This window comes from Rhinoderma darwinii, chromosome 4 (assembly GCF_050947455.1).
Source record: "Rhinoderma darwinii isolate aRhiDar2 chromosome 4, aRhiDar2.hap1, whole genome shotgun sequence".
NCBI classification, from domain to species: domain Eukaryota; kingdom Metazoa; phylum Chordata; class Amphibia; order Anura; family Rhinodermatidae; genus Rhinoderma; species Rhinoderma darwinii.
The window spans coordinates 166,149,022-166,221,110 of record NC_134690.1 but is presented as its reverse complement, the minus strand read 5'-3'; the positions used below and the strand labels follow the sequence as shown (position 1 = coordinate 166,221,110).

Below are 72,089 nucleotides of genomic sequence, written 5' to 3'. Positions count from 1 at the left end.
TGCCCAGTGGTATGTTAGTGCAGACTATTCATGGTGTCCAGTGGTATGTTAGTGCTGACTATTCATGGTGTCCAGTGGTATGTTAGTGCTGACTATTCATGGTGTTCAGTGGTATGTTAGTGCTGACTATTCATGGTGTCCAGTGGTATGTTAGTGCTGACTATTCATGGTGTTCAGTGGTATGTTAGTGCTGACTATTCATGGTGTCCAGTGGTATGTTAGTGCAGACTATTCATGGTGTCCAGTGGTATGTTAGTGCTGACTATTCATGGTGTCCAGTGGAATGTTAGTGCAGACTATTAATGGTGTCCAGTGGTATGTTAGTGCTGACCGTTCCTGGTGCCCAGTAGTATGTTAGTGCTGACTATTCATGGTGTCCAGTGGTATATTAGTGCAGACTATTCATTGTGCCCAGTGGTATATTTGTGTAGTTTGTCCCTGGTGTCCAGTGGTATGTTAGTGCTGACTATTCATGGTGTCCAGTGGTATGTTAGTGCTGACCGTTCCTGGTGCCCAGTGGTATGTTAGTGCAGACTATTCATGGTGCCCAGTGGTATGTTAGAGCAGACCTTCTTTGGTGTCCAGTTTGTCTAGACTATTGATGGTGTCCAGTAGTTTGTTGACCAGCCAATCTTTGGTGTCCATTGGTTTGTGAGTGAATTCCCATTTCTCTGCTGGTTTATTGCTTACAGGCTTTGCCTGGTGTCCCCAGATTGTAGATGCCGGAGAAATAGGATAATTCAGTGATTTTTATCTTGTTTTCCTTATGATTAAACATAAATCTGAATTTAATCTCCATGACAAATGCCGTTTGTCTCATTTTGATCAGTTGTCGCTAATTTTAGAGAAGAATATAAAGCTTCCGTTAAAGTATTGGATTGGGAGTTGCAGTATTTTATTATTATTGCTTTGTACATGTTGATGAATAATATATAAAGGTTGGATGTATAATGTGCACAGAACAAACACAACATTAAAAAGATTGCAGCACATAGATCATTACATATCCATCAAGGTAAAATTGGGTTATGCAGAAAGGTGTGATCCAAATTCATCAGAGAGCAGATGGCATTATCTATGAGGAGCTCCATGTTCAGTACAGAATCGCAGAAAGGACTGTGGCAAGTTGTATTGTAACACCGATTGTAAATGGCACATAGATAAATATGGAGCTGGAAGCTGGATCGGAATTGTATTGGATCACCGGGTTGTGTCTGGGCACAAGATATTTTATTTGTACCGATAATATAAATCAGAGTATTCAGTCTGTCTGTTCAGGTTTTAGCACAGCCATATAGACGTGTAGCAGAGCTGAAATTTTCATTGTGCATCTTGTTAAATCATGGAGATAATATAATTCAGCAGGTATACCGGCAGTCTTATGAAACTGTAATAGATCAGAGTACAAACTGAGTCTTACAGCAGCCAGAAATCTTTTTTTTGGCACTACAGACACATACACAAGAATTGCCTCTCCTGATTCAGTGGTTTGTAGATTCCCACAGCCTTGGAGAACAATTGAGGAATTAATTTACTTATTATCCTCTTAAAGCTGTGGTCCAGGATTACAAAAAGCCCCAAAAACAGCACCACTATTGTATATTTCAGCTCATCATCATTCAAATGGATGGGGCCGAACTCCACTACCAGACACAGCCCACAGACAAAAATGGCGCTGTTTCTGGAAAAAAAAAGCTGACACGCTTTTTTCTAGTCTTAGACAAGTCCTTTAACTTAGCCAAAAGCAAATCTATCTCAAACCTGCCAAATAAATCACCCAATGCATCCTATTGGCGGGGGAAAAATTTTCTTAACTCTACATCCTATGTTTGCTAGGAAGCTATGGGGAATCCATTTCCCTGTTCTATTATCAGATCACTCGGGCTCATGATGTACCTTAAAGAGTTAAACCAGGGGGTTCTGTACAGCCTGGACTTTGGGGTTACCATTAGCTGCTTTATCCATTTAGTGAAAGGAAAGCCCTGTCTGTCATCGTCTATCTCCCAATAAAAATCTCAAAGATTGGTGTTGGCTCTGCTGATTGGTGCAAAGATTCTGTAGAACAAAGTAGGGGCGGAACTATCTCTCTCGGCGCTTAAGCCGGGGGTTTCAGAAAATGTCCAACAACCCTTGGTCCATGAAGTTCTGCATATTAGCTGTCGCATGAACAGCTCTTCTCTCATTATATATATATATATATATATATATATATATATATATATATATATATATATATATATATATATACAGGGTGGGCCATTTATATGGATACACCTAAATAAAATGGGAATGGTTGGTGATATTAACTTCCTGTTTGTGGCACATTAGTATATGGGAGGGGGGAAACTTTTCAAGCTGGGTGTTGACCATGGCGGCCATTTTGAAGTCGGCCATTTTGTATCCAACTTTAGTTTTTTCAATGGGAAGAGGGTCATGTGACACATCAAACTTATCGAGAATTTCACAAGAAAAACAATGGTGTGCTTGATTTTAACGTTACTTTATTCTTTCATGAGTTATTTACAAGTTTCTGACCAATTATAAAATGTGTTCAAAGTGCTGCCCATTGTGTTGGATTGTCAATGCAACCCTCTTCTCCCACTCTTCACACACTGATAGCAACACCGCAGAAGAAATGCTAGCACAGGCTTCCAGTATCCGTAGTTTCAGTTGCTGCACATCTCGTATCTTCACAGCATAGACAATTGCCTTCAGATGACCCCAAAGATAAAAGTCTAAGGGGGTCAGATCGGGAGACCTAGGGGGCCATTCAACTGGCCCACGACGACCAATCCACTTTCCAGGAAACTGTTCATCTAGGAATGCTCGGACCTGACACCCATAATGTCACCCCTAACTTGTAAATACCTCATGAAAGAATAAAGTAACGTTAAAACCAAGCACACCATTGTTTTTCTTGTGAAATTCTCGATAAGTTTGATGTGTCACATGACCCTCTTCCCATTGAAAAAACTAAAGTTGGATACAAAATGGCCGACTTCAAAATGGCCACCATGGTCAACACCCAGCTTGAAAAGTTTCCCCCTCCCATATACTAATGTGCCACAAACAGGAAGTTAATATCACCAACCATTCCCATTTTATTTAGGTGTATCCATATAAATGGCCCACCCTATATATATATATATATATATATATATATATATATATATATATATATAATGTATAGCTGCCTGATGTTCACTGTCTTTAATTTGTTTCTTCCCTCTACTGGGTAGCCCGGATTGGTTACCGTGGGTGACTTTTACTGTGGACGACTTTCCTATGTGACAGACACCATTCCTTCACTAATGCTCTAAATGGAAAATACTTACCATACCCCGGTACCTACAGCTTTATGACACAATGTCCAATTAATATAAAGAAATGTAAAGGCTGAGTATTGTTTTTTTTTGTTTTGTTTCTTAGTCCATAAACTGTGCATTTCCACCCTCCCCATAGCATCCTAGGCGGCCACCTATACGGGCTAACCCTTGTCCCGACACTGGGATGAGGATCTTCTTCTGCTGTACCAGAAAACTATATCTTCAAGCTCTTAGTTCATTAAACCCTGTATGGTGCCTCTATATAATCCATATGTGTCTCATGGCACCGCATGTGTCTGTCTTAAGGAATATGCCGTTTGTTTGGTGAATTGAGAAACTTACAATATAATCTTCTTTGGCTCAACATTCTGGCTAAACTGAAATAAGAGTCCCGGGAAGTTGTCCAGCTGTCAGGCCGGGTCTGGAGGTTGTTCCAGTTGGTTTATTTTATGATAATATTTTAATTGCTCTTTAACAGCCTCAAATCTTGTAATATTCTGGATGATGTCCAAAGTCATTTTCTATAAGAATCTGATATAAATACTGTATGTGAATGGCCCCACCAGACCTTATTTACTTGCATAATACTGAATTGGGATTATATGTGTTAAATATATGCGATTTTTTTGTGGAAACCTTGCCAAAAGCAGTGTCTGGTACCCTTCATTTATTTTTCTACTATTTTTAATACAATTAACTTTTTGACCATTACACTAGATCAGGGGTGTAGCTATAGGGGGTGCAAAAGCAGCAGTCCCACCTAGGCCCTAAGGTCTGAGGGGTCCCAAAGGCCCCTCTGCCACATAAGAAGACATCATTATAAACACCAGATGGTAGGTGTGGGGCCCTGTTACAGATTTTCCATTGGCGCCTAGGAACTATTTTGTGTACTCTTTGTATTTTGTACTATTTCTAGGGTTGTACAAGGTTATAAACCCTTTAAGTACTACATTATAAAGCAGGGGTACTCCACTAGTTTTAGTAAAGGTTTGCTTACCTGGTTTTGTGGTCAGGTGAAGGTTGGAGTTGAACACCAACTGTTTTTACAATTGACATAAAATATTATTAATTTTGTAGTAGGAAAATCAGACCAGACCCCTAAATGAATTCAGATCAGAAACCCAAATTAATTAAGACACCAGACCCCAACTCATTAAGACCCCAGACCAGACCCCTGAAATTAATTAGTCCCCAGAACAGCTCCTTAAACTTATTCAGACCCCAGACCAGACAATAAGAAAAATATAGTTTTACCGCTCCTAGGTCCTCTTCACTTTCAGGTGTTGACACACACAACCTCGTCATCCTGGCCAGCGTCTGGACCTTGTTTGCCGGACACCGGCGGTAGTTCTGCTCATGACGGTAGACTTGTCATCATAGATGCATTGTAATAGTCACTGTAATAGTCACTGCCCTCCTCCACTGCATCTATGATGGCAGGTCTGTGGCGTCCGGACAGTTGGCATCCCAGTCTGGATTCAGATGGTGGTCCGCCAGTTGAGGATGCTGTTATAGAGGCTAAACCCTTGGCTTGCCACCTGGCTGGGTCCTTAAATGTTATTTCGGGGCTGCCTTGCATCATGCAGAAAATTCTACTGGCAGTTGTCACTAGAACTTCGGCTCATTTACTTTTTTGTCACAGGTCCACAACAATCTTCTATAAATTTTCTATTAATAAATTTCAAGGATGCTCCTAAAAGTAAAAGTAATGCGATGTACTGTAAACGTAGTAGCGGTTAACTACTTTTAGACCATACTTTTTTAGTATGACTTATTAGGTTCTCCCTGATAGTGTCAGCTCTTGACTTAACTCAGTAGAAGAATCTCCATAGAAGAGAGTCCACCACTCAGTTGCCCCTTCTATTGCAAAGCCAAGAGATGCCGGTCAACAGACCGACAGTCTGAAACTGGTCAACCCTTGCCCTAACAATGCTAAGTTGACCCCAAAATTTGTCATGCAGGGCATCTATTATGTCTATTTCAGAACTTCATTAAGATAATATTTAATGGCCATTTATTTCTTAATTATTTTTTAGGTAGAATGTAATTTTAGGAATAACTCATTAAGTATTTTTTATTTCTTCATTAGCTTGTAAAAAAAATAAAAAATAATGAAGCAGAGTATCATTATATGGATATAATTGGTAATGCTGGGAGGTTTGGTTATAATATCCAAAATTTTATTTTCGTGTATTACAGTACATTTCCAGTGACTTTATAGGTTTACGTTGATAACGACAATGTAAGATGCCAGGGACAACCAGGCTTAAAAATTGTAGAGTCCATGTTATTTTGTTTTTGGGATAGTCCTATAAGGCATCATCTCCAACCACTAATGAGAAGTCTTTACCACCCTGGGTCGGATGACCATGTTCACCTGACAACTCTATCTTGTGTGGTGAAGGGGTGACAAGCACTCTGGGCAGATGTCATGCCCAACAAAATATTGTCACCTTTCAAGGGCATATGGCCATTAGTTCTTCAGGTGGACTTGTGTTTTCTATTTTTTTTTTTAAACTTATTGACTTTGTGAACTATTAAAATGCTGTTGGTAACATAAAATGTATAAGAATAAAAACCAATTAATACAAAAAGAGATAAAAATATTTTTCTCTCATTTTTTCAGCGCTTCTATATGCAACCATTTTTGGTAATGTGACAACAATCTTCCAACAAATGTACGCCAACACAAACCGATATCACGAGATGCTTAACAGTGTGAGAGACTTTCTTAAACTTTACCAAGTGCCCAAGGGTCTGAGTGAGCGAGTGATGGATTATATTGTGTCCACCTGGTCTATGTCCCGGGGGATGGATACTGAAAAGGTAAGGATGTTTTCCTCAAGTTTTTCCACTATGACACAATTGTAATTATGAAAAATGCATTTCTTTTATGATATTTAATATAACATGTAACCCTTCACTTATCTCACTTATACTTTTCCCTGGTGACATACATATGAGAGGGTCCTCATAGCAAAGATCCAACTAGGCCCCCAATTTTTGTGCCAGGTTTGGCTACCTAGTACAGAAGGAGCCAGTGTTTGTTTCCCCCTTGTTGCCCTTTCAATGACGTTGGGCAAATATTCCACCACCTTTGATTGCCAACAATGCAGTTCCTTTATAGATGAAATGCTTTCACAGGTTTCCGCTACCCAATAGATAAGTGGATAGGACCAAACAGGGCTGGTCCCCCTCTCCAAGGGCCTTATAGCAGCCATATTGGCTGATTCAATGGTATATGAGCTTTTGCTTTTCCCCATTTCTGGATCCAATAAAGCATAACCCTGGTTTCACATGGCCATACTATGGCACCATTTTAGGGTCCTCATTAGGGCCATAACACCCAGAGCTTCTGTAGTTCTGCTGAACTGAACTTGGATCACCATAGTGTTTTGTGGTGATCTAAGTTAGGTACAGTAGAGCCCAAGGGGTCCGGGTGTGGTGACTGTAATACGCACCAAAAATTTGTCTGTACTACGGCTATGTGAAATCAGCCTTAAGGTCATAATCTTGTAACCAGAAGCTAAATTAGTAAGAGGACATTTCCAAGAAATCTTGATTTTGGTATTAATTGTGAAGGAGGAAATATCAGGGGGTATTTCAGGTGACTGCATGCCTCAAGGAAGTGTAGCTCTCCTTAAGATAGGTCATCAATGTGTGATTGGTGAGGTTCACGGGGGTCAGACCTGCATCGATCAGCAGAACGAAGCTGCAGTACGAGACACAGCTGTATGTACGGATGAACATTGAACTTTTTTCTACCAATTAATGAGGGTAGTAAGGGTTGAACCCCACCAATCACACATTGATGCCCATCATGTATATTCCCTGAAAACCCATTTATAATTCTGTTTTTGCCAAAAATTATCCAACTCTTCCAACCCAACCCAAGGTCCCACATTGAGGAAAGCTCCATTGTTCCCCGGCCCAGTGCTCTTCCATCCATGACTACAGAAAACGTTTGTCATGAGCCCTCTAAGATTCTCCATAAGAAATACTCCCTTTGCTAGATTTAGAATTGAACAGAGGAAATAGTTTACAGGTGCCCAAATGGATCTTGAAAACATTTCTTAGTAGCCAAGCAAGGAAGGAATCTGGGGGGGGGGGGAGTACATGAGAGTTCTCCATCATAGGAAGAGTGGGGGCTAATTCTGAGCATCCGAAGTTAGAGATTTTACCTTGAATTAATCCTAAAATAAATTTTATAGCCTATAAAATCGAAATGTATACCTTTCCATGAGTTTTCTCAAACTAGAAGTGCGACACCAAAAATATATCCTAAATATTTTCATATTTTTCTTCTCACAATATAAACTTTTTCTTTTCTCAATTAAAATAAAAATCTGTAGGTGTTAGAAGTTAGAAGTTCCTTCTTTTTCTCTTGTTATTTTCCTTAGTTTACCCCAGTAGGTTAGAATAAACCTTTGGGGGGCACTAAGAACATATCTCACTTTTTACTATGACTGTTCCTTTGTTCTTCCTGGAGTTGACACATCAGAAGAGCAAAAAAAAAAACACCTTATGCTAAAAAAAAGTAATGTGACACTTTACAAAAATAAAGCACAACTGGCAGATTCCCTTTAATATTAGCAATACAAGGAGCCACATCTCAAGACATTGTTGAAGTTGCAGTTCAGCGTTTCTGCATCGGGTACACGCTGACGTTTTACATTTCAAATATCTTCTCTGGTCTGTGCAGAGGCATAAATAAAGTATGAGTCTAAATGTGTACATAAACCACTGCATTACAAAACCAACAAAAAGAGACACGTTTTCAAAATTAAGTAGGATCTCACCTTTTTTAGGCTGTTTTGTAGCTACCAGAGTGGCTATCGGGGCAGTATAGGTGGTACTGCTTTCAGGGACCCATGCAAATGAGTCCGAATAGGTGCCCACCCTATCCTGTCAGCTGTCACTTAAATCCTAACAGCCTTCCCACGGGACCTTCAGAACGGCCATATTATGAATGTGGCCCCATTATTAAAGTGCAAAACAAGGGCCCATTTATTGCATATGAATGACATTGCACAAGCCCCAGTTAATCTTCTGTTTTCGCATTCTTTAGCGAATCACTAAATAACTTATGTGGATCCCACAGATCCTTGGGCCACTATGTGTGGGAAGTGGATAACATAATGTTCATAATAGAAAAGGATTATGTAATATCGCCACCACAAGTAAAGAATGAAGTCCAAGACAAAAGATGGGGGAAGGACAAGGGGCCCTAACCATATGTCTGTATACGGCCCAAATATTACTGATGGCTGCCCTGTAGCTACGGATTAATCTTCATACTCCATGGCATGTTAATCCTATAGAGCGAGGCGTCTCGCTTAGGAAAGCTTCATCCAACATAATACTCAAGAGCCCAAAAAGCACTTCATATGGATGCCAAAGATGTCTATGGTCATGCTTTCTTCCCTTCCATTAGCGATGCAGAGAAATAAAAAGTGTTAAAATTCCAATTCCTCACCCCAAACACCAATGAGACCCTCAGGCTAGAGGAGAAGTCTACAATGAGGTTGTCCAAACCACACATCTTCTTTAAAGTAAATGTCCACCCTTAAACACCATTGCAATATTTAGTGCTAATTATGTATCTTTTTATGTATCTTTAGGATAGCTGGATCTCCATTTTTCTGATACAGCGCTCCAAATTCCCTGCATAGACATATAGTTGGATGTAAAATTCTGTCTGCCTTCAGTTACCACTAGAGGGAGCTTAGGAGCTTACTGCATACTGTTTCTTCATTGCACTCAATAATAAAACAGTATACAGTAATATCCTAAGCTCCCCCTAGTGGTGTCTGCAGGCAACTATACATTTTATCATTTAACTCTATGTCTTGGACCTAAAAATACCATTGTGTTATTGGTAGAGATTCCCTTTTAGATGAGTCAATATTTTTTATATATATATATATATATATATATATATATATATATATATAGTAGCTACCCTTGAAAAATGAATGAGTAAGTCCGACGGGTGATGTCAGGAGCCTGTGTTTTGCCACATTAAATGTTTCCGCCAGCGTTAGCCCACAGGACGTAGACAGGTGTACACTGGAGGCTGTCACTGCCACTGACTTGAATAATGAGTTTGCATCTCTGATGAATAATAATAGAAATATTTCAGTAAATTAACTTCAGGGTTCCTATTCTTCCTTTCGCTAAGATGTTAGATATTTCCACCATTGTTCAGATGATTCGGCCTTTCCCCGGAATCCAATATTATATGATGTAGAGTGTGATGTTAGAGAGTCAATGATATCTCCTCTCCTGGGGCAGGTAGTGTGTTGGTTAAGCCTTTAATAACCAAATTAGTTACAGCCCATGGAAAAACTGCATTACATGAAGTGTCTCTGGGAATAGGCCACTCAGTCCGTGACACTAATGGATAAATAATTCATCTGGATTTTGGTTTCCTCCAAAATTAAATATTCTATGAAAAGCATTTGTGGTTTCTAATCTTCCAGCCATTTACTGTGTGATATTTATATAATGGTGTATGGACCTGGATTTGTTAACAGATGCATCTTCTATAAATGTGTTTGGTTACGTCATCTATGGACTACTCATGTCCCTCTGATATAAGAAGTCCCATCAACAGGGCCAGATAAGCCCTTGAGGCCAATACCAGTCATAGCTAGGCTTGCTGTAGACTGCCCTAGCCCTGCATCTACATACCCTGTCCAAGCTGGCCAAGGCAGAGTGGTTTATTGACATCTCCCCTGGCACCCAGCATACATGCCCCACTAGCCACACCCCAGGCCAATACACCTATAAATTTGCAACTGCAGCTTATAGTTATATACCGCTTCTCCCTGCCGCTGGTGCCTTATACTCACCGCTGCCCATTGTCCTTCTGTCCTCTCGCTCTATTTCTGCATCCGGCGGCCGCTCTAGACTCTGCCACGCTTCGCTGGGTCCCAGCGCGCGCTGACCCTGGTGTTTTTAAAGGGCCAGTGCACGCCAATTTTGAAATCATCACCTGGACTGCTATAAAAGCTTCTCCTGCTCTGGTAGTCATTTCCAGAGCAGTTTGGTTGGTATTGTTGCTCTGTGTTCCTAGTTCTCTGCAGTCTTCAGGCTTGAAATTCAGTATTGAACCTTTGCTAGTTTCTGAGCATCTGTGCCTGCCGCCTGCCCTGACCTATTGCTACGTCTATCGTGTTGAATCTCTGCCGCCTACCCAGACCTATAACCTACGTTTATCACTCTGCCTCTTCCATCGTCAGCCATCACCAAGGGGTGCTGTTCTAGGGGTGGCGACCTGGGGTTTCCCCAGAGCAATGTCCACATCCCTGTACAGGGTTAAACGGTGAAAATCGGGGGGTTCACTTAGACTCTGCTCCCCGAAGTATCTTCAAGTCAAACCTCTTGGTGGCAAAGACGGTTCACACCGCCCCCTGTCAGGGAATTAGAACGTAGAAGACTAAGAATAATTAACTCTTTATGAATAATTAACCCCTTTTTAACTGAAGCAAGCCTGGCGATAAGCGTCAGCTGTTCTTAAGACTCTTAAAATTATTTACACAATAAAACCTTAAGACGGAAGGGGTAATGACACGAAGCCTGAAAGTAACATTGTATAATCCTAATATATGTTGTTTATTGCACACTCCGTATGGCTGATCCCCACGGCAGTTTGATGATGAGAATAACTTTTTTCTAAACTGAGGACAGTAAAGCAGCGCCCCCTATGACCTGAAGGCTGGGAAGTTCTCCTTACTTCTGTGTTGTCACCTTGTGCTTCTGCCTGGCTGTGGTACAAGAAAAACTTCTGATTTACTTTAGACATTTGTATTTGTTGTTAAATGTGAAAATGTTAGAGGTTATTGGAGATAATTTATTTTTTTAATAGATCTGTTATTTTTCTCTAGTTATTTGTGATCCAAAGTGATGTAATTTTAGCAACGCCACTAAGTGTTTCTGAATAATATTGAATAAACAATTTTAACTAGTAAGGCCAACCAATCAGAAAAAACTGGGTTTTATTTTATTTATTTTTCTGTTTCTTTTTTTTCCTTCCTAGAGCTAACATGTCTACATGGAAATCTAGTTTTAGACTTTGGATGACTGGTCCCCCCTCTCTATCTAATCTATCTATCTATCTATCTATCTATCTATCTATCTATCTATCTATCTATCTATCTATCTATCTATCTATCTATCTATCTATCTATCTATCTCTATCTCTATCTCTATGTCTGTCTGACTCTTCACAAACCAATGTTTTAAAAATAAATTGAAAAATTAAACAACTTTGCAAATAGTTTTACAGTAATTCAAAATGTTTTACTGATTTGTCTTTACAACTCCTATAGAGTCCTACATGTTTCCACGGTAGCAGACGACAAACAAACCCTGTGTAGTCTAATCCTGCCGTCATATTGTTTACCATTGGTCCCCTAATTCTTACTAACATACATTTGATAGCAAGAAATAAGAATCAGATGGACGGTCGTATGACTGCAGGGTCAGACTACACAGAGTTTGTTTGTTGTCTGTTACCATGGAAGCATAGGGCTCTATAGCTGTAAATACAAATCTATAAATGATTTTGAAATTAGGACTATTTTAAAAGTTTTTTTATTTTTAATTTTTCATTGAAGCCATGAAAAAAAAGGTTGCTATGTACAATTAAATATTTTTTCTTAATTACATAAACAGTCAGTTTTTACTCAATGATATATTTTGCATTAAATCATGGTTTGCTGGTAGTGTGCACCATTTCTCTGGTCAGCTGAACATGACTATTTTTTTGCTGCGTTCCTGTTTATGTTCTCCAGATTTGCCCAAAAGACATGCAAGCCGATATCCGTGTCCACCTGAACCGCAAAGTATTTAAGGAGCACCCTGCATTTCGACTTGCTAGTGATGGCTGCCTGAGGGCTCTCGCCATGGAGTTCCAGACTGTGCACTGCGCTCCGGGGGATTTAATCTACCATCCTGGGGAGAGTATAGACACACTTTGCTTCCTGGTATCTGGCTCTTTGGAAGTTATCCAGGATGATGAAGTTGTGGCCATTTTGGGTAAGTTTCATGGCTCAGTATGTTCACCACCACTCGGCAGTTTTACTACATTGCTGTCCATAATACATTCCATAATAAATTCATTAATAGTGGTGATTGCTTATAGACACTGCTTAATTACATTAACCCCTAAGGGTATTTTTACATAAGTAATTTTTGTAATGGTTTTGTTGCAATCGCGACAAAAACGAAGCGATTTTGACAAAAACTGAGTGGTTTTTACAATGATTGCAGCAAAAACCGCTACAAAAACCGCCACATGTAAAAACACACTTAATATTTTAGGACTTAACGACCAGCATTTCTCCATTTCTACATAAACAGATATAATTTTTTATTTTTAGGCCTTTAAACAATAAACATTTATCCCCTATCCACAGGATAGGTGAAAACTGTTAGATCGTGGCGGTCCCATTGCTGGCATCTCCACTGATCTTTTATACTCGATTCTCTCATTGCTCTAACCAGCAAGACTGGGGTGAGTAGTTTGTACGAAGTGGCGGTCTCTATGTGGAGGTATCATTTGAGCACGGTATAGTGGCATTATTGAGGCATTGTCTGTTAGTTATTTGGACATTATTTGGCGGTATTACCTGCATACTGCATGGCATTGATGAGTTTTAGTAAAAAGCACATTCTGGTGGTATTACTTGAGCACTCTATGGCACTCATTGTTGACATGTATGGGCAGTATTATTTATGCCTCTTTCTCTATTGGCCCCATTGCAGCAGCCTAGACTTTCTCTATAGCATGTCGTATCATCTATCATGTCCAAAAGTGCCTCATGTATAAAAAAAATAGTACAGACAAAAAGTGGAGAAGTTGTCCATTTCAGCCAATGAGATCACTGATTTTGTTTTCCAACTGTACTGGTAAATAAAAGCGCTGGCATTTGATTGGTTGCTGGGGCAATGTCTCCACTTTTTACAGCAGTAGTTGTATATGTTTGAGGCCCAAAGTGTTTGCACTGTGGTTTACATTGTTGCAACGTAAAAGGGTTGTGCAGGATTAGAAAAACGTCGCTGCTTTCTTCCAGAAACAGCGCCACATCTGTCCGCAGGTTGTGTGTGGTATCACAGCTCAGCTCCATCTACTTTAAAAGAGCTGAGCTGCAATATCAAACACAACCTATGGACAAGTGTCGCACTGTAAAATCCCTTTAATGACCTTCAAAGTCTCTAATATTCTGCAGCAAGCTTGCAGATCAAAAGAAGCAGCAATATATTGTACAATATATAGATTCTGGCATCTCTGAGGTGCAAGTCAAGCATTAATCTTCCATCCAGCTACAAGGACAAGCCTATTCTACATACCGTGTGTTGCATTTTCTGCACTGAGGTGCTCTCAGATAATGAAAATCTTGGGAGTAGATGGGATAACGTGATTGAACCAAATTGATCGTGGGTTGAAAGCTCATCGGGTTTCAACAAATCCACTTGTTTTGAAAGACGGGACTGATTTATAAAATGCTTGAGTTGGAATTTGTCCAGTACTAAGTGGTAGATGGCGGTGGCATCTGAGAACCGCGGTCTGGATTAATTAGCGCGGCTTCAATGATAAATTTAGACAGTGACTCTTCACGGTTCTTGATCTGTCTGTCATTGAAATCTGTATTCATATATCAACCAAAGTATCAAACTTTATTCAAGTCATAGCTGGATGTCAGTCATCTACAAATGCGTAATAGACTTCTTATGGTCATTAACCCACAAAATTATTAGTATGATCAAATAATTTATCACTTCAACTGAAGTCATGGATGGAAGATCTGAAGACGTTGCTACAATATTCTATTTGGGAGAACTGTCAAATAATCCGGAGTATTGAGATTCCCGAAGACTGTTGACTTTGTACTTTGCTCTTGGTCCTCTATGTTATCTTTCTTCTTCTCATACACACCTCCAAGATGCCCTCATTTTTCTCCCACTCTTTGGAAATCTTTTTCATGCCACAACTAAAGCTGAACATAGACGTAAAGATGTGGCCACGATCCATCGGACGTTCAGACTCTTTTTCTAATAGGAATGTTGGTCGGGAAGGGGCCACAAATATGATTATTTATATAGTGGGAGATATCGTCATTGCCTTTATAGTAATGTGAACTTAATGCTAAATTAGAATAAGTAAAATGACTCATAGTTTGGTCAGAATCGAATGTTTTTGTTTTAATCAATGATCAAAAATTATCCAAAATTGTCCAAGATTATTCATGAAGCTGGGGGTGCAGTTTATATTAGGATTGAAATGATCATAATCTTACTTTTTATAGTAATGCACCTAATGGGGACCAATGCAACATCTTGACCATGGGATTGCAGAGTTCGTTCCGTCTATATCCTTATTATTCCTCTTGACTCCTAAGTGGCCATAACTCCCAATTTACCCATTCACATAAAACAGCCAGAGACAATGGGTTGGATAAAATTGGCCATAGCAGCCATTTTATTAGCAAACATACATAATAATAAACAACATTTGCATAGATATGCCAAAAAACATCTTAACCCCTAAATACGAAGGTATTTTAAATCTTAAAGGGGTATTCCGGAACTAAAAAATTACATTTATTTAAATAAAACAATGAAAAAGATATAACTTTCCAATGTACTTACGTTTCATCAGATGGCTGTAGCGTCGTATATCCTCCTCCGTCGCCGTCCCCTTAGCAATGCAAAATCTGCACTTCCTGTGCAGACCCGTCCATTTGGTCTTCTGCCTTGCTTCCGGTTTCCGGCTTTCACACTGTACGGTTACGTCAAAAATGACGTAACCGTACCACGTGCTTCTTTATTGAATTAGAGCATGCGTGGTGAACACACTCCACCGCGCATGCTCTGTGAAATTATGTGGCTGCGTCTTCAGCGGCCGTGTATATTACACTGCGCATGCGCAAGGTTGAAGGTGTGTAGCGGTGTGTATACGAAGTTGCAGGAATAACGGCCGTTTCGGCCGTCTTCCCGACAGGTGCAGGAGCTGTGACAGCTGCTGTCTCGTACAGCAGCTGCCGCAGCTCCTACAGCGGGGACCGATCGCTGTGTCCCCGCTGTCTAACCCCTTAAAAGCCGCGTTCTATAGAGATCGCGGGTTTTTAGGGGTTAAGTTACCAACGCCGGCCTGCTACACGATAGCGGCCGGCGATGGTTACTATGGCAACCGGACACCAAACAAAGGCGTCCGGCTATGCCATCGACGGAAGCCTAGTGGGTCCTGACAAAGTCAGGACCCACTATGCTTGCTGTCAGTGAATAGCTGACAGTTCTAATACACTGCACTACGGATGTAGTGCAGTGTATTAGAATAGCGATCAGGGCCTCCTGCCCTCAAGTCCCCTAGTGGGACAAAGTAATACAGTAAAAAAAAAGTTAAAAAAGATGTGTAAAAATAAGAAATTAAAAGTTAAAAAAATCCCCCTTTTTTTCCCTTATCAGTCCTTTTTTATTAATAAAAATATATAAATAAACGATACATAATTGGTATCGCCGCGTCCGTAACGGCCTGAACTACAAAATTATTTCGTTATTTATCCCGCGCGGTGAACGCCGTAAAAGAAAATAATAATATACCGTACCAAAATCACAATTGTTTGGTCACTTCACCTCCCAAAAAATTTATTAAAAATAGATCAAAAAGTTGCATTTACCGAAAAATGGTCCTGATCGAAACTACAGTTCGTTACGCAAAAAATAAGTCCTCGCACGGCTTTATTGATGGAAAAATTATAAAGTTCTGGCTCTTAGAATAAGGTAACAAAAAGTGAATGATTTTTTACAAAACGTATTTTATTGTGCAAACGCCATAAGACATAAAAAAACTATAAACATCTGGTGTCACCGTAAGGCCGAGTTTACACGAGCGTGTGCGTTTTGTGCAAGCAAAAAGCGCGGCGTTTTGCGTGCGCAAAAAGCACTTAACAGCTCCGTGTGTCAGCCCTTTATGATGCGCGGCTGCGTGGTTTTCGCGCAGCCGCCATCATTATGACACTCCGTTTGGATGTTTGTAAACAGAAAAGAACGTGGTGCTTTTCTGTTTTCATTCATCCTTTACAGTGCTGTTGCGTGAATCACGCGCGTCCCACGGAATTGCTTCCGTGCGACATGCGTGGTTTTCACACACCCATTGACTTCAATGGGTGCGTGATGCGCGAACAGCGCACAAATATAGGACGTCGTGCGTTTCACGCAGCGGACATACGCTGCGTGAAAATCACGTACCTGTCTGCACGGCCCCATAGAGTAACATAGGTCCCTGCGACGCGCGTTGCAAAAACGTATAATACGCTCGTGTAAATGAGCCCTAATCGTATCGCCCCATAGAATAAAGTGAATATGTCATTTATAGCGCACGGTGAACGCTGTAACAAAAATAGAATTAAAAAACAATAGAATTGCTGTTTTTTAGTCACCGCGCCACTTAAAAATAGAATAAAAACTGATCAAAAATCTGCATGCATCCCAAGAAAACTACAATGTATTCCTCAAGTGGTCTAGTTTCCAAAATGGGATCACCTTTTGGGGGTTTCCACTATTTTGGTACCACAAGACCTATTCAAACCGGACATGGTGCCTAATAAAAAGGCGGCCTCAAAATCCACTAGGTGCTCCTTTGCTTCTGAGGCCGGTGCTTCAGTCCATTACCACACTAGGGCCACATGTGGGATATTTCTACTGCAGAATCTGGACAATAAGTATTGAGTTGCGTTTCTCTGGTAAAACATTTTGTGCATAAACTTTCTAAATGCTGTTGTGAATACTTTGAGGGGTCTAGTTTCTAAAATGTCGTGTTTCATAGGGGTGTCTAATATATAGGCCCCTCAAAGCCACTTCAGAACTGAACTGGAAGCCCAAAAAAAATAATTAGGCAATACTTCGCTTCTATACGAACTAGTTAGCGATTCACAGTGTGATGAAGTAAGGGGAAGCAGCGCTTATACGAGCGGTGCACCCCCTTCAAACAGCCGATGACTTTTCAGTTCACAGGTAGCAGAGTTACATGATGGGGAATTTGTTTTCCTGTTGTGTAACTCTGCTACCTGTCAATGGAAAAATCAGCTGCCAGAGTGAAAAATGTTTCCACACAGAGGAGTACCGCAAAGAAACACCTGGGAATCAGACATGATGGACTAACATTTTTCCCTGTGGTGGATGACTTTTCAGTTGACAGGTAGCAGAGTTACATGAAGGGGAATTATTTTTCATCGATGGCTAGTTAGGAGCGCTGCTTCCCTTTAGTTTTTTCTTGCTCACTGTGAATCTCCGACACAGGATGCAGCGGCGATCCACAGGTATTGCTCCTTTTATCCCAATTCACATGTTAGAATTCAATTTTTTTTATTTTATATATATATATATATATATATATATATATATATAAAAAATACAGTATTTAAAACTAAGACTGTATAAACAGTTAATATACATTTAGAAAACTTATAATTATAAAGACCAAACTTTACGTATCATCATATAGGGTCAGTGTTGTTTAAAAACGCAGATATCCAGTGATTTCAGCTTGTGCTAGCAGTAATAGAATGAGAGCACCAAAATGAAGACTGAGATTGCAGAAGTTAGTAGAGCTGGGTGTAGTAGGCGGAGCAAGTGCACTGCTGCATGCACATTGCATGCTGGGACTAGAGCAGTGCATGCAGGGAGGAGAAACACAGGAAGAGAAGAGGAATGAACTTACTGAGCAAAACAAACCTCTCCAGGTAAACAATAGGGAGTAATGTTACTAAAACCATTTATTATCAAGAAAAAGCTAGACAGAGTGCACTAATATATTAATAGAGGAACATTGCATTGATTTAAAAAAAAAAATAAAGTATTGGAAAACCCCTTTAATGACCGAGCAATTTTTTAGGTTTTTCCATCGTCGCATTCAAAGATCTATAACTTTTTTATTTTTCCGTTGACACAGCTGTATAAGGACTTTGTTTTTGCGGGATACATTGTATTTTATAATGGCACCATTTTGGGGTACAAATAATTTATTGATTAACTTTTGTTCATTTTTTTTAGTGGGGTACTGGAAAAAAAAACCAGAAATGTAGCCATTTTTTTTGCGTCTTAATTTTACACCGTTTACCGTGTGGTATAAATAACGTAAAAACACATTTTTTTCAAAATTATTTGTTTTTGTGTCGCCAAACTTTAAGAGCCGTAACTTTTTTATTTTTTGACCAATACAGCTGTATGAGGGCTTTTTTGTTGCGGGACGACTTGTAGTTTTTATTGGTATCATTTTGGAGTAGATGCGACTGTTTGATCACTTTTTATCAATTTTTTTTTAAAGGTAGAATGAACAGAAAACAGCAATTCCGGCATTGTTTTCTATTTTATTTTTTACGGCGTTCACCGTGCAGGTTAGATAATGTAACTGTTTTATAGTTGGGTTTGTTATGGACGCGTTGATACCAAATCTGCGCAACTTATTACTTTTTTTCGTAATAAAGTGGCTTTTTAATTTTTTTTTAACTTGGGACATTTATTTATTTAAAACTTTATTTAAGTTTTTTAAACTTTTTTTTTAGTCCCACTAGGGGACTTTACCGTAAGATCTTTTGATCACTTTTATAATACGCTGCAATACTTCCATATTGCGGTGTATTATTGCCTCTGGCATGGCCTAACAGGCAATCACTAAAGGCAGACCTGGGGGCCTTTGTTAGGCCCCCAGGCTGTTATGGAAACCATTGGCACCCCGCGATGCACGCGGGGATGCCAGTGGGGTGAGAGAGGGAGCCCCCTCCCTCTAAAAAAACTCAGATGCGGCGCCCGCATCTGATGGGTTAAATATGATTGGAGACCACTGCTACTGGTCTCCGATCGTTGCCCTGAAGCCCGAGGCTTTTAGCAACAGCCCGGGCTTCAGCAGCACCCCGCACAATGCTGGAAAAGTTCTGAAGTGCCGACGTGAAAAGGCGGCGCTTCAGAAGAACTACCCCAAACGGCCGATGTAAAAACACTATATGTCGGTCGTTAAGGGGTTAAATTACGAGGATGGGGAGTCTTTGTAGCTAAAAATCTGGCGTCAAGCTGCCCACCTATATAATATTTACCCCAGTCCTCTCCCCACAGCCTCATGGGCACCGTTACAAGCCGCAGTTGGCTGTCATAAGTGTAAACCACACCCAAATTAAGCCAGGCCACTGAGCCATTGTATAATTTGGGAGGGACCTTACCCACAATGAATCCCCCCCACACCAATTTACCATCATTCCGACAACACGCTGCCGCGACTCCACACCAAAAAGCATAGCAGCGTCCATCCAACTGCGCAAAAAGGAGAAAAACAAAGAGCGAAAACAGAAAAATATCCTGACAAACATAAATATAGGGAGGGAGAGAAGACAGACGGGACAAAACAACACTGCTGTCTGCTCCGTAATGGAGCTAAAATCCCCTGCTCTCCTCTTTTATCACCCCTGACCTCGCCCATTAACCCCCCCCCCATCCCAGCTCATATTCCTCCCTAAAGTTAGTTAACCCTTCCCTTCCTACACCCCTGGTCATGCCGGCGTACCCCTATGACTCTCAGCCTGGGTCCGGCCATTACTATACCAGGGCCCCCACCTACCATGTACCATTTATAAAACTGGGTGGGGGGGGCATTTGGACTAAGGTGCAACTGCTACCACTTCAACGCTATAGCTATGCCCCTGCTCAGAGTGTCCGGGAAGGGACGATAGTGATAAAGTCTCCTAGGCTATTGCCCCTTTTTCCCCTTCGGCCTTAGATATGACCAAAAAAAATCTGAATCAATATTTTGTTTCCAAAAAACGATGCTTCAAGTCAAGGACTTACATTTATTGGTGTTTTTTTTTTTATATTACAGGGAAAAGCTCTATAACCTTGATGCTAATCATGTTTGATGTCATGACTCCATTATTAAACTCTATGTAAATGTGATTCCTATGTATACATTACCTTAGACTTTATATCCATAGGGCCTAAAGCCATGCAGGGTCAATAATTCATTTATATATTTTTAAGGATAAATAGCTCATTTGGCAAACAACAAATGTACTGTATAATCCATACCGGCTCTGTACGAACACCTGCACACTGAGCCTACATTACATGATAGTTAAATATTATAGTCTCACAGCAATGATAAGATCTTACACTCAACCATTTTATCTTCTGTGACAATCGCAGCTATTATCTTTCTCAGTGGTCCGGTTGCTGAGCGCTGGAACATTCCCGCTGATTTAATTTTGTCTGATTGCTCTCCTTTGCTTCATGCAGAATGTATTTTTTCCCCGCTATGTTGCAGTTTAGTTTTTATGTTTCAACCATGATAGATTTTGGGAATGTTGTTACTTCTATAGACATTGAAGCTGAATTCTACAGGGCAGTGAGCAGTCCCTTCTCCTGACATGTCTATTTGAGTAAATACTTGTATTCCCCATGAAATAACAATTCTGGAGCATCTTTTCTTAGAACTCTACGTTGTGTCATCCCTCTGTTATTCCTCATAGAAATCTATGACTAAATGGGTGTTATCAGTTGGGGTCGTGTCCTTACACAGACTGACAATGTCCAATCAGTGCTGAGACTGTGTTGGGACACGCCCCTTTGACAAGGGGAATGGTAACACCCAGTTGTCAGCTTATTCATACGCTGCTATGAAGAATAACAGAGGAACAGCACAACGTAGAGTTCTAAAAAATATTTTCTAGAATTGTGATTTTATGGGGAATAAAAGTATTTAATAAAATAGTCATAACAGGAAAGATATAGTAATAGCACAAGCTCTAGATGTATTCAGTATCCAAATGATAGAAAGACAATAAATAGCATCTATAAGGGTCCTTATAGTCTAGAGTAGTGGTCTCCAAGCTGTGGTTCTCCAGCTGTCAAGGCATGCTGGGAGTTGTAGTTTCCCAAAAGCTGGAGAACCACAGATTGACGATCACTGGTTTGGAGCATTGGGTCAGTGGTGGGAAGCAGCAGAACTATATTGAAAGGCTCTTTGCAGGAAATAAGGTTTCTCAGGAGACAACCTGTAATCAGGAGGCCATGGCTAGAGATAATAACGGCTGGGAAATGAATTTACAAGAGTTTTATAGATCAGCGGGTGTCTTACATTCAGAGAGATCCAACAATCAGCTCTATGGGGGAACACTGTCAGGAAATTGCAAACAGTGGGGGAGACTAACTAAGCAAAATGCACCTGAATTCTGGTAGAAATTGCGTTAAAAAGAGGCGTACATGGCATACGTTCAATTTCTTATGTGTTGTAGACACTTTTTACACCCCACTCGACAATGTCTAGGAAAAGGGGTGTGGATAAGAGTCATAAAAAGTGGCAGATTTAATAACAGCGTGCAACATTTTTTCGGAAAAAAATATTGATGTTAAGTGTTCCAGCCATGAGGTGGCGTAAGGAAGGGTAAAGTGCTAAGAAGTTGTGAAAGATACGCTAAATGTGTCAGGCAGCTGGCACCACTGGGGTAAATGTGGATTGAATCCTGTCTACAGTTGGGACAGAATTAATAAATCTGCCCACAGCTCTTACTGATGGGTCATAGATGCACAGATCCTCTTGGGTATTGCTCAGCATAAGACACAAGTGTAACTCTAGGAGGTGTATATATATATATATATATATATATATATATATATATATATATATGCTGTGTGCTATGACAATGATCTCTTGACAGATAGTAGAGAAATCACTGGCATGACGGGCTGGCATTTTTACAAGAGATGGATGGTTCACATTTTAGTATTAACGTTTGGTTATTATACTATACAATATATTACGCTCTTTTCTGCACAAAGGAAAATTTATTATTCACAAAAAAATAGTTCAGAGGGGGAGGGGCTTCTTTTCTCTAGATGTTAATGATAGATATAGTCTGATGGAGAAAGGCTGCGGCAGGTGCATCTCACTCAGGGGCAGCAGCGGGCAGATCCAGTGACCACTCCTTAGTTCTATCCTCCAGGACATCTGGAAGTCTCCGGCTGTGATGGGAGGTCCAGTGTGTGGCTTCAAAGCTTCTTAGAGACCTGTGGATAGAGGATCAGGTTACACAGAGCAGACAGGTACTGTGGCATTTACACAGAATGTCATATATTCTATTATAAATATTGATTCAATTGGGTAATTCTGGCATTGCACTGCAAAGAAAATGGGGATCAGGCCAACCATGTTTTTGAGATTGGTGGGGCTCTCAGTGGTCACCAATCCCACTATAATGGCATGTCTAGTTGTGATCCCATAGTTGTATATCAGTACAAAACCCTCTTAAAGGGGTTGTACAAGAATCAAAAATTATGATCTATCCCCAGAATAGGTGATCATTTCCTTATGGTTAGGGCCCCACCGCTGGGACCTCCACTGATTATTAGAACGGGGATCCTGAATCCCCCGCTCGATTCAATGTCCTCGTCTTTGAGCAGTGAGGAGGATATTGAATAGAGCGGCGGTCGAGCATGCGTTCTGCTGCTCCATTCAAAGTCTATGGGAATGGTGGAAACAGCTGAGTGTAGGGCTCATCTGTTTCTGTAATTTTCATAGACATTGAATGGAACAGGTGGCTCCCTCTGTACCCCGTTGGCCCCCTGCGAAAACTCGCAGGGTGCTGATGGTTGCAATGGCAACCAGGAAGCCTAGCAACAGCTTCCTGGTTGCCAAGTACGGGAGCCTATTAGGTCCTGCCCAAGGCAGGACGTAATAGGCTTAACTGTCGGTTGTAAAATTAGAGTTAGGGCTTATTCAGACGAACGTGTAATACGTGTGTGCTACGCGCGTGATTTTCACGTGCCTCGCACGGACCTATGTTAGTCAATGGGGCCGTTCAGACAGTCCGTGATTTTCACATAGCGTGTGTCCGCTGCGTAAAACTCACGACATGTCCTATATTTGTGCGTTTTTTGCGCATCATGCACCCATTGAAGTCAATGGGTGCGTGAAAATCACGCGCACCACACGGAAGCACTTCCGTGGCACGCGCATGATTCGCGCAACAGCAGTAAAAACTATGAATATAAACAGAAATGCACCACGTACAAACAGAGTGTCATAATGATGGCGGCTGTGCGAAAATCACGCAGCCGCGCATCATACGCTGCTGACACATGGAGCTGTTATGTACCTTTTGCGCGCGCAAAACGCTTGTGTGAATCCGGCCTAGGACAAAGTAATGAGACACATAAATCCTTCCCAGTTCCACATACCTTGCCAGTAGGATCTGCCGGTAATACCAGGGCTGTTCTTGGATTATGACTCAGGACACTGTAGGTTGGGTCTCTTCTCCACATTTTCATTTGTCCAGCGAGCAATTTAAAATTTTTGTTTGTTCTTGAAGTTCTTTTTTAAATAAGTAACTAGTAATAATTCTCCTGCGTGTAATGTTTTCATTGGTTACAGAAAGATTAGTTGGAACATCTTTTCAGCAGGAGCTTTATGGCTGTTAAGTTTTTAGGTGGCACATACCTTGCCAGCATTGCGCCCAGTCTATGGTGTGGAGCTAGACTGCTCAGGATTTGCCTGCCATACATCCTGGCTTCGGGGCAGCGGTCCTGTAAAGATTGAACTACAGCCGGTATTGCCCTATCTGTGATCCCTTTCCTACCAGACAGGAAAAAGTCTGGGCCCATTCTGTCCAGCAAACCTACAAGGTGCTTGACTGTGGTGGATCTGACTTTGCTGTTGTTGTGGCAGAGTCCTCCCTCTATTAGGGCTGTCAGAGCGCGACCTGGGCTGACATTTTCCACCATTGATGTCAGAGCGCTGTCCACTGCTTGACGGATAAAGGTGTTGGATTCCCCGGCCTTGTGTAGCAACACCCGGACAGTTTGCTGGAGGTCGCAGTCCATGTTCGCCTGCAATATTGTGAACATCATGTCCAGGCACTTGATCGCTGCGAGGGACACTGCAGATCTCAGGTTGGTCACTTCCTTCATTACTGCTGTCCTCAGGTCTTGTATTATTAGAACAGCAGCTTCAGGATGGACCGATATCAAGGATGAGATGGTGTCAATGCCTCGAATCTTTTTCTCCCAGTCCTCGTCTTCCAGCAGGATTAAGGCGTCAGCAACGGTCATCTTGGACTGGGACATCTTCTTTAGTTGTTTATTGTGCGTTGCTTTATGGCTTTGGACTGCATGATGACTTGATGATGGTCCTATAGATGGTAATACAGATGTCTTCTTCCTCTCGGGTGCAGGAGGCTCATCATGCTGGTTCCGGTGATGTAAATGGGGATTGTTATACTGCACCAAACTCACAGGTGTTATTTTTGGTAAAGGTTTGGATGGATACGCCTGGAGAGAATTCCTCCCATTGTTCATATTCCTGAGTTCTTCCAAGGTCTTTTCCGCCGCTGCAATATACTTTTTATATCTTGGGACAGTTTCCTTGGTGACCTCTTTTTCTGTGGCTTTTTTGGGCCTTTTAGGTGGTTCTGGGGTGTTAGGGATTTTCCAACCCAGTTTTTTTCCAAAGTCGCCAGATGGCGGATTTTTGTCAGGGATTCTCAATTGAAGATTGCTGGTCAACCTGGCCAGCACTCTCTGAGCCGCCACATCCCGGTAGTCAGCAAAGTTGTCACCTAGGCTGTACTTCTGATTCATGCCATAACAGATGGGAGAAATATCTGAGAGGTCAGAATCTGAGCTGGATGTTACTGAGCTACTACAGCCAGAGGAGTCTTCTGCCCACATCTTCCAAAAAATTCTGTAAAACACTTGGTGCGCACACCAATATCACTGCTTCTCTCTGTAGGGAAAGTCCAGCAATGTACAGAGCACTGAGCAAGCAAAGTTCTAATACCATAGTTTCACCATGACGCTTCTATGACATCAGCCAGACCTGTAGAACTTTTCCCTTAAAGGGCCATTGACTCAAAAATAGACTAATATGTTTAATATTGTTCACAAGTAAAACACCTAACAGGACAAGTACTGGATACAAATATTTACTGTTTTAATTGTTGTAAAATGTTTTGGGGGAAGATTTATTTATTATCAGCCAATATTTATTTTATTATCACCCATTTCAGAATAGCGGAGCTCTTATTGCAACATTTACTATACCTTATTTTTCCTGTACATCTTCAGTGCTGCAAGTAATTGACTTAACCTCTTCCCGCAAATCAGTGTTACTGTACGTCCCTTTTAGCGGTGCATTCCCGCAAATGGGCGTACAGTAACGCCCTGAGGATGAAGCGGGCACAGGAGCTGACATCCCGCTGCAACACAGTTCTCTCAGATCGCCGCCGTTTAACCCCCTTAAATGCCGCTGTCAATAGCGACATGGGCATTTAAGTGATTGACACAGAGGGAGGGGGCTCCATCTGTACCCCGTTGGCCTCTTGCAAAAAATCGCAGGGTGCCGATGGTTGCAACGGCAACCAGGAAGCCTAGCAAAAGCTTCCTGGTTGCCAAGTACGGGAGCCTATTAGGTCCAGCCCAAGGCAGGATGTAATAGGCTTAACTGTCAGTTGTAAAATGAGAGTTAGGGCTTATTCAGACGAATGTATAATACGTCCGTGCTACACGCGTGATTTTCACGCGCGTCGCACGGACCTATGTTAGTCAATGGGGCCGTTTAGACTGTCAGTGAATTTCACGCAGCGTGTGTCCGCTGCGTGAAACACACGACATGTCCTATATTTCACAGTTTTTCGCGCATCACGTACCCATTGAAGTCAATGGGTGCGTGAAAACTGCGCACGGCCCACGGACGCACTTCAGTAGTCAAAGCTATGAATGAAAACAGTAAAGCACCACATGCTTTTCTGTTTACAAACATAAAAACAAAGTGTCATAATGATGCCACGCAGCCACGCATCATATGCTGATGACACACGGACCTTTTGTGGACCTTTGTGGACCTTTTGCGCATGCAAAACACGCACGCTCGTGTGAATCCGGCATTACAATACACTGCACTACATAAGTACATACAGAAGTAGTGCAGTGTATTGTACTGGCGATCAGAAGATCAGATCTTCAATTCCCCAAGTATGTGTAAAATAAAAAGTAAATAAAAGTTTTATGTAATAAAAACAATAATCGCCGTTTCCCTGATCAAGCCCTTTATAATTAGAAAAAAATGAAACAAAAACCCCAAAAAACTGTACATAATAGGTATCGTCGTGTTCGTATCGGCGTGACCTATAAAAATATCATATTACTTATCCCTCACGGTGAACACCGTAAAAAAATACAATAAAAAACATGGCAGAATTTCCTTTTTTGGTTACGTTGTTTCAAAAAAAATTGAATAAATAGTGATCAAAAAGTCGCCCGTACCCCAACATGGTACCAATAAAAACGACAGTTTGTCACGCAGAAAAACAAGCCCTCGCACAGCTCCGTAGACAAAAAAATACAAAACATATAAAAACAATATAAATTTGGTATTGCCATAATCGTATCGAAGCGCAGAATAAAGTAAATATGTTGTTTATACTGCACAGAGAACACCGGTAAATATTTATAAAAAAAAGTGAGAGCATTTCTGTTTTTTGGTCTCCTCACCTCCCAAAAAATAGAATAAAAACTGATCAAAAAAAATCGCACGTACCCCAAAATGATACTAATAAAAACGACAGCTCGTCCCATAAAAATCAAGCACTGACACGGCTCGTCAACGGAAAAATAAAAAGCTATGACTCTCGGTGTTATCAGTTGGGGGCGTGTCCTTACACAGACTGACAATGTCCAATCAGTGCTGAGACTGTGTTGGGACACGCCCCTTTGACAAGGGGAATGGTAACACCCAGTTGTCAGCTTATTCATACGCTGCTATGAAGAATAACAGAGGAACAGCACAACGTAGAGTTCTAAAAAATATTTTCTAGAATTGTGATTTTATGGGGAATAAAAGTATTTAATAAAATAGTCATAACAGGAAAGATATAGTAATAGCACAAGCTCTAGATGTATTCAGTATCCAAATGATAGAAAGACAATAAATAGCATCTATAAGGGTCCTTATAGTCTAGAGTAGTGGTCTCCAAGCTGTGGTTCTCCAGCTGTCAAGGCATGCTGGGAGTTGTAGTTTCCCAAAAGCTGGAGAACCACAGATTGACGATCACTGGTTTGGAGCATTGGGTCAGTGGTGGGAAGCAGCAGAACTATATTGAAAGGCTCTTTGCAGGAAATAAGGTTTCTCAGGAGACAACCTGTAATCAGGAGGCCATGGCTAGAGATAATAACGGCTGGGAAATGAATTTACAAGAGTTTTATAGATCAGCGGGTGTCTTACATTCAGAGAGATCCAACAATCAGCTCTATGGGGGAACACTGTCAGGAAATTGCAAACAGTGGGGGAGACTAACTAAGCAAAATGCACCTGAATTCTGGTAGAAATTGCGTTAAAAAGAGGCGTACATGGCATACGTTCAATTTCTTATGTGTTGTAGACACTTTTTACACCCCACTCGACAATGTCTAGGAAAAGGGGTGTGGATAAGAGTCATAAAAAGTGGCAGATTTAATAACAGCGTGCAACATTTTTTCGGAAAAAAATATTGATGTTAAGTGTTCCAGCCATGAGGTGGCGTAAGGAAGGGTAAAGTGCTAAGAAGTTGTGAAAGATACGCTAAATGTGTCAGGCAGCTGGCACCACTGGGGTAAATGTGGATTGAATCCTGTCTACAGTTGGGACAGAATTAATAAATCTGCCCACAGCTCTTACTGATGGGTCATAGATGCACAGATCCTCTTGGGTATTGCTCAGCATAAGACACAAGTGTAACTCTAGGAGGTGTATATATATATATATATATATATATATATATATATATATATATATATATATATATATATATGCTGTGTACTATGACAATGATCTCTTGACAGATAGTAGAGAAATCACTGGCATGACGGGCTGGCATTTTTACAAGAGATGGATGGTTCACATTTTAGTATTAACGTTTGGTTATTATACTATACAATATATTACGCTCTTTTCTGCACAAAGGAAAATTTATTATTCACAAAAAAATAGTTCAGAGGGGGAGGGGCTTCTTTTCTCTAGATGTTAATGATAGATATAGTCTGATGGAGAAAGGCTGCGGCAGGTGCATCTCACTCAGGGGCAGCAGCGGGCAGATCCAGTGACCACTCCTTAGTTCTATCCTCCAGGACATCTGGAAGTCTCCGGCTGTGATGGGAGGTCCAGTGTGTGGCTTCAAAGCTTCTTAGAGACCTGTGGATAGAGGATCAGGTTACACAGAGCAGACAGGTACTGTGGCATTTACACAGAATGTCATATATTCTATTATAAATATTGATTCAATTGGGTAATTCTGGCATTGCACTGCAAAGAAAATGGGGATCAGGCCAACCATGTTTTTGAGATTGGTGGGGCTCTCAGTGGTCACCAATCCCACTATAATGGCATGTCTAGTTGTGATCCCATAGTTGTATATCAGTACAAAACCCTCTTAAAGGGGTTGTACAAGAATCAAAAATTATGATCTATCCCCAGAATAGGTGATCATTTCCTTATGGTTAGGGCCCCACCGCTGGGACCTCCACTGATTATTAGAACGGGGATCCTGAATCCCCCGCTCGATTCAATGTCCTCGTCTTTGAGCAGTGAGGAGGATATTGAATAGAGCGGCGGTCGAGCATGCGTTCTGCTGCTCCATTCAAAGTCTATGGGAATGGTGGAAACAGCTGAGTGTAGGGCTCATCTGTTTCTGTAATTTTCATAGACATTGAATGGAACAGGTGGCTCCCTCTGTACCCCGTTGGCCCCCTGCGAAAACTCGCAGGGTGCTGATGGTTGCAATGGCAACCAGGAAGCCTAGCAACAGCTTCCTGGTTGCCAAGTACGGGAGCCTATTAGGTCCTGCCCAAGGCAGGACGTAATAGGCTTAACTGTCGGTTGTAAAATTAGAGTTAGGGCTTATTCAGACGAACGTGTAATACGTGTGTGCTACGCGCGTGATTTTCACGTGCCTCGCACGGACCTATGTTAGTCAATGGGGCCGTTCAGACAGTCCGTGATTTTCACATAGCGTGTGTCCGCTGCGTAAAACTCACGACATGTCCTATATTTGTGCGTTTTTTGCGCATCATGCACCCATTGAAGTCAATGGGTGCGTGAAAATCACGCGCACCACACGGAAGCACTTCCGTGGCACGCGCATGATTCGCGCAACAGCAGTAAAAACTATGAATATAAACAGAAATGCACCACGTACAAACAGAGTGTCATAATGATGGCGGCTGTGCGAAAATCACGCAGCCGCGCATCATACGCTGCTGACACATGGAGCTGTTATGTACCTTTTGCGCGCGCAAAACGCTTGTGTGAATCCGGCCTAGGACAAAGTAATGAGACACATAAATCCTTCCCAGTTCCACATACCTTGCCAGTAGGATCTGCCGGTAATACCAGGGCTGTTCTTGGATTATGACTCAGGACACTGTAGGTTGGGTCTCTTCTCCACATTTTCATTTGTCCAGCGAGCAATTTAAAATTTTTGTTTGTTCTTGAAGTTCTTTTTTAAATAAGTAACTAGTAATAATTCTCCTGCGTGTAATGTTTTCATTGGTTACAGAAAGATTAGTTGGAACATCTTTTCAGCAGGAGCTTTATGGCTGTTAAGTTTTTAGGTGGCACATACCTTGCCAGCATTGCGCCCAGTCTATGGTGTGGAGCTAGACTGCTCAGGATTTGCCTGCCATACATCCTGGCTTCGGGGCAGCGGTCCTGTAAAGATTGAACTACAGCCGGTATTGCCCTATCTGTGATCCCTTTCCTACCAGACAGGAAAAAGTCTGGGCCCATTCTGTCCAGCAAACCTACAAGGTGCTTGACTGTGGTGGATCTGACTTTGCTGTTGTTGTGGCAGAGTCCTCCCTCTATTAGGGCTGTCAGAGCGCGACCTGGGCTGACATTTTCCACCATTGATGTCAGAGCGCTGTCCACTGCTTGACGGATAAAGGTGTTGGATTCCCCGGCCTTGTGTAGCAACACCCGGACAGTTTGCTGGAGGTCGCAGTCCATGTTCGCCTGCAATATTGTGAACATCATGTCCAGGCACTTGATCGCTGCGAGGGACACTGCAGATCTCAGGTTGGTCACTTCCTTCATTACTGCTGTCCTCAGGTCTTGTATTATTAGAACAGCAGCTTCAGGATGGACCGATATCAAGGATGAGATGGTGTCAATGCCTCGAATCTTTTTCTCCCAGTCCTCGTCTTCCAGCAGGATTAAGGCGTCAGCAACGGTCATCTTGGACTGGGACATCTTCTTTAGTTGTTTATTGTGCGTTGCTTTATGGCTTTGGACTGCATGATGACTTGATGATGGTCCTATAGATGGTAATACAGATGTCTTCTTCCTCTCGGGTGCAGGAGGCTCATCATGCTGGTTCCGGTGATGTAAATGGGGATTGTTATACTGCACCAAACTCACAGGTGTTATTTTTGGTAAAGGTTTGGATGGATACGCCTGGAGAGAATTCCTCCCATTGTTCATATTCCTGAGTTCTTCCAAGGTCTTTTCCGCCGCTGCAATATACTTTTTATATCTTGGGACAGTTTCCTTGGTGACCTCTTTTTCTGTGGCTTTTTTGGGCCTTTTAGGTGGTTCTGGGGTGTTAGGGATTTTCCAACCCAGTTTTTTTCCAAAGTCGCCAGATGGCGGATTTTTGTCAGGGATTCTCAATTGAAGATTGCTGGTCAACCTGGCCAGCACTCTCTGAGCCGCCACATCCCGGTAGTCAGCAAAGTTGTCACCTAGGCTGTACTTCTGATTCATGCCATAACAGATGGGAGAAATATCTGAGAGGTCAGAATCTGAGCTGGATGTTACTGAGCTACTACAGCCAGAGGAGTCTTCTGCCCACATCTTCCAAAAAATTCTGTAAAACACTTGGTGCGCACACCAATATCACTGCTTCTCTCTGTAGGGAAAGTCCAGCAATGTACAGAGCACTGAGCAAGCAAAGTTCTAATACCATAGTTTCACCATGACGCTTCTATGACATCAGCCAGACCTGTAGAACTTTTCCCTTAAAGGGCCATTGACTCAAAAATAGACTAATATGTTTAATATTGTTCACAAGTAAAACACCTAACAGGACAAGTACTGGATACAAATATTTACTGTTTTAATTGTTGTAAAATGTTTTGGGGGAAGATTTATTTATTATCAGCCAATATTTATTTTATTATCACCCATTTCAGAATAGCGGAGCTCTTATTGCAACATTTACTATACCTTATTTTTCCTGTACATCTTCAGTGCTGCAAGTAATTGACTTAACCTCTTCCCGCAAATCAGTGTTACTGTACGTCCCTTTTAGCGGTGCATTCCCGCAAATGGGCGTACAGTAACGCCCTGAGGATGAAGCGGGCACAGGAGCTGACATCCCGCTGCAACACAGTTCTCTCAGATCGCCGCCGTTTAACCCCCTTAAATGCCGCTGTCAATAGCGACATGGGCATTTAAGTGATTGACACAGAGGGAGGGGGCTCCATCTGTACCCCGTTGGCCTCTTGCAAAAAATCGCAGGGTGCCGATGGTTGCAACGGCAACCAGGAAGCCTAGCAAAAGCTTCCTGGTTGCCAAGTACGGGAGCCTATTAGGTCCAGCCCAAGGCAGGATGTAATAGGCTTAACTGTCAGTTGTAAAATGAGAGTTAGGGCTTATTCAGACGAATGTATAATACGTCCGTGCTACACGCGTGATTTTCACGCGCGTCGCACGGACCTATGTTAGTCAATGGGGCCGTTTAGACTGTCAGTGAATTTCACGCAGCGTGTGTCCGCTGCGTGAAACACACGACATGTCCTATATTTCACAGTTTTTCGCGCATCACGTACCCATTGAAGTCAATGGGTGCGTGAAAACTGCGCACGGCCCACGGACGCACTTCAGTAGTCAAAGCTATGAATGAAAACAGTAAAGCACCACATGCTTTTCTGTTTACAAACATAAAAACAAAGTGTCATAATGATGCCACGCAGCCACGCATCATATGCTGATGACACACGGACCTTTTGTGGACCTTTGTGGACCTTTTGCGCATGCAAAACACGCACGCTCGTGTGAATCCGGCATTACAATACACTGCACTACATAAGTACATACAGAAGTAGTGCAGTGTATTGTACTGGCGATCAGAAGATCAGATCTTCAATTCCCCAAGTATGTGTAAAATAAAAAGTAAATAAAAGTTTTATGTAATAAAAACAATAATCGCCGTTTCCCTGATCAAGCCCTTTATAATTAGAAAAAAATGAAACAAAAACCCCAAAAAACTGTACATAATAGGTATCGTCGTGTTCGTATCGGCGTGACCTATAAAAATATCATATTACTTATCCCTCACGGTGAACACCGTAAAAAAATACAATAAAAAACATGGCAGAATTTCCTTTTTTGGTTACGTTGTTTCAAAAAAAATTGAATAAATAGTGATCAAAAAGTCGCCCGTACCCCAACATGGTACCAATAAAAACGACAGTTTGTCACGCAGAAAAACAAGCCCTCGCACAGCTCCGTAGACAAAAAAATACAAAACATATAAAAACAATATAAATTTGGTATTGCCATAATCGTATCGAAGCGCAGAATAAAGTAAATATGTTGTTTATACTGCACAGAGAACACCGGTAAATATTTATAAAAAAAAGTGAGAGCATTTCTGTTTTTTGGTCTCCTCACCTCCCAAAAAATGGAATAAAAACTGATCAAAAAAATCGCACGTACCCCAAAATGATACTAATAAAAACGACAGCTCGTCCCATAAAAATCAAGCACTGACACGGCTCGTCAACGGAAAAATAAAAAGCTATGACTCTCGGTGTTATCAGTTGGGGGCGTGTCCTTACACAGACTGACAATGTCCAATCAGTGCTGAGACTGTGTTGGGACACGCCCCTTTGACAAGGGGAATGGTAACACCCAGTTGTCAGCTTATTCATACGCTGCTATGAAGAATAACAGAGGAACAGCACAACGTAGAGTTCTAAAAAATATTTTCTAGAATTGTGATTTTATGGGGAATAAAAGTATTTAATAAAATAGTCATAACAGGAAAGATATAGTAATAGCACAAGCTCTAGATGTATTCAGTATCCAAATGATAGAAAGACAATAAATAGCATCTATAAGGGTCCTTATAGTCTAGAGTAGTGGTCTCCAAGCTGTGGTTCTCCAGCTGTCAAGGCATGCTGGGAGTTGTAGTTTCCCAAAAGCTGGAGAACCACAGATTGACGATCACTGGTTTGGAGCATTGGGTCAGTGGTGGGAAGCAGCAGAACTATATTGAAAGGCTCTTTGCAGGAAATAAGGTTTCTCAGGAGACAACCTGTAATCAGGAGGCCATGGCTAGAGATAATAACGGCTGGGAAATGAATTTACAAGAGTTTTATAGATCAGCGGGTGTCTTACATTCAGAGAGATCCAACAATCAGCTCTATGGGGGAACACTGTCAGGAAATTGCAAACAGTGGGGGAGACTAACTAAGCAAAATGCACCTGAATTCTGGTAGAAATTGCGTTAAAAAGAGGCGTACATGGCATACGTTCAATTTCTTATGTGTTGTAGACACTTTTTACACCCCACTCGACAATGTCTAGGAAAAGGGGTGTGGATAAGAGTCATAAAAAGTGGCAGATTTAATAACAGCGTGCAACATTTTTTCGGGAAAAAATATTGATGTTAAGTGTTCCAGCCATGAGGTGGCGTAAGGAAGGGTAAAGTGCTAAGAAGTTGTGAAAGATACGCTAAATGTGTCAGGCAGCTGGCACCACTGGGGTAAATGTGGATTGAATCCTGTCTACAGTTGGGACAGAATTAATAAATCTGCCCACAGCTCTTACTGATGGGTCATAGATGCACAGATCCTCTTGGGTATTGCTCAGCATAAGACACAAGTGTAACTCTAGGAGGTGTATATATATATATATATATATATATATATATATATATATATATATATATGCTGTGTACTATGACAATGATCTCTTGACAGATAGTAGAGAAATCACTGGCATGACGGGCTGGCATTTTTACAAGAGATGGATGGTTCACATTTTAGTATTAGCGTTTGGTTATTATACTATACAATATATTACGCTCTTTTCTGCACAAAGGAAAATTTATTATTCACAAAAAAATAGTTCAGAGGGGGAGGGGCTTCTTTTCTCTAGATGTTAATGATAGATATAGTCTGATGGAGAAAGGCTGCGGCAGGTGCATCTCACTCAGGGGCAGCAGCGGGCAGATCCAGTGACCACTCCTTAGTTCTATCCTCCAGGACATCTGGAAGTCTCCGGCTGTGATGGGAGGTCCAGTGTGTGGCTTCAAAGCTTCTTAGAGACCTGTGGATAGAGGATCAGGTTACACAGAGCAGACAGGTACTGTGGCATTTACACAGAATGTCATATATTCTATTATAAATATTGATTCAATTGGGTAATTCTGGCATTGCACTGCAAAGAAAATGGGGATCAGGCCAACCATGTTTTTGAGATTGGTGGGGCTCTCAGTGGTCACCAATCCCACTTTAATGGCATGTCTAGTTGTGATCCCATAGTTGTATATCAGTACAAAACCCTCTTAAAGGGGTTGTACAAGAATCAAAAATTATGATCTATCCCCAGAATAGGTGATCATTTCCTTATGGTTAGGGCCCCACCGCTGGGACCTCCACTGATTATTAGAACGGGGATCCTGAATCCCCCGCTCGATTCAATGTCCTCGTCTTTGAGCAGTGAGGAGGATATTGAATAGAGCGGCGGTCGAGCATGCGTTCTGCTGCTCCATTCAAAGTCTATGGGAATGGTGGAAACAGCTGAGTGTAGGGCTCATCTGTTTCTGTAATTTTCATAGACATTGAATGGAACAGGTGGCTCCCTCTGTACCCCGTTGGCCCCCTGCGAAAACTCGCAGGGTGCTGATGGTTGCAATGGCAACCAGGAAGCCTAGCAACAGCTTCCTGGTTGCCAAGTACGGGAGCCTATTAGGTCCTGCCCAAGGCAGGACGTAATAGGCTTAACTGTCGGTTGTAAAATTAGAGTTAGGGCTTATTCAGACGAACGTGTAATACGTGTGTGCTACGCGCGTGATTTTCACGTGCCTCGCACGGACCTATGTTAGTCAATGGGGCCGTTCAGACAGTCCGTGATTTTCACATAGCGTGTGTCCGCTGCGTAAAACTCACGACATGTCCTATATTTGTGCGTTTTTTGCGCATCATGCACCCATTGAAGTCAATGGGTGCGTGAAAATCACGCGCACCACACGGAAGCACTTCCGTGGCACGCGCATGATTCGCGCAACAGCAGTAAAAACTATGAATATAAACAGAAATGCACCACGTACAAACAGAGTGTCATAATGATGGCGGCTGTGCGAAAATCACGCAGCCGCGCATCATACGCTGCTGACACATGGAGCTGTTATGTACCTTTTGCGCGCGCAAAACGCTTGTGTGAATCCGGCCTAGGACAAAGTAATGAGACACATAAATCCTTCCCAGTTCCACATACCTTGCCAGTAGGATCTGCCGGTAATACCAGGGCTGTTCTTGGATTATGACTCAGGACACTGTAGGTTGGGTCTCTTCTCCACATTTTCATTTGTCCAGCGAGCAATTTAAAATTTTTGTTTGTTCTTGAAGTTCTTTTTTAAATAAGTAACTAGTAATAATTCTCCTGCGTGTAATGTTTTCATTGGTTACAGAAAGATTAGTTGGAACATCTTTTCAGCAGGAGCTTTATGGCTGTTAAGTTTTTAGGTGGCACATACCTTGCCAGCATTGCGCCCAGTCTATGGTGTGGAGCTAGACTGCTCAGGATTTGCCTGCCATACATCCTGGCTTCGGGGCAGCGGTCCTGTAAAGATTGAACTACAGCCGGTATTGCCCTATCTGTGATCCCTTTCCTACCAGACAGGAAAAAGTCTGGGCCCATTCTGTCCAGCAAACCTACAAGGTGCTTGACTGTGGTGGATCTGACTTTGCTGTTGTTGTGGCAGAGTCCTCCCTCTATTAGGGCTGTCAGAGCGCGACCTGGGCTGACATTTTCCACCATTGATGTCAGAGCGCTGTCCACTGCTTGACGGATAAAGGTGTTGGATTCCCCGGCCTTGTGTAGCAACACCCGGACAGTTTGCTGGAGGTCGCAGTCCATGTTCGCCTGCAATATTGTGAACATCATGTCCAGGCACTTGATCGCTGCGAGGGACACTGCAGATCTCAGGTTGGTCACTTCCTTCATTACTGCTGTCCTCAGGTCTTGTATTATTAGAACAGCAGCTTCAGGATGGACCGATATCAAGGATGAGATGGTGTCAATGCCTCGAATCTTTTTCTCCCAGTCCTCGTCTTCCAGCAGGATTAAGGCGTCAGCAACGGTCATCTTGGACTGGGACATCTTCTTTAGTTGTTTATTGTGCGTTGCTTTATGGCTTTGGACTGCATGATGACTTGATGATGGTCCTATAGATGGTAATACAGATGTCTTCTTCCTCTCGGGTGCAGGAGGCTCATCATGCTGGTTCCGGTGATGTAAATGGGGATTGTTATACTGCACCAAACTCACAGGTGTTATTTTTGGTAAAGGTTTGGATGGATACGCCTGGAGAGAATTCCTCCCATTGTTCATATTCCTGAGTTCTTCCAAGGTCTTTTCCGCCGCTGCAATATACTTTTTATATCTTGGGACAGTTTCCTTGGTGACCTCTTTTTCTGTGGCTTTTTTGGGCCTTTTAGGTGGTTCTGGGGTGTTAGGGATTTTCCAACCCAGTTTTTTTCCAAAGTCGCCAGATGGCGGATTTTTGTCAGGGATTCTCAATTGAAGATTGCTGGTCAACCTGGCCAGCACTCTCTGAGCCGCCACATCCCGGTAGTCAGCAAAGTTGTCACCTAGGCTGTACTTCTGATTCATGCCATAACAGATGGGAGAAATATCTGAGAGGTCAGAATCTGAGCTGGATGTTACTGAGCTACTACAGCCAGAGGAGTCTTCTGCCCACATCTTCCAAAAAATTCTGTAAAACACTTGGTGCGCACACCAATATCACTGCTTCTCTCTGTAGGGAAAGTCCAGCAATGTACAGAGCACTGAGCAAGCAAAGTTCTAATACCATAGTTTCACCATGACGCTTCTATGACATCAGCCAGACCTGTAGAACTTTTCCCTTAAAGGGCCATTGACTCAAAAATAGACTAATATGTTTAATATTGTTCACAAGTAAAACACCTAACAGGACAAGTACTGGATACAAATATTTACTGTTTTAATTGTTGTAAAATGTTTTGGGGGAAGATTTATTTATTATCAGCCAATATTTATTTTATTATCACCCATTTCAGAATAGCGGAGCTCTTATTGCAACATTTACTATACCTTATTTTTCCTGTACATCTTCAGTGCTGCAAGTAATTGACTTAACCTCTTCCCGCAAATCAGTGTTACTGTACGTCCCTTTTAGCGGTGCATTCCCGCAAATGGGCGTACAGTAACGCCCTGAGGATGAAGCGGGCACAGGAGCTGACATCCCGCTGCAACACAGTTCTCTCAGATCGCCGCCGTTTAACCCCCTTAAATGCCGCTGTCAATAGCGACATGGGCATTTAAGTGATTGACACAGAGGGAGGGGGCTCCATCTGTACCCCGTTGGCCTCTTGCAAAAAATCGCAGGGTGCCGATGGTTGCAACGGCAACCAGGAAGCCTAGCAAAAGCTTCCTGGTTGCCAAGTACGGGAGCCTATTAGGTCCAGCCCAAGGCAGGATGTAATAGGCTTAACTGTCAGTTGTAAAATGAGAGTTAGGGCTTATTCAGACGAATGTATAATACGTCCGTGCTACACGCGTGATTTTCACGCGCGTCGCACGGACCTATGTTAGTCAATGGGGCCGTTTAGACTGTCAGTGAATTTCACGCAGCGTGTGTCCGCTGCGTGAAACACACGACATGTCCTATATTTCACAGTTTTTCGCGCATCACGTACCCATTGAAGTCAATGGGTGCGTGAAAACTGCGCACGGCCCACGGACGCACTTCAGTAGTCAAAGCTATGAATGAAAACAGTAAAGCACCACATGCTTTTCTGTTTACAAACATAAAAACAAAGTGTCATAATGATGCCACGCAGCCACGCATCATATGCTGATGACACACGGACCTTTTGTGGACCTTTGTGGACCTTTTGCGCATGCAAAACACGCACGCTCGTGTGAATCCGGCATTACAATACACTGCACTACATAAGTACATACAGAAGTAGTGCAGTGTATTGTACTGGCGATCAGAAGATCAGATCTTCAATTCCCCAAGTATGTGTAAAATAAAAAGTAAATAAAAGTTTTATGTAATAAAAACAATAATCGCCGTTTCCCTGATCAAGCCCTTTATAATTAGAAAAAAATGAAACAAAAACCCCAAAAAACTGTACATAATAGGTATCGTCGTGTTCGTATCGGCGTGACCTATAAAAATATCATATTACTTATCCCTCACGGTGAACACCGTAAAAAAATACAATAAAAAACATGGCAGAATTTCCTTTTTTGGTTACGTTGTTTCAAAAAAAATTGAATAAATAGTGATCAAAAAGTCGCCCGTACCCCAACATGGTACCAATAAAAACGACAGTTTGTCACGCAGAAAAACAAGCCCTCGCACAGCTCCGTAGACAAAAAAATACAAAACATATAAAAACAATATAAATTTGGTATTGCCATAATCGTATCGAAGCGCAGAATAAAGTAAATATGTTGTTTATACTGCACAGAGAACACCGGTAAATATTTATAAAAAAAAGTGAGAGCATTTCTGTTTTTTGGTCTCCTCACCTCCCAAAAAATGGAATAAAAACTGATCAAAAAAATCGCACGTACCCCAAAATGATACTAATAAAAACGACAGCTCGTCCCATAAAAATCAAGCACTGACACGGCTCGTCAACGGAAAAATAAAAAGCTATGACTCTCGGTGTTATCAGTTGGGGGCGTGTCCTTACACAGACTGACAATGTCCAATCAGTGCTGAGACTGTGTTGGGACACGCCCCTTTGACAAGGGGAATGGTAACACCCAGTTGTCAGCTTATTCATACGCTGCTATGAAGAATAACAGAGGAACAGCACAACGTAGAGTTCTAAAAAATATTTTCTAGAATTGTGATTTTATGGGGAATAAAAGTATTTAATAAAATAGTCATAACAGGAAAGATATAGTAATAGCACAAGCTCTAGATGTATTCAGTATCCAAATGATAGAAAGACAATAAATAGCATCTATAAGGGTCCTTATAGTCTAGAGTAGTGGTCTCCAAGCTGTGGTTCTCCAGCTGTCAAGGCATGCTGGGAGTTGTAGTTTCCCAAAAGCTGGAGAACCACAGATTGACGATCACTGGTTTGGAGCATTGGGTCAGTGGTGGGAAGCAGCAGAACTATATTGAAAGGCTCTTTGCAGGAAATAAGGTTTCTCAGGAGACAACCTGTAATCAGGAGGCCATGGCTAGAGATAATAACGGCTGGGAAATGAATTTACAAGAGTTTTATAGATCAGCGGGTGTCTTACATTCAGAGAGATCCAACAATCAGCTCTATGGGGGAACACTGTCAGGAAATTGCAAACAGTGGGGGAGACTAACTAAGCAAAATGCACCTGAATTCTGGTAGAAATTGCGTTAAAAAGAGGCGTACATGGCATACGTTCAATTTCTTATGTGTTGTAGACACTTTTTACACCCCACTCGACAATGTCTAGGAAAAGGGGTGTGGATAAGAGTCATAAAAAGTGGCAGATTTAATAACAGCGTGCAACATTTTTTCGGGAAAAAATATTGATGTTAAGTGTTCCAGCCATGAGGTGGCGTAAGGAAGGGTAAAGTGCTAAGAAGTTGTGAAAGATACGCTAAATGTGTCAGGCAGCTGGCACCACTGGGGTAAATGTGGATTGAATCCTGTCTACAGTTGGGACAGAATTAATAAATCTGCCCACAGCTCTTACTGATGGGTCATAGATGCACAGATCCTCTTGGGTATTGCTCAGCATAAGACACAAGTGTAACTCTAGGAGGTGTATATATATATATATATATATATATATATATATATATATATATATATATATATATGCTGTGTACTATGACAATGATCTCTTGACAGATAGTAGAGAAATCACTGGCATGACGGGCTGGCATTTTTACAAGAGATGGATGGTTCACATTTTAGTATTAGCGTTTGGTTATTATACTATACAATATATTACGCTCTTTTCTGCACAAAGGAAAATTTATTATTCACAAAAAAATAGTTCAGAGGGGGAGGGGCTTCTTTTCTCTAGATGTTAATGATAGATATAGTCTGATGGAGAAAGGCTGCGGCAGGTGCATCTCACTCAGGGGCAGCAGCGGGCAGATCCAGTGACCACTCCTTAGTTCTATCCTCCAGGACATCTGGAAGTCTCCGGCTGTGATGGGAGGTCCAGTGTGTGGCTTCAAAGCTTCTTAGAGACCTGTGGATAGAGGATCAGGTTACACAGAGCAGACAGGTACTGTGGCATTTACACAGAATGTCATATATTCTATTATAAATATTGATTCAATTGGGTAATTCTGGCATTGCACTGCAAAGAAAATGGGGATCAGGCCAACCATGTTTTTGAGATTGGTGGGGCTCTCAGTGGTCACCAATCCCACTTTAATGGCATGTCTAGTTGTGATCCCATAGTTGTATATCAGTACAAAACCCTCTTAAAGGGGTTGTACAAGAATCAAAAATTATGATCTATCCCCAGAATAGGTGATCATTTCCTTATGGTTAGGGCCCCACCGCTGGGACCTCCACTGATTATTAGAACGGGGATCCTGAATCCCCCGCTCGATTCAATGTCCTCGTCTTTGAGCAGTGAGGAGGATATTGAATAGAGCGGCGGTCGAGCATGCGTTCTGCTGCTCCATTCAAAGTCTATGGGAATGGTGGAAACAGCTGAGTGTAGGGCTCATCTGTTTCTGTAATTTTCATAGACATTGAATGGAACAGGTGGCTCCCTCTGTACCCCGTTGGCCCCCTGCGAAAACTCGCAGGGTGCTGATGGTTGCAATGGCAACCAGGAAGCCTAGCAACAGCTTCCTGGTTGCCAAGTACGGGAGCCTATTAGGTCCTGCCCAAGGCAGGACGTAATAGGCTTAACTGTCGGTTGTAAAATTAGAGTTAGGGCTTATTCAGACGAACGTGTAATACGTGTGTGCTACGCGCGTGATTTTCACGTGCCTCGCACGGACCTATGTTAGTCAATGGGGCCGTTCAGACAGTCCGTGATTTTCACATAGCGTGTGTCCGCTGCGTAAAACTCACGACATGTCCTATATTTGTGCGTTTTTTGCGCATCATGCACCCATTGAAGTCAATGGGTGCGTGAAAATCACGCGCACCACACGGAAGCACTTCCGTGGCACGCGCATGATTCGCGCAACAGCAGTAAAAACTATGAATATAAACAGAAAAGCACCACGTACAAACAGAGTGTCATAATGATGGCGGCTGTGCGAAAATCACGCAGCCGCGCATCATACGCTGCTGACACATGGAGCTGTTATGTACCTTTTGCGCGCGCAAAACGCTTGTGTGAATCCGGCCTAGGACAAAGTAATGAGACACATAAATCCTTCCCAGTTCCACATACCTTGCCAGTAGGATCTGCCGGTAATACCAGGGCTGTTCTTGGATTATGACTCAGGACACTGTAGGTTGGGTCTCTTCTCCACATTTTCATTTGTCCAGCGAGCAATTTTTAATTTTTGTTTGTTCTTGAAGTTCTTTTTTAAATAAGTAACTAGTAATAATTCTCCTCCGTGTAATGTTTTCATTGGTTACAAAAAGATTAGTTGGAACATCTTTTCAGCAGGAGCTTTATGGCTGTTAAGTTTTTAGGTGGCACATACCTTGCCAGCATTGCGCCCAGTCTAGGGTGTGGAGCTAGACTGCACAGGATTTGCCTGCCATACATCCTGGCTTCGGGGCAGTGGTCCTGTAAAGATTGAACTACAGCCGATATTGCCCTATCTGTGATCCCTTTCCTACCAGACAGGAAAAAGTCTGGGCCCATTCTGTCCAGCAAACCTACAAGATGCTTGACTGTGGTGGATCTGACTTTGCTATTGTTGTGGCAGAGTCCTCCCTCTATTAGGGCTGTCAGAGCGCGACCTGGGCTGACATTTTCCACCATTGATGTCAGAGCGCTGTCCACTGCTTGACGGATAAAGGTGTTGGATTCCCCGGCCTTGTGTAGCAACACCCGGACAGTTTGCTGGAGGTCGCAGTCCATGTTCGCCTGCAATATTGTGAACATCATGTCCAGGCACTTGATCGCTGCGAGGGACACTGCAGATCTCAGGTTGGTCACTTCCTTCATTACTGCTGTCCTCAGGTCTTGTATTATTAGAACAGCAGCTTCAGGATGGACCGATATCAAGGATGAGATGGTGTCAATGCCTCGAATCTTTTTCTCCCAGTCCTCGTCTTCCAGCAGGATTAAGGCGTCAGCAACGGTCATCTTGGACTGGGACATCTTCTTTAGTTGTTTATTGTGCGTTGCTTTATGGCTTTGGACTGCATGATGACTTGATGATGGTCCTATAGATGGTAATACAGATGTCTTCTTCCTCTCGGGTGCAGGAGGCTCATCATGCTGGTTCCGGTGATGTAAATGGGGATTGTTATACTGCACCAAACTCACAGGTGTTATTTTTGGTAAAGGTTTGGATGGATACGCCTGGAGAGAATTCCTCCCATTGTTCATATTCCTGAGTTCTTCCAAGGTCTTTTCCGCCGCTTCAATATACTTTTTATATCTTGGGACAGTTTCCTTGGTGACCTCTTTTTCTGTGGCTTTTTTGGGCCTTTTAGGTGGTTCTGGGGTGTTAGGGATTTTCCAACCCAGTTTTTTTCCAAAGTCGCCAGATGGCGGATTTTTGTCAGGGATTCTCAATTGAAGATTGCTGGTCAACCTGGCCAGCACTCTCTGAGCCGCCACATCCCGGTAGTCAGCAAAGTTGTCACCTAGGCTGTACTTCTGATTCATGCCATAACAGATGGGAGAAATATCTGAGAGGTCAGAATCTGAGCTGGATGTTACTGAGCTACTACAGCCAGAGGAGTCTTCTGCCCACATCTTCCAAAAAATTCTGTAAAACACTTGGTGCGCACACCAATATCACTGCTTCTCTCTGTAGGGAAAGTCCAGCAATGTACAGAGCACTGAGCAAGCGAAGTTCTAATACCATAGTTTCACCATGACGCTTCTATGACATCAGCCAGACCTGTAGAACTTTTCCCTTAAAGGGCCATTGACTCAAAAATAGACAAATATGTTTAATATTGTTCACAAGTAAAACACCTAACCGGACAAGTACTGGATACAAATATTTACTGTTTTAATTGTTGTAAAATGTTTTGGGGGAAGATTTATTTATTATCAGCCAATATTTATTTTATTATCACCCATTTCAGAATAACGGAGCTCTTATTGCAACATTTACTATACCTTATTTTTCCTGTACATCTTCAGTGCTGCAAGTAATTGACTTAACCTCTTCCCGCAAATCAGTGTTACTGTACGTCCCTTTTAGCGGTGCATTCCCGCAAATGGGCGTACAGTAACGCACTGAGGATGAAGCGGGCACAGGAGCGGACATCCCGCTGCAACACAGTTCTCTCAGATCGCCGCCGTTTAACCCCCTTAAATGCCGCTGTCAATAGCGACATGGGCATTTAAGTGATTGACACAGAGGGAGGGGGCTCCATCTGTACCCCGTTGGCCTCTTGCGAAAAATCGCAGGGTGCTGATGGTTGCAACGGCAACCAGGAAGCCTAGCAACAGCTTCCTGGTTGCCAAGTACGGGAGCCTATTAGGTCCAGCCCAAGGCAGGATGTAATAGGCTTAACTGTCAGTTGTAAAATGAGAGTTAGGGCTTATTCAGACGAATGTATAATACGTTCGTGCTACACGCGTGATTTTCACGCGCGTCGCACGGACCTATGTTAGTCAATGGGGCCGTTTAGACTGTCAGTGAATTTCACGCAGCGTGTGTCCGCTGCGTGAAACACACGACATGTCCTATATTTCACAGTTTTTCGCGCATCACGCACCCATTGAAGTCAATGGGTGCGTGAAAACTGCGCACGGCCCACGGACGTACTTCAGTAGTCAAAACTATGAATAAAAACAGTAAAGCACCACGTGCTTTTCTGTTTACAAACATAAAAACAAAGTGTCATAATGATGCCACGCAGCCACGCATCATATGCTGATGACACACGGACCTTTTGTGGACCTTTGTGGACCTTTTGCGCGTGCAAAACGCGCACGCTCGTGTGAATCCGGCCTTACAATACACTGCACTACATAAGTACATACAGAAGTAGTGCAGTGTATTGTACTGGCGATCAGAAGATCAGATCTTCAATTCCCCAAGTATGTGTAAAATAAAAAGTAAATAAAAGTTTTATGTAATAAAAACAATAATCGCCGTTTCCCTGATCAAGCCCTTTAGAATTAGAAAAAAATGAAAAAAAAAACAAAAAACTGTACATAATAGGTATCGTCGTGTTCGTATCGGCGTGACCTATAAAAATATCATATTACTTATCCCTCACGGTGAACACCGTAAAAAAATACAATAAAAAACATGGCAGAATTTCCTTTTTTGGTTATGTTGTTTCCAAAAAAATAGAATAAATAGTGATCAAAAAGTCACCCGTACCCCAACATGGTACCAATAAAAACGACAGTTTGTCACGCAGAAAAACAAGCCCTCGCACAGCTCCGTAGACAAAAAAATACAAAACATATAAAAACAATATAAATTTGGTATTGCCATAATCGTATCGAAGCGCAGAATAAAGTAAATATGTTGTTTATACTGCACAGAGAACACCGGTAAATATTTATAAAAAAAAGTGAGAGCATTTCTGTTTTTTGGTCTCCTCACCTCCCAAAAAATGGAATAAAGACTGATCAAAAAAATCGCACGTACCCCAAAATGATACTAATAAAAACGACAGCTCGTCCCATAAAAATCAAGCACAGACACGGCTCGTCAACGGAAAAATAAAAAGCTATGACTCTCGGAACACAATAATGCAAAACGACGGCCCAGACTAATTTACTAGTTCAGCAGTTCTTCACCTAAACCCCCTGGTCATCATTTGCAGGCCCCACTGATAGACCCTGTAAATGCAGCGGAAACTATGACATTTTGGGGTCTGTGCTACACATCGGGCTAGTGAAGACGTCAAAAGATTAGGCAATGCTGGAGTGCGGATATTTTGTACAATACCAGGGACCCCCTTTAGAAGTGCGAGTCCTGCACCCAAAAATCTGGCCTGTGCATAAAGGATTGGTTGAAAGCGTACGTCACTATCCATGGATAATTAATTTTATTATTAATTTACCCGATTATTACATCATCCTATTATGACCTGATGCACTCCGGCCAGCTTACATATACCCTGATGTACTCCACCCAGCTTACATATACCCTGATGTACTCCGCCCAGCTTACATATACCCTGATGTACTCCGCCCAGCTTACATATACCATGATGTACTCCGCACAGCTTACATATACCCTGATGTACTCCGTCCAGCTTACATATACCCTGATGTACTCCACCCAGCTTACATATACCCTGATGTACTCCGCCCAGCTTACATATACCGTGATGTACTCCGCCCAGCTTACATATACCCTGATGTACTCCTCACATATTACATATATCCTGATGTACTCCGCCCAGCTTACATATACCCTGATGTACTCCGTCCAGTTTACATATACCCTGATGTACTCCGCCCAGATTACATATACCCTGATGCACTCCGTCCAGCTTACATATACCCTGATGTACTCCACCCAGCTTACATATACCCTGATGTACTCCGCCCAGCTTACATATACCCTGATGTACTCTGCCCAGCTTACGTATACCCTGATGTACTCCACCCAGTTTACATATACCCTGATGTACTCCGCCCAGCTTACATATACCCTGATGCACTCCGTCCAGCTTACATATACCCTGATGCACTCTGTCCAGCTTACATATACCCTGATCTACTCCGCACAGCTTACATATACCCTGATGTACTCCGCCCAGCTTACATATACCCTGATGTACTCCGCCCAGCTTACATATACCCTGATGTACTCCGCCCAGCTTACATATACCCTGATGTACTCCGCCCATCTTACATATACCCTGATGTACTCCGTCCAGCTTACATATACCCTGATGCACTCCGCCCAGTTTACATATACCATGATGTACTCTGCCCAGCTTACATGTACCCTGATGTACTCCGCCCAGTTTACATATACCCTGATGTACTCCGCCCAGCTTACATATACCCTGATTTTCTCCGCCCAGCTTACATATACCATGATGTACTCCACCCAGCTTGCATATACCCTGATGTACTCCACACATATTACATATACCCTGATGTACTCCGCACAGCTTACATACAGCCTGATGTACCCGCACATATTACATATACCCTGATGTACTCCTCACAGCTTACATATACCCTGATGTACTCCGCACATATTACATATATCCTGATGTACTCCGCACAGATTACATATACCCTGATGTACACCTCACAGCTTACATATACCCTGATGTACTCCGCCCAGCTTACATATACCCTGATGTACTTCGCCCAGCTTACATATACCATGATGTACTCCGCCCAGCTTACATATACCCTGATGTACTCCGCATTACTTACATATACCCTGATGTACTCCTCACAGCTTACATATGCCCCCACATTAAAAACTGAAACACCGGTAAAACACTAAACAAAACTATTACCTGTTAAGGATCTGCCAGGCACAGCTTCTGTATCCACGCCCATAGGTAATCAGTCTGCACTTGCTTCTATGTCTGTGAGACTGACTCCATCTTCCACCACTCAGGATGGCAGGCTTAGGAGTGGGAGAGCCTATCACAGCCTGGCCAGACGGAGCTAGCTCCCGCCCTCTGTCTATTTATAACTGCCTTTCCTGTTCCTCCTTGCTTGTGATTCTTCTCTGTTGGTTTCCTGGCCCTGCTGCAGCTTCTTGAACCATTTGACCCTGCTTCATATTGACCCTGGCTTACTGACTACTCTCCTGCTCTGCCTTTTGTACCTTGTGCACTCCTGGTTTGACTCGGCTTGTTCACTACTCTCCTGCTCTGCGTTTGGTACCTCGTACACTCCTGGTTTGACTCGGCTTGTTCACTACTCTCCTGCTCTGCGTTTGGTACCTGGTACACTCCTGGTTTGACTCGGCTCGTTCACCACTCTTGTTGCTCACGGTGTTGCCGTGGGCAACTGCCCCTTTTCCCTTGCTTCTGTGTACCCTTGTCTGTTTGTCTGTCGGGCACTTATTGAGCGTAGGGACCGTCGCCCAGTTGTACCCCGTCGCCTAGGGCGGGTCGTTGCAAGTAGGCAGGGACTGAGTGGCGGGTAGATTAGGGCTCACTTGTCTGTTTCCTTACCCCCATCATTACATTACCAAGCAATATCTGTGCTCCAAAAGCCAAATGGCGCTCCTTCTGGGCCTGGCAGTGTGCCCAAACAGCAGTTTATGATCACCTATGGGGCTTTACTGTACTCTGGAGAACTGCTTAACCCCTTTGCGCACCCTGATGGGCCATTAGGTTGGTCCCCTCCGACAGCTCATCGCCCCCCCACCCCGGAGTGAGATCGGGGGTGTGACAACGGGTGTTATGTCAGCCCAGGAGCCTAATGAAGGCCCCCAGGGCTGCCTTTACTCTGCCTCTGCTAAGCCCCTCCTGTGGCAGGGCTTAACAGATGACTGTAAAAATGATGATATACTGCAATACATTAGTATTGCAGTATATTGTACCAGCGATCTAACGATTGCTGTTTCAACTCCCCTAGGGGATCTAATACAGTGTGTGAAAAAAGTAAAAAAAAGATTTTACTAATGAAAAAAAATAATATATTAGAATTTAAAAAAAAAAACTTTTACCATTTTCCCCCTAAAGTAATGTCAAAAAGTAAACAAAATTGGCATCGCTGCGTCCGTAAAAGTCTGAACTATTACAATATAGTGTTATTTAATGCGCACGGTAAACGCCGTAACAAAATTGAAACCGCCAAAATCGCTGTTTTTTGGTCAACTTAGTTTTAAAAAATATTTTTATAAAATGTGATCAAAAAGTTCTACGTACCAAAAAATTATACCGTTAAAAATATAGCTCGTCCCGCAAAAAATAAGCCCTCACACCGCTCAATCGGTGAAAAAATAAAAAAGTTACAGCTCTCAGAATGTGGCGACACAAAACATTTTCTTCTTTTTAACAAAAAGTTTATTGTCAATAAAAGAATTGAGTATATTGAGCCACAGAATAAAGATAATTTGTCATTTTTACACGGAGAAAGCCGTAAAAACGAAACCCAAAAAACAATTGAGGAATCTACGTTTTTTCCATTTTCAGCCCGCAAAGAATTGTTTATTTCCGTTTCCCAGTACATTATATGGAACTATAAATGAAAAGAAACTACAACTCCTCCTGCATAAAATAAGCCCTCACACCACTCTATTGACGGAAAAATAAAAAAGTTATGGCTCTTGGAATGCGGGGAGTAAAAAACGAAAATCAAAAAATGGCTTCGTCCCGAAGGGGTTAACAATTTATGGGGTGTGCGTCTCCAGTGGTACAAGCTGGACACAACACATTGGGCTCTGAAATAGCATATCTGTGGAAAATGGCAATTTGCAATCTGCGACATCTACTGTGCACTAATTTCTGCAAAACCTGTGGGGTCAAAAATGCTCAGTACACTTCTAGATGAATTCCTTGAGGGGTGTAGTTTCCTAAATGGGGTCACTTCTCAGGGGTTTTCACTGTACTGGTACCTCAGCGCAATGCAACATGGCGCAAAAAATCTATTTTGTAAAATCTCAAATCCAAAAACTAAATTGTGCTTTTTCCCTTTAGAACCTGGACGTGTCTCCAAATAGCAGTTTACAACCACATATGGGGTATTTCCCTACACAGGAGAAATTGTGTAACACATTTTGTGGTGTCTTTTCTCCTGTATTCCTTGTGGAAATGAAAAATTATGAGCTAAATCTACATGTTATTGGAAAAAAAAATTTTTTATTTTCACGGCCCAATTCTAATAAAATCTATAAAACACCTGAGGGTTCAAAATGCTCACTACACCTCTAATTTAATTCTTTCAGGGATATAGTCTCCAAAATGGGATCACACCTGGGGAATTTCTACTGTACTGGTACTTCAGGGACTCTGCAAATGCGACATGGCCCCAGAAACCAATTCAGCAAAATCTGAGCTGCAAAATCCAAATGGCGCTCCGTCACTTCTGAGCCCGGCCGTGTGCCCAAACAGAAGTTTATTACCACATATGGGGTATTGCCGTAATCAGGAAAAATTGCTTTATAAATGTTGGGGTGCTTTTTCTCCTTTATTTCTTACAAAAATTAGAAAATTCTATGTTTTTTCAGAAAAAAAAGTTGATTTTCATCTTCACAGACTAATTCCAATAAATTCAGCAAAAAACCTGTGGGGTCAAAATGCTAACTATACCACTAGAAAAATTCCTTGAGGGGTATAGTTTACAAAATGGGGTCACTTTTGTGGGGTTTCCACTGTTTAGGTCCCTCTAGTGCGTTGTAATTGGCTGCAGCGGTCACATGGGATGAAACATCACTGGAGAAGAAGGAGGGAACTCTGGGTAAGTATAATTTTTTTTTTTTTTGTTACTTGTGATTTTTGCTGCGGAATCGCTGTGATTCTGCCCCAAATGTCACAACACACACTACTTTGTTGCGGGTTTAAGCACCCCATTGAATTCAATGGTAAAACATGCAACAGAAGAACTGTTTCTGTTCGGAGTACAGGCTCATAGATTTTCTATTGAGCCCGTAGTAATCCGCTACATTGATTTCCAGAAAAAAGCAGAACAGAAACTAAGCGGCTGAGCGCTCACACAAGCACTTCTGCTGCTTCAATCTAGCGATTGGTGGGGGTCTCAGTGCTCGGACCCCCACCAATCCAAACTTCTGACATGTCTCTATGACATGTCAGAAGTTTGTTGAACATTTAGCTACACTTTAAAGACTTTCATGCCTCAGAGTGTTTTTTTTTCTCCAGTGAGTGCAGATATTCTGTACAGTTCATATATACAGTGCAATAGCCAGTTTAGGCTTCGTTCACATCTGCGTCGGGGCTCCGTTCATAGGCTCCGTCGGACCTTTCCGTTAGGGGAACCCATGAACGGAATCCAAACTGAAACCAACGTAAACCATAGGTTTCCATTTGCATCACCATTGATTTGGTTTCTGTTTGTCACCGCTGTGCAAGGGTCCCGTCGCTTTGACGGGGGAAAGAGGCTGATAATTTTTCTTTAACAAGATATATTACAAAATTACATCCTAGCATAGAATATTTTATTTACGCTTTAATCTCCTTTCCATTGATCCTATTCTGTCTCATATTACAATCAATACATTGAGAAATATATAAATATATTATGTATTTGGTGTTTATAGATTAATAAATCTGTTTTTGATGTTTAATTCTCTTTACAACCCAATGATTTTATGGTAATATATAACTATATGATATATGAGATGTATAAAATGAGACAGTCTAAAAAATCCCAAAATCTAGTTTTGGTGAGTTTGTTGAGAGCTGCAGTGAAATTCTGATAATCCAGCCCCCCAATCTGGAATTTCTGCTTGTTGTGTCCAGAATAGATATGTCAAACCTGTGTGATTATGATGTTTTTAAGTTGAAATTCTGTAATTTTAGCCACAAACTATCAGCATTCCTTCCACTTTAGTGGTCAGACCGATAGGAGGATAAAATAATGAGCCCTAATTATCCTATGAATAGGGGTTCCCGCACCCCTTATGCAATAAACAAGTTGCCACTCAAGTGCAGATCGGCAAAAGGGGCAACTAGGGGCATCCACCACCAAGCCCCTGATGATTAAAGGGCACTGCATGGCATTATTATTTAGGCACTATATAGCTCTATTATCTGGGAGTTGTGTAGGTATTATTTTTGTGTGTTGTATGATGGCAATTTTTGGACACTTTGTCTTGATCTAAAACATTTTTGTGGTTGTTGTGCGACTATTTGTAATGATTTGCTATATTATAGCTGTATAATTTCCCTCTTTTATCTGTAGTTTGTTTCTTTTTCTGAGCTCGTCACTCTTCCCTTTCCCCCAAAAGCAGGATGGGGCTTCATACAATGGGTCTCTACAGACTTTGATCCAGCCCTATTTACATAATACGTGTTTATTAAAGGGGTTCCTAAAGGTGGCAATTGGGACATGATTTAGCCCATCCCAATTCTGCCTCTCTGAACCCATTGTTGGGCTTGCACAGGTGGCTCAGCGATGTAGATGTAAGAGAGGACATGATAGACATATCATCCATCGAGTGCTCTCCTAAGTAGACAGAGAACTTCATAGACAATACGTCTTCTCACCCAGAATGTAAACCAATCGGTAATGTAAACCTATGTTATCAGAGATAATGAAGCCTGTCTGGCGGGGCACTGCTTCCAAATCGTGTCTGACTAGAATGAATAAATATGTGGGGGGGACAGCAATCCAATCTTAGATGTAACCACTGGGGGTACATTGCTCCGTGTGGAGATGGCCTCATATATGGAGTATTACTTGAGGAACTTAATGGTAATTATCACGTTGGCTGTAACTCAAGCTGTGACAAGTGTGGCCTTCCATGTTGATAGCTCTGTTTTATGTTCGTCTTGAAAGACTTGCAGTTGTGCTGCTCATTGCTTTCTGTGTAAAATAACTCCAAGTTTTTTAATACATAAGTTGTAATGTGTAGCTCGCATTTGAATGTAATTACTGGGCACGGGTCATTTGTTGGCCGCCTCATGGACAATCATCCGTTTCATAGAGCCAAACAAAGAAACATGTATCCAGCAGATTGTATGGAGTGGATCCATATGTGCACGCTCTGGGACCTGGTAGCATCTAGATATGTCCTCCTCTTAGCACATTTATCACATACAGCCTCCATCCACCATTGTTTTTGTTGTGTCTAACAACTTTTTCAACCAATGCACCAAATTGGGATTACATTTTTGTGATGTAATATATTATATAACCACGTATCAAATATGCCTTTTTAGATCATATGAATGGCTTAGAGGGAGGTTCTCCACTTGAGACTTGTATTACCCAGAGCGCAGAACCACTAATAAAGAGCAACGATCGCTCCGGCAGACTTATCCTGGCCACCTATTACATGATCTGCCATTTGGTTAAATGTATTGCCGGCCACAACTGTAGCGGGGCCTACTGCAATCAGCGGAAGTCCAGGTTGGCAAAATTTGAAAAAAGGGACTTGATGAAACATCCCCTTTAAGGACTGGTTCATGTAAACAGTTCTCTTTTATAATATATTCTGTGTTCCTCTCAGTGGCCACTATTCTAGGGAAGAATAACTTTTAAAATGAAGGTTCACGATACTGTATGACATGTCCAGAGAAGCAATTGGTGGTATTCCATAAGGTAAATGTGGCCCGGTCCCGTTAATTTCAATAGAAAAACCCATCAACACATTTAGAGATCAGATAATTGTGACAAACGGACACAGTGCTCAAAACAGCGCATATGTCCATTCTGTCGCAGAGCCAAACAAGGCAGATGTGAACCTACTGTGTCGCCAACATATTTGGCTTGGGGCTAATCCAGGGAGCGGTATTAAAGTTTTCTCCCTTTAACCCCTATACATCGATCTGTACTCTGCTACTGAGAATCTCAGGTCGCTACCCCAATAGTAGTCTGTGTTAGCAATGACTGACTTGTACAGTGATGAGATTCAGATTCGTGGCAACTTGGCATAAGACGATAATCGTGGGCAGGCAGGCAAAGATATGGGTAGGCGGAGTACCGTCACCACAGTTAGGCTGGAACAAGGTCAGGGTAGGTGGCAGGCAATAAACGTAGTCAGGAAACATGCGGGTCAATATCGGGAAATCCAACACAGCATTACTCCAATGCGCAATAGAAGGAAGAAACAAGCCAAATTCCTCTGGCAAAGTGTGAAGGTGCATTAAGTAGTCTGGGAAAGCTGGGTGATAGAGGTTTAACCATTGCTGAACTAAAGCAATTAGGGTGTGGACACCAGCCCAGCACGCGGCCAATATCCTTCTCACTTGTGGTTGCCAATGGACGCATGATTTTGCCGGTAAAATCATGTGTTTATTGGCCATCACTAGCGAGTGGGGTTTCGGCCACATGTGGACGCCACTATTTCGGACCGTACCCTTAGAGATGTATAACATTCAGAAAGGATGCCAGCACGATTAAATAATGTTTTGCCAGTGACACCAACGACGCGCACTGATCGCCTAGTGAGACGGCACTACCGCCATGAGAAAGAAAGGGGAGGATTCTGCAGCCTGGACCACCATGGATATCTTCATGTCTTATTGACACGTTAGAAAATGTCTAAAAGTAAAACTTCTCTTTCAGGATCTGAAAAACTTTTTTTTCATGTCTAGTCCTGTGTTGAGATATCAGTACTATAGACTAGATGCCTGCAGATGTTCTTATGTGTGACCATGACAAAACTTCTTGCCATGTGCTCTGGTTCAGCTTCATCATGGAAACATTTTGTGCATCCATGTTTTCAAAGTCAGTTAGGATGTGAACATGAACTGGTGAGTTAATTCTATGGCATATCAGTTTACGCCTTATTTTGGTGGAAATTGCTCCGGTTTAGAAAGTTGTGTCAAATTTGTTCAAAAATTTGCAACATTTGTCTTCTCACCTAAAAAAGAAAACAAGCGAGAAAAAGGGGCATGGTAAAGCTGTAAATGTACTCTAGTCTAATTTACCTACGGCAAAGTTTAAAAAAAAATGCATAAATTAGTGACGCAAATGTATAGCAGGCGTAATAAGTCAAACAGTCAGGCAAATCCAAATGCATCATATTTATTAAGGGGTATGCGCTTTATTTATTAATTCTCGCCAACTACACTCTCTTATTTTATTGGCGCAAAATATGCCATTGTTAATAAATGAGGATCAATGTCCCTACAAAAACAATGAACTGCAAGAAAACAGGACAGGAATTGTTGTCATGGGGATACAGGAATAGAGGAGCTAAGTGCAGTGAAGGGTCCTTTATATTATGCTTTTAATAGCTCTCTTTTAAGTGTTGTAAAAAATAATTATCCTAGATGTACAGAATATCCACCATTGTAATAAAAAAAAAATGTAAACCTACGTAGGTTCACAATTCTATGCTTCTTAAATTCTTAATATATAACAGTTAATTTTATCTAATACATACAGTGAAGGAAATAAGTATTTGATCCCTTGCTGATTTTGTACGTTTGCCCACTGTCAAAGTCATGAACAGTCTAGAATTTTGAGGCTAGGTTAATTTTACCAGTGAGAGATAGATTATATAAAAAAAAACAGAAAATCACATTGTCAAAATTATATATATTTATTTGCATTGTGCACAGAGAAATAAGTATTTGATCCCCTACCAACCATTAAGAGTTCAGCCTCCTCCAGACCAGTTACACGCTACAAATCAACTTGGTGCCTGCATTATAGACAGCTCTTACATGGTCACCTGTATAAAAGACTCCTGTCCACAGACTCAATTAATCAGTCTGACTCTAACCTCTACAACATGGGCAAGACCAAAGAGCTTTCTAAGGATGTCAGGGACAAGATCATAGACCTGCACAAGGCTGGAATGGGCTACAAAACCATAAGTAAGACGCTGGGTGAGAAGGAGACAACTGTTGGTGCAATAGTAAGAAAATGGAAGACATACAAAATGACTGTCAATCGACATCGATCTGGGGCTCCATGCAAAATCTCACCTCGTGGGGTATCTTTGATCCTGAGGAAGGTGAGAGCTCAGCCGAAAACGACACGGGGGGAACTTGTTAATGATCTCAAGGCAGCTGGGACCACAGTCACCAAGAAAACCATTGGTAACACATTACACCGTAATGGATTAAAATCCTGCAGTGCCCACAACGTCCCCCTGCTCAAGAAGGCACATGTACAGGCCCATCTGAAGTTTGCAAATGAACATTTGGATGATTCTGAGAGTGATTGGGAGAAGGTGCTGTGGTCAGATGAGACTAAAATTGAGCTCTTTGGCATTAACTCAACTCGCCGTGTTTGGAGGAAGAGAAATGCTGCCTATGACCCAAAGAACACCGTCCCCACTGTCAAGCATGGAGGTGGAAACATTATGTTTTGGGGGTTTTTCTCTGCTAAGGGCACAGGACTACTTCACCGCATCAATGGGAGAATGGATGGAGCCATGTACCGTCAAATCCTGAGTGACAACCTCCTTCCCTCCACCAGGACATTAAAAATGGCTCGTGGCTGGGTCTTCCAGCACGACAATGACCCGAAACATACAGCCAAGGCAACAAAGGAGTGGCTCAAAAATAAGCACATTAAGGTCATGGAGTGGCCTAGCCAGTCTCCAGACCTAAATCCCATCGAAAACTTATAGAGGGAGCTGAAGATCCGAGTTGCCAAGCGACAGCCTCGAAATCTTAATGATTTACAGATGATATGCAAAGACGAGTGGGCCAAAATTCCATCTAACATGTGTGCAAACCTCATCATCAACTACAAAAACGTCTGACTGCTGTGCTTGCCAACAAGGGTTTTGCCACCAAGTATTAAGTCTGGTTTGCCAAAGGGATCAAATACTTATTTCTCTGTGCACAATGCAAATAAATATATATAATTTTGACAATGTGATTTTCAGTTTTTTATTTTATATAATCTATCTCTCACTGGTAAAATTAACCTAGCCTAAAAATTCTAGACTGTTCATGTCTTTGACAGTGGGCAAACTTACAAAATCAGCAAGGGATCAAATACTTATTTCCTTCACTGTAGCTCCAAATCCCCTGCAAAGACATAGATTTAAAACATAACATTCTGGTTTGCATGCAGTCACCACTAGAGGAAGCTTACTGCATACAGTGTTATTATTGAGTTCAATGTATAAACAGTATGCAGTAAGCTCATAAGCTCCCTCTAGTGGTGGCTGCATGCAAACCAGAATGTTATATTTTAAATCTATGTCTTTGCAGTGGATTTGGAGCTCCGTATCAGAAAAATGGAGCTCTAAATGCTATAAAGATATATTAAGAAATTAATCAACACAGACTTTAAATTTGTGCTTACCACAGAGTATACACCTACATAGATCATTTATTTTATTTACTTGTGCAACAGATAAGTAACCATGAATCCAAGAATATGTATATAGAACAACTGGGCTGTCATCATCCCTGACATATAAGACAAATTATCCAGCTGGTGAAAGGTGCTTCTTGATCGTTGCGGACATGATACAATTCTGTCATTTGCAGCTGCTCGTCTTAACCGTATACAGCTCTCCTGTAAAGCCAGCCGTGGTCCGTACGAGTGTTAATGCTGATTGGGATGTTATTTGTGATTATACAGTAAATAAGATTAATTACACAGTCGCTTTGTAGTAAGCAAATAACGTCAGATGCTTAGACCAATATTTATAAAGCGTTTATTTCAGCGAGTGTATAGTAGACGATAATAGATGTATCTTGAAAAAGGACGTGATGATGTCTGAAATGTTGTCAAACCGCCACTAAGTGGGAGCTAAATTGTTTCCATAGCAAAGAAATATTAATTTGTGTTAGAATTGTACATTTATTGCAAGTGATGCAGCAGACAGATGACTGACTATTGTGTGATCCAATCCCAACCCATCCATAGCAGCGATCTATACAAATCGATGCAATAGTTTGTGACCGTGACAATCCCTCAACATTAGGGATACTCCGCTCCTTTATTGCATCCTCGGACTGGTACAGTTCAAAAACCTTATCACGAACCAGTTTGCGGTGTACTCATTTATTTCTTGTTCATGTCCCCGATGGAGCTAACAATCTAATTTTCCAAATATCTCACACACACCTGGAGCCAGGACTGGCCATCTGGCCGGTATGTGCAGTGGACCGCTCTCCCCTTCATCCAGGCACGCTTCTGTAGCCACATCCCTCTCCTCTCTTACATGTTTTTGTATACGGCAGGGTCAGTCACTCAGCCCCTGCAGTCTCGTCATCTCATCCTTCTCTAACTTCTCTCTCTCTTTCTCTCTCTGCATGAGGGGCGGACATACCGCCTGTGCAGCTGCACAGTGGCCACAAGGAGTGGGGGGCCCTCTCTGCCACAGTAAGGGTCAGTTCACACAGAGTTTTTTGACACGTTTTTTGACGCGGAAACAGTGTGTTAAAAAATGCGCCAAAAAACGTCCTAAAATGCCTCCCATTGATTTCAATGGGAGGCGTTTTTTCCCGCGAGCGGAAAAACCGTCTCACGGGAAAAAGAAGCAACATGCCCTATCTTCGGGCGTTTACGTCTCAGACTTCCCCTTTGACATCAATGTGAGGCAGAGAAAGCGTATTTTGCGGCGTTTTTGCCTGTGGCGCTCAACGGGCACGAGTGGAAAACGCCTCGAATAATGCAGCAAACGATGTGCAGGCAGATCTTTTCTGCCTGCAAAAAACTCTGTGTGAACATAACCTAAGACTAGTGAGCAAAAGCTAAGTGGGCAAGGGACCAGAGTCTTGACAGGATTTTTCAGAAAGCTGCAATGTCCAGAGTGGCGTGGCTTAATCACAAAATGGGCTGGTTTTTTTTGGACTCGAGGGCGGGTGTTTGTTGCAACCTGTAGGGATTCTATCGGGGAGTTGCAATTGGAAAACAGAGACCTGGTAAATGTGATTGAAGTGGTGCATGTATGTTATGTGTCCCATGTGTAAGTGGTGCATGTATGTTATGTGTCCCATGTGTAAGTGGTGCATGTATGTTATGTGTCCCATGTGTAAGTGGTGCATGTATGTTATGTGTCCCATGTGTAAGTGGTGCATGTATGTTATGTGTCCCATGTGTAAGTGGTGCATGTATGTTATGTGTCCCATGTGTAAGTGGTGCATGTATGTTATGTGTCCCATGTGTAAGTGGTGCATGTATGTTATATGTCCCATGTGTAAGTGGTGCATGTATGTTATGTGTCCCATGTGTAAGTGGTGCATGTATGTTATGTGTCCCATGTGTAAGTGGTGCATGTATGTTATATGTCCCATGTGTAAGTGGTGCATGTATGTTATGTGTTCTATGTGTAAGTGGTAAATGTATGTTATGTGTCCAATGTGTATGTGGTGAATATGTGGCATGCGTCCTGCGTGTAATTAGTACAGTTGCAGAATTGGTGCAACAGCTGTCCGCGGGTCGGCACAGGCACTCACTGCATTGCGCTGACCTGCCTCAAGTTCCTGGTACCTCGTCAGCTGCAAGCCTCCGGTCCACGAGACTGTATGGTGGGGAACGGAGCTGATGGCCATTGTTTTGTGGTTCAGACTAGGCCTCATATCTTAGTGATGTCCATTGTTCTATTGATTCAGCTCACATCATGGCTTCCATCAGTATATATTGATGACTGGTATTTGAAGAACATCTCTGTTGTCTTTGCAGGTAAAGGCGATGTGTTTGGAGACATATTCTGGAAAGAGACGACCCTGGCTCCATCTTGTGCCAATGTTAGAGCTCTGACGTACTGTGATCTTCACGTTATTAAGAGAGATGCCTTACAGAAATTCCTGGAATTCTACACGGCCTTTTCACACTCCTTTTCCCGAGACCTTATTCTGACTTATAACTTGCGTAAAAGGGTGAGTGCAACTCTAAATTATGTTCTCTGTGGATTTCTATAACTTATCACAGAGATAATACATTATATTACTGTACTAATGGATTATTGGCTTATTTTATGGTTAATGGACAATGGGTCTGCTACTTTTTTTCCTTAAGAAACAGCGCCTACTTACCCATCGAGATATTGAAGAATGGAATTTAACAAAACTTGACTAAAGAGGGAAATGGCATTCATAGATCATAGGGGGCCCAATAACAAAAAACAAAATAGGGCCCTTTATTAGTGCTATTTCATGTCACCCCAGCCTCCACCCAAGGACAAGAAAGCCCAGTTGGTAGTGTCAGGGTAAACTTACTTCTCCCTGTTATTCCACACCGAATAGCCACCTCTGTAAATTGGAAACTGAGGGCATGCGTGGAAGAAATATACCGGAAGACAAGTTGGTACACATCCTCCTTCAGTGAAGCAGGAAGTAAAGACTAAGCTTTATTGAACAAAGAAACACAAAAGTTTCCTCCCTAGAGATGTGGGACGTGCTTAAGGGCAGATTCAGACGAACGTTGCGCTTTTGCACGCGCAAAAAATGCGGCAAAAACCACTTGACAGCTGCGTGTGTCATCCGTGTATGATGCGCGGCTGCGTGATTTTCGCGCAGCCGCCATCATAGAGATGAGGCTAGTCGACGCCCATCACTGTCCAAGGTGCTGAAAGAGCTAACTGATCGGCAGTAACTCTTTCAGCACCCTCGACAGTGAATGGCAAACACAATATCGAGAAACCTGTTCAAAAAAAAGAAAAAGTTCGTACTTACCGAGAACTTCCCTCCCGGCCGTTGCCTTGGTGACGCGTCCTTGGTGACGTGCCTCTCTTGACATCGGGCCCCACCTCCCTGGATGACGCGGCAGTCCATGTGACCGCTGCAGCCTGTGCTTGGCCTGTGATTGGCTGGAGCTGTCACTTGGACTGAATTGTCATCCCGGGAAGTCAGACTGGAGGAAGAAGCCGGGAGTTATCGGTAAGTCAGAACTTCGTTTTTTTTTTACAGGTTCGTATATTGGGATCGGAAGTCACTGTCCATGGTGCTGAAACAGTTGAACTCTTTCAGCACCCTGGACAGTGACTCCTGACGTCGCGTATCGGAATTTTTTTTGCCGGGTTCGGCCGAACCCGGTGAAGTTCGGTTCGGTTGTCCGGGTTCGCTCATCTCAAAGACACTCCGTTTGGATGTTTGGAAACAGAAAAGCACGTGGTGCTTTTCTGTTTACATTCATCCTTTTGACAGCTGGTGCGCTGTTTCAGTCGGTTCGCACGGAAGTGCTTCCGTGCGACCTGCGTGGTTTTCACGCACCCATTGACTTCAATGGGTGCTTGATGCGCGAAATACGCGGAGATATTTTTTCGCAGCTGACAAACGCTGCGCAAAAAGCACGGACTGTCTGTACTGCCCCATAGACTTGTATTGGTCTGTGCGTGACGCGTGAAAACCACGCGGCCCGCACGGACCCAATACACACTCGTGTGAATCCCCCCTATGCCCCATTGGCTCTATTCAGCTGTAAGTCCATCTGTACACTCCTCTTGCATTCCAGGGGCGGTGTCTCCATAGGCGTGTTCCTCATACAGCCTCCATTGTTCCATGGATTCAATTTCTTTGTGAAATATACTGATATATATATATATATATATATATATATGTAAGGATAATGTTTTTGCAAACAATATACATGGTAATGATCCCTGACAGTAGTATGGCAATTTATTTTTCAATTGTTTGTTAGCATTACAGTGATTGTAAAAATGAGGACCCTGTGTTACTTCACACAGCCCCAGGACCGGTTTTAGGAGGTGGCAAACGAGGCAATTGCCCACAACCCCAATTTCCAAGGGGAAACCTGAGGACTGGAGAAATATAGCAGTGTTATGTGGTCACGATGTGGTATTTTTATTTGGTATATTTATGTACTGTATGGAAGTTTTCGTGGTTTAGTTATTCGCAGTACTATTTGGGTACTGAATGGCTGTATTGTGTCAGCATTGTGTGGATATATTATTTGGCTCTGTATGGCAGTATTCATGTATAAAGTGCATTTGTGTACCTGTAAAAGAAAAATGTTAATATATTATAATGTATTTAAAGCTGATTATTTTTTATTATTTTAGATTAAATGTTTTTTTATTTTTATATGTTCTTGTCTTTTTTTACTTTTATATTTGGGCTGTTATGTGATCGTTACTATATCAGATGTTTACAAAGGAGAAAAAAATCATAAGCAACTGTTTCTTTTTTACCATTTTAATGACCTATTGGTTTATATGGGAATTGTCAGAAACAAAACCTTCCGTACATTGCTTTAAGGCCTCATTTACGCGAGCGTAATATACGCGCGTGCGACGCGCGTGCTTTTCACGCATGTCGTACGCACCTATATTACTCTATGGGGCAGTGCAGACGATGCGTGAATTTTGCGCAGAGCGAGTGCGTTGCGTAAAACTCACGACATGTTCTATAATCGTGCGTTTTTCGCGCATCACGCACCCATTGAAGTCAATGGGTGCGTGAAAACAACTCATGCCACATGGACGCTCCTGCGTTGCATGCGCGAAAATCACGCAAGAGCTGTTATGTCAATGCAAAAGAGTCTATAAAGCTGGACAAAGCAAACCCAAACCAGGAAGTGCCTGCGTTTCCACTGCGAGGGGGCAAGCCTAGTGAGTGCCTGGAGACTGTGTCGAGGTAGCTTCCTGTTTGTGAAATCATCTTCTGCCATGCCGCGCGGGATGGACGTAGAGCGCCTCATCCTCTTTGTCCAGGAACATCCTGCAATCTGGGACACGCGCTCAGAGGCGTACCACAACAGGACGGCCAAGGAGGACGCCTGGGAGGTGGTCGCCCAGAACCTTTTTGAGCAGGAGTGGGAGAGTGGCCGAACCCGGGACCACAGTCGGTTGGGTGAGTACCACGCATTTTCTGTCAATGCCTGTCATCCCTATAGAAGACCTGGGGCCCTGTATGTGTATTCTGCGCATTAGCACGAGGAACTTTGGTGGAGCAGGCGCATCACCGTGTCCCACGTCATCGGCACTGCAGGGCCCTTCATTTAGAAGTGAGTGGTGATAGTTCTGATGGCGTGTTATGTGTTTTTTAAATCCAACAGTCCAAGATATCAAAACACGGTGGTGGAGCTGCCGTGACCAATTTCGCAGAGAAATGGGTGAAAGGGGACGCAGCGGGGATGGCGCATCTTGCAAGCGACCCTATATCTATACCAAGCAGCTGATGTTCTTGAAGGACATCATGGAGATGCGCACGTAAGAGTTTATGCCTTTGCATGTGTCTAATGTGTGTTTGCCCATGTCCTGTTTGCCAACGTGTTGCTGTGGGCATTGTTCAATATTGTGTTCTTACGTTTTTTTCTCCTTCTAGAACCACCGACAATTTGGAGGACACCGCAGAGGAGACTGACGTCGGCGAGTCTCTGCAAGAACCTCCTGCTCCCAATGTCCTGCCGCCCAGCCCAGAGCCGACACCCCAGTAGCCCGCACCTGGCCAGTCTGCAGGGGCCGTCGCCTCTCCAGCAGAGGAGCGCCCCGTGCGTGCCCGCACTCGCCGTGCCCGTGCTCCACAGCCCTTCACAGCTGCCCAGGTAGATACTCGTGTCCTGGAGTATCTAAGGCGAGCCGCTGAAGAGGACGGGAATGACGCGTTTAGCCGAAGCATAGTTCCCCTCCTACGGCTGGTGCCCATGGACCGTATGGGCCGTCTGCAGGCGTCGATCGTAACATTGATCGACGCTTCCAGACCGCCCTACAATCCTAACGTCTGCTTCACGGCCATAGAACAATGGCGCAGTTCAGCCATGCCGGCCACCACGCCCCAGGTGCCTGGCCCGCCCTGTCCCCCAGATGCCACGCCCGCATCCGTACATGCGCCCTATGGCTCCCCACTTCCCTGGGCCAACATACCACCCCCAACATCAGCACCACTATGCTGGCGAGGAACAACCTACCCAGCTCCACGTCCAGCATAGTGGTGCTGAAATGCAGGCGTATTCCTCCCCGGGCCACCAGTAGCAACACCTATGAGTGTGTTGGTGGCATGAGTTTTTGACGCCACAGTTGTGTGTGGTGCAGGCCTGCCAACGTTTCGTTCTTTATAGTTTGTTGGATGTGTATTTAAGATACACCATGTTGGTGTTTTTCTTTTGATGCCAAATGTTTGTGTTGTGGACAAACACAGCAGTAAAAAAAGTATTGGTTAAATGGTTGGATTTCGTGTTGTTATTCATTGATACCACACAACACAAGGTTTGGCACACATTTCCTTTGCCTAGACTCTCACACACTTCTGGCCTTTTGGTCCAGTGCATACACACGTGATATGAGGTTTTAGTTTATCTATCGGGATTTGACATGGATTGCAAGCGGTGCGAACGTTTAGGTGCTGGCATGGGCAACTGACAAAAGTCCTGCTCAAACCCCGACAGATGTAAGCTCGCAACCCGCGTCAAGGGTCCTCATGTTTTGCGAGTCCCTGACCCAACACGAACCCCCAAAAAAAAGGAAATAACTGGTAACATGTGACGTGTGGAGTGAAGCCGCCAAACAACAGACAACCCTTCAAAGGTCATCACCCCCCCACGGTGCGGCTCCTGATGGGCACTCAAAATATGCCGCCAAAGTATACCGCACTCGAAGGCCGGAAGAGAGAGATCGGCCGAGAGGAATCACCGGGCCAGTGTGACTGGTGCCTGCATGTGTTAGGATATATTCTGCATCAAAGGTAGCATCATTAATGCGGCAGAAGTTATGCAGAACGACACACGCTTGTATAACACGTGTGACATTCTGCATGGACAATTGCATTGTTGTCAGAAAGACACGCCACCTGTTCGACATAATGCCAAAGGCATATTCCACACATCGCCGAGCTCGGCCAAGGCGGAGATTGAACATGCGCCGACGGTCTTCCAAGCCCCTTTTGGCAAAAGGACGCATGACTTGCCTTGTGAGTGCAAACCCCTCATCCGCCACGATGACATACGGGATTGGGGGTCCGCTGGAGCCCGGGAGGATGGAAGGTTCCGGCACCGCCAGTCGATTATTCACGAGTCGCTTCCCCATTCTCGATGAACGGAATATGCGTGCATCTGCCGAGCTTCCATACGAGCCAATGTCAACAATAGTGAAGCAATAATTAGTGTCCGCCAAGGCTAACAATACCATCGAAAAATACTGCTTGTAGTTAGAGTATTGCGAGCCACTGCGTGGGGGCTTTCTCACACGAATGTGTTTGCCGTCTAGGGCACCAATGCAATTTGGAAATTCACTTGCTCTAAGAAATCCCTCTGAAATACTTAGCCACTGTTCTGTCGTGGGCTGAGGCATGACCGTGCTCTTTAACCTCTGCCACAACACAACACAAGTGGATGTGACAATGAGCGAAATGGTGGTCACTCCCAAAAGAAATTCAAAATGTAACGAATGATAACTATTGCCTGTGGCCAGAAATCTAGAAAACAACGAGAAAGAAAAAGAAAGCCACAACACATGTTAGGGGGGGGGGGCTGGTGAAGCAGACAGCGTCATTTACTAAGTAATAGCAGCTGCACACATACCTCAAGGTCACAAGCAGCCGTTCCTCGGCCGAAATGCAGCGTCTCTTGTTGGTATTCTTGTAGGTGAGACAAGAGCGAGTTTGCTCAAGCAGAAGGTCATATGTGGCCACAGGCATGCGGCAGAAGGCTCGAAATTTTTCTGGATGCCGTCGTAAGTCCTCATACAGGGTATGGAAATGGCCTTTTATCGTACGTTGGGCCACAAGTGGATGGACCCAAATGCGACATCTTACAGCGTCTGGTGCTGCAGCATGGGTCGGCGCTCCCCAAACCGACGTGAGATCATCCAGAAAAGAAGCACACGTGCCAGCGACTGAGAAGGCATAAGTGTTGTGTGTCAAGGCGATTCCAACGTCAAGGGAGAAACACACACAGAAATAAGGTTCAAAACAGGCTTCTCCCAGCAAGCAGGGGTTGGGCCAGCTGGCCTATTTGTAGGCTGGCGTCGCATTAATCCCCTCTGCGTTTTTTACGCGCGATGCAAACGCTAGTCGTGCGCGCGTTTTAAACGCAACAACGCTGCATATACGCAGTGCATACGCAATACCAACGCGCGCAAAACGCAGCGTTTTTTGCGCGCGCAAAACGCACACGCTCGTGTAAATCAGGCCTAAAGGTGATATTTTTCTTCTATGTTATTTTTAGACAGTAAAGAGAAAAAAAATGTAATTTCTGTCACTAATAAGATGTCAAGAGAGCAATTCTGAGCTTCTTCTTGGGGTTAGGGATTGACTCAGAGACCTCTTTTTGATTTATGCCCTTAATACTGGATCAGAGTTTTGCAATGTGCATGGAACGATGGGAAGATATGGTCACAGGTGGCGCCGAGTTCAAATTTTATAGTTGCCTGTCAATCCAGGGCGGGTCAGAGGGTTTCTGTTATTACTGACATTTTCATCATAAAATTATTACTGAAACTATCAGGAGACTGTAGATTCGGTGCTAACGAAATGTGATAGATCCTGCAATACATCCTGTCTTGCTTTCAAAGAAAAGTAAGAAATCAGCAACAAAATAAAACTAAACTACAATGATAAGTAAAATAATATATACAGTATATATATACCGTACTGGGCAAAAGTTTCAGGCAGTTGTGAAGTGAATGAACAGAAGAGAATTCTAAATCAATCCAATATTTGGTGTGACCACCCTTTACCTAGAAGAATTGATGCTGTTTTGAAGGCAAATGGTGGTGTCACCAAATATTGATTTGATTTAGATTTTTCTTCTGTTTATTCACTTTGTTTTGTTAGTTGGTAAAAAAAAAAATATTAATACTATATTTTTCCACATCTGTCTAAAACTTTTGCACAGTTCTATATATGGTAAGATGTGAACAGAGACGTTTCTTCAGTGTCTCTGGAAGATGGTCCCCAAATAACTGTCTACAAGAGGTGTCCAGCACTCTTCTGATATGTCTTATACAGAGGAGGTAACTTGAAGTTGCAGGGCCCAAACACAAAATCTGTTAGGGGGCCCACAACTATGACATATTGTCATGGTCTGTGGGTATGGGGACCCACTAGGCCATACCGCCGTTGCGGGGAGGCAGGTGGCCAAACCACAGAGCACCCCAGCAATACAAAGTCCTGCACAAGGGTACCTGAATAGCCCAGACAGTGGCCGAGGCTTTGGCACAGATGGCGGTGGGTGCAGCAGGTTACACCAGACGTGGCAGATGACAGCAGGTGCAGCACATTGCACCAGACGTGTCGGATCACACTGGACGAGGAAGATGGCACTGGACGTGGCAGTTGACAGCAGGTGCAGCACGTTGCGCCAGACGTAGCGGATCACACTGGGCGTGGAAGATAGCACTGGATGTGGCAGATGACACAGGACGCGGCAAACGACAGCAGGTGCAGTAGACACGACTTCAACACTAGTAGGCACAAGAACAATAACACAGCACGGGATACAAGAACAGGTAACAGGGCACGGGTAACAAATGGAACGGGAAAACACTAAGGGACCATTTGCAAGACAGACTTGGGATACACTAACAATGCTCAGGCAAGGATCAGAAGGGCAGGGCCCTTTTTATAGTCCAGGAAATCAAGTGTAGTTGATGATGATGATTGTTCACATGTGCGCGCACTGGCCCTTTAAGAGCGGGCACGAGCATGCGCACCCTAAGGGACACAGCGGACCGGAGCATAAGTTAGCGCTGGTGTCTCCTAGGAAGGAGATGCGAGCCAGCGCTCACTGATCCATGGCTGCGGGCGTCGGGAGGTGAGTAAACCCGACGGCCCGCGGCCATGGACACTACACGTCAGTGACCTTGCTGGTGTCCTTTTATGGGACAGAGGTGCCATTCAGCCCCCTTAGGCACCAGGGCCCATGTGCCACTGCAACCTATACACCCTTTTAAGAGTATGTTCACACAGGTCGCATATGCTATGGAAAAATACACAGCGTATCCGACCTAGAACCCGCAGAGAATTCCCTCCGATAGACCGCACCAAATTGCGGTGCATATTTGTATGCGGAATCGCCAATGCGGAAAGAAAAGCAGGAAAAAAAGCTAATGTGCATACACCCTTAGGCTGGGTTCCCACGTAGCGTTAACGCTGCAGAAGTTCCGCAATAGAATTCTGTGCGGAAAGTCAATTTATTCTGCATTTTTGTTGATTTTCCTCTGCAGGATTTCCCCATTGAATTCGATGGGGATGCAAAACCCGCAACAGAAAGCCCAGTGTTGCGACTTTTGCTGTGTATTTGCATCGATTATCCCACAAAAATCGCAACTACGGAAAATAAAAAAGAATCATACCCAGTAAGCCTCCTCCTTCCTACAGTCCGGCCTCCTGGGATGATGTTGCATCCCATGTGACTGCTGCAGCCAATCACAGGCTGCAGCGGTCACATGGGCTGCAGCGTCATCCAGGGAGGCCGGACCAGGATGGAGGGACGCTTCGCCATAACATCGACCTACGTAAGTATGAGCGATTTTTACAGCGGTTTTCCACAGCGGAAACTCGGTCCGAAAAAAACGCACCATAATGTGGTGCGGTTTTCTGATAGAATGTACCGTGGGTTCCAGGTTGGATACGCTGTGTGGTTTTAACGCAAAATATCCGTCCCGTGGGAACCCAGCCTAAGGGCAGATACAGACGGACGTTGCGTTTTTGCGCGCGCAAACAACGCAGCGTTTTTCGCGCGCAAAAACCATTTGACAGCTGCATGTGTCATCCGTGTATGATGCGCGGCTGCGTGATTTTCGCGCAGCCGCCATCATAGAGATGAGGCTAGTCGACGCCCGTCACTGTCCAAGGTGCTGAAAGAGCTAACTCTTTCAGCACCCTCGACAGTGAATGCCGAACACAATATCTAAAAACCTGTTGAAAAAAAAGAAAAAGTTCGTACTTACCGAGAAATTCCCGGCCGTTGCCTTGGTGACGGGTCATTGGTGACGCGTCCTTGGTGATGCGCCTCTCGACATCGGGCCCCACCTCCCTGGATGACGCGCCAGTCCATGTGACCGCTGCAGCCTGTGCTTGGCCTGTGATTGGCTGGAGCTGTCACTTGGACTGAATTGTCATCCCGGGAGGTCAGACTGGAGGAAGAAGCCGGGAGTTATCGGTAAATCAGAACTTCGTTTTTTTTTTACAGGTTCATGTATATTGGGATCGGAAGTCACTGTCCATGGTGCTGAAACAGTTTAACTCTTTCAGCACCCTGGACAGTGACTATCTCCTGACGTCGCGTACCGGAAATTTTTTTGCCGGGTTCGGCCAAAACGAGTTCGGCCGAACCCGGTGAAGTTTGGTTCGGTTGTCCGGGTTCGCTCATCTCAAAAGACACTCCGTTTGGATGATTGGAAACAGAAAAGCACGTGGTGCTTTTCTGTTTACATTCATCCTTTTGACAGCTGGTGCGCTGTTTCAGTCGGTTCGCACGGAAGTGCTTCCGTGCAACCTGTGTGGTTTTCACGCACCCATTGACTTCAATGGGTGCGTGATGCGCGAAATACGCAGAGTTATTGAACCTGTCGCGCTTTTTGCGCAGCAGACAAACGCTGCGCAAAAAGCACGGACTGTCTGTACTGCCCCATAGACTTGTATTGGTCCATGCATGCCGCGTGAAAACCACGCGGCCCGCACGGACCGAATACACGCTCGTGTGAATCCCCCCTTAAGGCATCAAAACTGGATCACCTGCGGTTCTACTAGGGTTCTATAGTGATCTAAGTATGTTTCAGCAGAACCACAGGGGGAACGGATCGCGCTTCCTTAATATGCTTGTATATTCAGGTACTGATCATACGATAATTACCTAATATACTATTCCCTATATCCTACAATATTTATTGGCTCCAAATGAAAATCTTCACTTGCAATATAGATGTTTTTCCTAAAAAGAACATTAAAATATCAGGAGAAGTCATAACTTTCGAGAGCCCTATGTAACAGGCAACTCAGTATTCCAGGAGCTTTGTGTCGTCTAATTATACATCTCGCCCTCAGGGCAACTGAATAGAGCTGGACGTCTCTATAGAGAGAGTGGTGCCCAGTGAATATATGTCTGCTCCGAGCCGCGGCAAGTAAGCCAGCTACGTGTTAAATCACTGGAGAAAGATTTTCTTTCTGTCAGGCTGCAGATGTCAGACATATTGAAATAAAATGCATTATTTATGCCCATCCTGCCGTATATCCAGGTTTTATGACATTACGACACACAATCTGGATTGTTCATGGCAGACTATATGCAGCGCACAATCCGCACATCATCATTACAGAACCCCATTACTCATTCAGTTTCATCTCATGCAGAAGACTCTCGTGTAAGAGCACAATACAATTTCCAATCTTAACTAAACTCCTGAATGGCAAGTTGTACCTACCTATGCACTGATAGGTCCCTCACTCCTATATCTGTATATGTTTTGCTCTCCCCCAACCCTTCACCTATTCCGCTTTTCCTGTTTTCTATCAATCCAATGCCTATGAATAGGAAAGTCCTTCACAGGTACGTACCCCCCAATACTAACCTTGGCTGCGCCCTTTTTCTCCAAGGGCCCCATAGAAGCCCCAATGGGCTGCCTCTATGGTAGGTCTACCTTGTAGATAACCTGGCTAGAAGAAAAGAAGACCTCAACTCAAAATTTACAGATTTAAAAAAAAAAAAAAATTATGGGGAAAATATTCTGCAAACTTTATATTTAATGGGGTTTTGCCACAAAACTGTCTTATGTTATAAGTGGAGGCCACAGGGACTGCCGGCGGTCCTAAGAATGGGCTGTTTAGTCTCGGATGCAGGTGGTGAGCAGGCCGTGCATGCATAGTCACTCTCCATTGACACAAGTCATCAGATTTTGGGTATTAAAGGGAGTCTGTCCCCATAAATTTGCCTGTCATAGCAGCAGCACAGTAATATAGTGTAGCCTCACTGGAATATAACGTGTTTTTTAATTTTTCAGCCGAGTCGCACCGTTGCAGCGATAATCACTTTTTTCTTTATATGCAAATGAGCTTTTTGGAGCCACGAGGGCGTCACCAATGCTCCAAACTGCTTTTCCTTCTGTCCCCAGTCCATCCCTCCCTCTTTTCATTGATTGACCCGGGTATTGTGACGTAATCGGTGCATGCGCAGTACAGTCGATTAGAACGGTGAAACTTCAGTGATGTACTGCGCACGCGCTGATTCGGAAACAGAGGCGTGGGCACGCTCAGTAGAATACGGGGCCAGGCATGATCACGGCTTCTACACTGCCTGGCCCTGTCAATCAAAGAAGTGAGGGAGGGATGGACTGGGAATAAAAGGTAAAGCAGTTTGGAGCATCGGTGGCGCCCTCGTTGCTCCAAAAAGCTCATTTGCATATAAGGAATAAAGTGATTATCGCTGCAACGGAGCCACTCAGCTGAAAAATGAAAACAGCATTAGATTCTGGTGAGGCTACACTATATTACTGTGCTGCTGCTATAATAGGCATATTTCTGGGGACAGACTCCCTTTAAATGTGTTGAAAAATTTATATTTGAGATGTCAAGGACATTTCTTCCACTTCCAGCACTTTCTTCAATTGCCTCTTTCGCTCTCCCCTACTCCACCTGTCCTCATGTTATAAATTTACTGAAAGGGGTTTTCTAGAATCAGAGCAACTTGGCCGCTTTCTTCCGAAACCAGCGCCACACCTATCCACAGGCTGTTTGTGGTATTGCAGCTTAGCTCCATTGGAGTGAATAAGAACGAGCTGCAGTACCACACTCAACCTGGAGACAGGTGTGTCACTGTTTTTGGACGTAAGCAGCCATGTTTTTTTTAATCATGGACAACCCCTTTAACTCCAGTGAAATCATCTTCTATACCTACAGTATACTTGGTCGCATTCTTTTCAAACTTCCTTCTCCCTCCGAGTTATTGGCAGATTATAGGTCTCTTGCTTGCTCCATTACCCGTGGGCTTTGTCATAGCGACACGTCCCTCTGTTCCCCCTGCAGCCCGGCCTCCTGGGATGAAGTTTTATATTATTTATTTTCTTTTCTTTTACTGTATTTTTCGGAAACAGAATTGTTATCTGCAAGAAAAAAAATCAATAGAAACTAGCGATGTAATTAGAAGACATGCCTGATCTCTAGATCACGAGAACTGGTAACAAATAACAGTACCCGCTTCACCCCAATCACCAGTGGTCACGGTAAACCTTAGAAGGCCTCTGCTTAGGTCAACTCAATAATACTCCATTATGGATTGAACTCCGATAGACTCTCGAGAATCATCAAGTTCAAGGATACAGTCTCAGGACCAAGCAGGACGTCTTATATAAAACTGACCCGGCCAATCACAGTTCATCCTTATTGTCATGATTAATGATGATCATAACCATAATAATATAATATTCCCAATCCAGTTGATACTTTTCCTCCAAGCCTATGCCGTTTTAGATTAGTATTTCTGTACATTTATGAACGGCTGTGTACCAGTATTATAGAAGATTCTTAAATGGAGGTATTTTTGAGTGGATAAAGTCAAACATCAATGATCTAATGATGCGAATACATTTCTAAGCTAGTAAATATTATCGGAGTAATACATTAAAGGGACATTCCAGACCAAACTGATACACTGTGTTATGCCTAGGGCAGGGCCTGAGGGGGTGGGGCATGACACAGGGATTTAACCCCTTTCCGACATTTCACGTATCCATACGTCATAGCCGGGTAAGGGAAGTATGGAGCGGGCTCACAGGTTGAACCCGCTCCATACAATGCGGGTGTCGACTATATGTCCCATCCGACACTTCACAGGAAGGGCTTATTTACACGAGCGTGTGCGTTTTGCGCATGCAAAAAATGCGGTGTTTTGCGAGCGCAAAAGGCACTTAACAGCTCTGTGTGTCAGCCCCGTATGATGCGCGGCTGCGTGATTTTTGTGCAGCC

At 43.0% G+C, this 72,089-nt stretch overlaps 5 protein-coding genes across 5 annotated transcripts; 1 reads left to right on the top strand and 4 right to left on the bottom strand.

Annotated features, from left to right (window-relative positions):
• The first annotated feature begins 12,130 nt into the window (after positions 1-12,130).
• On the top strand, positions 12,131-61,193 carry LOC142760925 (voltage-gated delayed rectifier potassium channel KCNH1-like). Its single transcript, XM_075864100.1, has 3 exons — positions 12,131-12,368; positions 58,915-59,111; positions 60,920-61,193. Exons 1-3 carry the CDS (start codon positions 12,140-12,142, stop codon positions 60,935-60,937), a joined length of 444 nt encoding a protein of 147 aa, XP_075720215.1. The 5' UTR covers positions 12,131-12,139; the 3' UTR covers positions 60,938-61,193.
• On the bottom strand, positions 22,152-25,154 carry LOC142760924 (TOG array regulator of axonemal microtubules protein 1-like). The gene is made up of 2 exons (XM_075864099.1): positions 23,553-25,154; positions 22,152-22,382 (listed from the first exon to the last, which is right to left on the bottom strand). The coding sequence occupies exon 1, from the start codon at positions 25,038-25,040 to the stop codon at positions 23,751-23,753; it is 1,290 nt and encodes a 429-aa protein (XP_075720214.1). The 5' UTR covers positions 25,041-25,154; the 3' UTR covers positions 22,152-22,382; positions 23,553-23,750.
• Positions 28,306-31,308, bottom strand: LOC142760923 (TOG array regulator of axonemal microtubules protein 1-like). The gene is made up of 2 exons (XM_075864098.1): positions 29,707-31,308; positions 28,306-28,536 (listed from the first exon to the last, which is right to left on the bottom strand). Exon 1 carries the CDS (start codon positions 31,192-31,194, stop codon positions 29,905-29,907), a length of 1,290 nt encoding a protein of 429 aa, XP_075720213.1. The 5' UTR covers positions 31,195-31,308; the 3' UTR covers positions 28,306-28,536; positions 29,707-29,904.
• Positions 34,446-37,449, bottom strand: LOC142760922 (TOG array regulator of axonemal microtubules protein 1-like). The gene is made up of 2 exons (XM_075864096.1): positions 35,848-37,449; positions 34,446-34,677 (listed from the first exon to the last, which is right to left on the bottom strand). Exon 1 carries the CDS (start codon positions 37,333-37,335, stop codon positions 36,046-36,048), a length of 1,290 nt encoding a protein of 429 aa, XP_075720211.1. The 5' UTR covers positions 37,336-37,449; the 3' UTR covers positions 34,446-34,677; positions 35,848-36,045.
• On the bottom strand, positions 40,594-43,544 carry LOC142760921 (TOG array regulator of axonemal microtubules protein 1-like). The gene is made up of 2 exons (XM_075864095.1): positions 41,995-43,544; positions 40,594-40,824 (listed from the first exon to the last, which is right to left on the bottom strand). Exon 1 carries the CDS (start codon positions 43,480-43,482, stop codon positions 42,193-42,195), a length of 1,290 nt encoding a protein of 429 aa, XP_075720210.1. The 5' UTR covers positions 43,483-43,544; the 3' UTR covers positions 40,594-40,824; positions 41,995-42,192.
• Positions 61,194-72,089: the final 10,896 nt, after the last annotated feature.

Coding starts and splice junctions, on each gene's coding strand:
- LOC142760925 (XM_075864100.1), top strand. CDS start 12,140: ATGCAAGCCGATATCCGTGTCCACCTGAACCGCAAAGTATTTAAGGAG. Junction 12,369..58,914: donor TGAAGTTGTGGCCATTTTGG/GTAAGTTTCATG, acceptor TTGTCTTTGCAG/GTAAAGGCGATGTGTTTGGA.
- LOC142760924 (XM_075864099.1), bottom strand. CDS start 25,040: ATGTGGGCAGAAGACTCCTCTGGCTGTAGTAGCTCAGTAACATCCAGC.
- LOC142760923 (XM_075864098.1), bottom strand. CDS start 31,194: ATGTGGGCAGAAGACTCCTCTGGCTGTAGTAGCTCAGTAACATCCAGC.
- LOC142760922 (XM_075864096.1), bottom strand. CDS start 37,335: ATGTGGGCAGAAGACTCCTCTGGCTGTAGTAGCTCAGTAACATCCAGC.
- LOC142760921 (XM_075864095.1), bottom strand. CDS start 43,482: ATGTGGGCAGAAGACTCCTCTGGCTGTAGTAGCTCAGTAACATCCAGC.